At 37.8% G+C, this 72089-nt stretch overlaps 3 protein-coding genes across 3 annotated transcripts; all 3 read left to right on the top strand.

The window, feature by feature from the left end:
* The first annotated feature begins 35537 nt into the window (after positions 1-35537).
* Positions 35538-35978, top strand: LOC142177038 (uncharacterized). Its single transcript, XM_075245498.1, has one exon. It carries the CDS (start codon positions 35538-35540, stop codon positions 35976-35978), a length of 441 nt encoding a protein of 146 aa, XP_075101599.1.
* A 1544-nt stretch (positions 35979-37522) lies between these two features.
* LOC142177472 (CASP-like protein PIMP1) lies at positions 37523-38888 on the top strand. The gene is made up of 3 exons (XM_075246291.1): positions 37523-37775; positions 37892-38024; positions 38392-38888. Exons 1-3 carry the CDS (start codon positions 37606-37608, stop codon positions 38590-38592), a joined length of 504 nt encoding a protein of 167 aa, XP_075102392.1. The 5' UTR covers positions 37523-37605; the 3' UTR covers positions 38593-38888.
* Positions 38889-48463: 9575 nt separating this feature from the next.
* Positions 48464-49989, top strand: LOC107799863 (CASP-like protein PIMP1). The gene is made up of 3 exons (XM_075246362.1): positions 48464-48685; positions 48907-49039; positions 49584-49989. The coding sequence occupies exons 1-3, from the start codon at positions 48516-48518 to the stop codon at positions 49782-49784; spliced, it is 504 nt and encodes a 167-aa protein (XP_075102463.1). The 5' UTR covers positions 48464-48515; the 3' UTR covers positions 49785-49989.
* The last annotated feature ends 22100 nt before the right edge of the window (positions 49990-72089 follow it).

Here is a 72089-nt window from a genome sequence, read left to right as displayed (position 1 = left end):
GTAAAGCCTCCACATCATTATTACCCAAAAGAACCGAGCATGCCATTACCATACTGGTCTAGCCTACTACCCAGTTGTCCTATTTACTTCGAGTTTCTTAATAATTATCCTCCATTTGATACTTATCCTTGTCAGAAATCCACGATCCTTACCCAAAACTCACTACAAGACACCCTAACATAAAACCATACCGCCATAAGGCCCATAAGCCATTGTATTCCTCTTAAGTACCTCCATAAATTCCACAACTGTAACGCTCACTCTGAAAATACCTTATGTGAATTTATAATTATTCTTCCTATCTTTCTTATACTAAAATGTAGAATCCATAATCATACAGAATTACCGCAAATCCCGCCACCATTAAATGTAATCTCAGATTTTATCCATGCATAAATCCGGAAAAATTCTCAATTGCCACATATACATTTTGAATCTATTAGAACCCTCTCGAGAGTCACCCACTTTGCTCAAATCCAAATTGCACCGCCCAAAAGGGCTAAAAGACATGTGCCTCATTATCACAACAACACCCAAAGAAGTAACTCTGCCTTAATACTACAAATCAAATTCATACTTCGTGTGTACTACATCCTTTAAATAACAACTTAATCATTCCATGATTTTTTTATATACTCATAAAGTGCAATATAACCTGTATTCAGGAATGTCTTTACTCGAGTCATCCTCGATCTCAATCTCTGTAAGTCATAACTGATTCACGTGTATGCCTCAAACCGAAACCAGTATAACACATAACCATGAAATCAAATCGTCAATAGTAGGATCCCCCCACTTGGCTCAAAGCCATAGAACAAAACATTCCATAACTCACAATATCCATACTCTATTACTGCCATAATACTGCAGTCAGTTCAACGAAAATTCTTCACAAGCTCAGGTAACACAAACCATAAAATACCTCAATGATCCGCTAAGTTCGCATTCATTCTCTTGACACTCAAGTCAAATTTCTCAACTAGATTCAAATTCAAATCTCAACACATACACTATGCTGGTAGAAAAAAACTCTCCACTTAACATTATAAGGAACACACCTACGTAGATTACTCCGTAGGAGATAACCCACCTGCTTAGCCTCAAATTGGTATCTTATTATACCCTTTCACAGCTGCAATTACTACGCAATCACTTAATCTTTCTGAGTCCAAACTCATTAAAAATACATGAGAATTTAATTTGTCCCACAATTTAACTGAAAGCTCCTTCAAAACATTCATACTCGAGACTGTACGTCACATCAAAACGAAAATCAAGCACCTAATGGCCCTTTTTATATTTCAAGGAAACACTTCTCATCACATTCAAATCATCATAACATATCCTGTTGTCACCTCATACTCATCACAAAGCCATTCCACCGCTCATCGAGCCACAAATTCCACCTGCAGGGACATTACTAGACATATGAGTCCAAATGTACACGTTACAACTGAAGCTACCGAGCTTAAGCTGCGGTCAAACCCTGGACTCAAGTCCTCCAAACTGGCCTATCACCAAAACACAGAATACACATATCGAACCTCGTTCATGGAGTCACAAGACACTGATACACAGCTGATACTGAGCGCTCATATGCGCACACGAATGCATGGAAGGAATTCAAAGAGTTATATTTCTGTAAGGCCCTGTAAAAAACATTCCAAGAACTCAAGGTTTGTGGTGCCGAGGTAGGCTAATGTGTAAGGCCCCTTGAATTTCTATTGCTAATTGAATTGATTTCGAGCTTAGGAATATAATTAAATTTAGATCCGAACCACATGAGAATTACTGGAGTGAATAAATTTACTTGGATACTTGGGGATAATTATTTTATTAATCTTTGAGTGTTGTAATAATGGGGAACCCTTGGATGTTAATTTCAAAGCAATAAGACTAAAGAAAATACAGTGAACTATCTCCCTATAGTGCAGCTATAGCACAAGAGGGAAGCAGAAAATTTTAGCAAACCAGTGAGCTAAAGCCTTATAGCACAGGGATAGCACCAATGGAAAAATACTGCACCTGATTTTGGCGAATTAGTGAGCTAAAGTCTTATAGCACAAGGATAGCACCAGTGGAAAAATACTGTACATGGGCCTATTAATACATGAGCGGGGAGAGAGAAGAATAAAATAATTTCAAGACTAGGATTTTTCTCTCCATCACTCATCCAGCCAAGGCTTCCAATATACACCTAATGTGAATTTTTAAGTGTGTTTTTATGATGATTTCACTTCTCAATCACTAGTTACAACAAGGTTTTGATTGGATTTCATAGGATTTCTTCAAAATCTCAAGAACACCCCAAAAGTTAACTTTCAAGATTTGGTCTACAAGAGGTAATCTTTCACCCTTAAATCTGCATGCATGGATTGTTAGTGAATAAATAAGCAAGGAATAAGTACTAGCACTTATGATATGGTGATTCGAATCCATAAATAGTTAAACTAGATTATTGGGTGTTGTAGAGATTTTGTAATGAGTTAATTAGTAAAATTTGGTAGATATGAGTTCATTGATGATTAGAACGGTGCTAAGAAGGTAGTTAGTACATAAAGGATGTTGTAGTATCTCTTTTTGATGGTAAGGAAGGATTGTTGGATGAAGAAACATTATTACTAGAGGTAGTTGAATGTTATGTACTCTAGGTGTTTGATAAAATGAAAACGACCAAAAAACTGGAAATCTTTACTAAATTGGTCCAATTGAATTATTTTGATATAGATTGAAGTTGTAAGAGTAGTGGGTGGTTTTAATATCGCTAAAGAGATCCATCAAGGTATGTTGGCTAAACTTTCTCTCTTGGAATTGAATTCCATAATATTTTTGTAAGTTTCAAAGTATGGGTTGCGTATTAAAATGTTGTGGCTTTGAATCATATTTCAAATGAAAGCTAGTATGCCAAATTGTGTGAGAAAATCTCAATATTCTTAAGACTCTTAATTGCTCATATGTGTACCTAAAGTCTTGATTGGAAATGTCTTATTGTTGATAACGTATAAAGGTGGTTGGAAATGAAATAATTGAATTGGGGATATAGAGTGTGGCCAACATGCCAAGAATTTAAGTTATGACTGTGGCTAGTAGTGCAAATGATTTGAAAGAATGCGATAAAGAATATGAAATGAGCCTCGACTCAACGGTGTTAAAAGTGATTTGGAAAATAGAATTTGCCTAAGAGCTTTTGTATCAATTCAGGCCCATTAGTTGCTGCTTTAACTAATGTTTTGCTTTATAAATATATCCAGTGTCATTCGAGTTCTATATACTCATGTGTTGAAGTTGTACATTGTCATTTCTGGGAAAGAGTATTGCAAGAGTAAATGGTTTGTTTATGATTTTTCATGTGTGTTTTTATTGTTAGTTAGTATGCCTCATTCTTTGGGAAGAAACCATTTGTGTTTGAAGTTCCCATTTCAAATGGATTTGAAGTATATGATTTCTAAAATTTTCTATATGTTGATATTTGATGGTGATCTTTGAAATTGAAAGAGGTGAAAGTGTGGAATATGAAATACGGCCATCGTGCCAGGAATAAAGAATCTTGTGAATGGCCAAATGAGCCAAGGAAATATTGTCATTATGAATGACTGGAAATACTAATGAGAATTTAGACAATGTGAAAGATGTTGAGGTGAGTACAATTGTATTTATGTTACCTCTGTGTGCAAATCAAATCAATCAAAAGTATTTTTGGGAGCATCATTAGCTAAACCGAGGAAGGGTGGGTCATAAGGCCCACACCTGAAACTACACCTGCTGGTGTAGAGTTAAATTGGGATTATTCCCCTTATTTAGGATGAAATTGGAACCTTTGGGAAATTGTGATATTATTCCCCTTAATTGGGATGAAATTGGAACCTTTGTGGACTGGAAAATTCAACCTACATGGCTTATGTGGGAAGACGGCCAAGCTGATCAGGTGGAGATCGGACGCCATGTTGCGCATATGGTGGTACTACTCTTGGTAACAACTTTCTTTCGCATCACCTGTCAAACCACATTGTCTGTGGGGAGATGGCCTAGCCGATCGGGCCTGATCGGACTCCGTGCTAACAAAGATGGTGGTATATCGGTGCTAATGATCTCCCAACCAAAGAATTGTATATGAAGTTCTTATTTTGAAAATTATTATGTTTTTAAGTGGACATTTGGATATTGTTGATGGTGACTTGCTGTTTCTATATGTTGCCATTTCTAATATGGGTATTCTTTTTTGAAAGAGAACTTTTAGCTATACATACTAGTGCTATTCGACAGTACTAACGTCCCTTTTGCTGGGGGCGCTGCATCTTTAAATGGATGCATGTGGTTCTACAGTAGGCGACATTGATCAGTGATAGCAGTACATTCTTTTCAGCTGATTTGGTGAGCCCCACTTCATTTCGGGGTCATGTATCTTTTGTTACTCATGTACTGTGTTTTGAGGTATAGTCGGGGCCTTGTTGCCGGCATTTTCATATTACTCTTTTATTGTACTTAGAGGCTCCGTAGATAGGTTGTGAGTTGTGGTTGATGTCGGGAATTGAACTAGAAATGTTGGTATTTGGAAATCATATTTTTTTATTAATTCTATAAACTCGTAATATTTTGGAAATTATGAATGAAGCTGCTAATGGGAATGAAATGGAAGTTATTAATGAAATCTTTTCAGTGTTGATTAATAGAGTACATCTCCTCTTTATTCATGGATGAGTATGGGTAGAAGGTAATCTAACAGGCTTGCTTGGCTGGGTTCTCTCGGTTGAGCGTCAGTCACGCTCCTCGGTTTTGGGGCATGACAGTTTCAAGATGAATCAATTCCGCATGATAAATTACAAGAAAGTGAAATTTTTCCTAAGGGTTCGGCAGCCTCTCGAAGATAAGTACAGACGTCTCTGTACTTATCCACAAGACTCTACTAAACCTGCTCATGACTCATGAGACCTATGTAACCTAGGCTCTGATACCAACTTGTCACGACCCAAAATCTCACCAGTCGTGATGGCGCCTATCTCAATACTAGGCAAGCTCACAATCTTAATAAACCACAATATCTTTTGAAATTGAAAACAGAATAATTAAATTCAGCGGAAGAAATCTCACAAATACAAATATAACACTGAGTACATGAGCATCTAATTTGAATACAATGTCTAACTGATAAAAACCAATGTCCGAAAGTATAGAACAGTACAATAACTGAAGGAAAGAGAGACAAGGTCAGCGGACGCCAGGCAGCTACCCTGATAGTCTCTAACTGGTAACACACTGAGGTCTAACAGTCGTCATGTCCGTAAGCACCTGGATGTGCACACAAGGTACAGAGTGTAGTATGAGTACAACCAACTCAATAAATAACAAGACTAACCTCTGGGCTGAACGTAGTGAGGAGCTCCGCATGTACAGTCAAGTATAAATAATGGTACAAAAATGTAGGCATGCTTTCAAGTTCAACAGTTAAACTTAGTACAAGCGAAATAGATCAATACTGTATGATATGAGGAATATGACATCCCATTAGAAAGACCTCATGTAAATACTGGTCACAAATTATTAGGTCACTCGGTACAGTTTATGGCCAATCCAGCCCCGGGGTATTCCAACCCGTATATATATACACATCGACTAACAGTCAGTTACTCAGTACTGTATAAGGCCAATCCAGCCCTGGGATAGTTTATCCCCAAATGTAAATGATACGGACAAGATTCATGTCACGGTACATTCATTACAATACAAATAAGTAAGCCAAGTCCATGCCCTGGGAAAATCCATCCCGAATATATATATATAATCATCGTAAGTAAGGCAAGTCCATGCCCTAGAAAGTCCATCCCGAATATATATAATCATCTACCCTCACTGGGGGTATGTACAGACTCCGGGGGAGCTCCTTCAGCCCAAGCGTGATATAAAGCCTTTATGGCCTACTGCAGGTGGGCAGTCTCGATCCGTATAATAATAAAGCCTATAAGGCCTGCTCCAGGTGGGCAGCCCCTATCCATACAATAGTAAAGCCAATAAGGCCTGCTGCAGGCGGGTAGCCCCGACCCATAACAATAATAATGTATAAAGCCATTCTGGCCTGCTGCAAGAGGGCAACCCCGATCCATTTAATGATAACATATATAAAGCCAATATGGCATATTGCGGTGCGCATCTCGATCCCACAAATATCCTCACAATGGACGAATATGACTAAGTATGAAATGTACATTTTTAGAACAATTAATTCAATAGCAACACGACCCCATGGGTCCCAAAATATCAGCACGTGGCCTAAACATGATCTTTAATAAGAGCCTCAGCTCAATTTCTCTAACATGTTCAGATAATAACATGATTCTTTAATCTTTACAACTTCACATGATTTATTCAAGTCACAATTTTTATGGTGCACGTTCGCATGCTCATCAACTATCGTGTGCGTTACCTCCAAACAGTTTGTATAACACCAATTCAGGCATTCATACCCTCAGAACCAAGTTTAGAAGTGTTACTTACCTCAATCCGAGTAAAACTCTACTTCAAAATGCCTTTAGCTCTCAAATCGGTCCCCAAACGTCCTGAATCCCGATGTTTTCCGTTGAAAATCTCTCAAATATTGCCTCCCCCCAAGCTCTACTTTGTGAAAAATGGAGAAGGGGGGGGGAGGGAGGGAGGGAGGGGACGAAACCCCCGTTTTGTAACTTAATGTTTCTGCCCAGGCCAGGCATCGACTTTTATGACCTCGATTTTTTATGGCCTCGATTTTTCATGACCTCAATTTTACATGACCTCGAGTTTTTATGACCTCGATTTTTTAGGACCTCGATTTTTCATGACCTCGATTTTACATGACCTCGATTTTTCATGACCTCTATTATCATGACCTCGATATTTCCAGCAGTTGTTTAAGTTCAAATTTTGATCCGTTAACCATCTGAAACTCACCCGAAACCTCCCGGACACAAAACATATATGAATTTCAATCATAAAACACGCTGCGGACCTGATCTCGCACTCAAAATAATGAAAAGAGGTCGTCTTGACCCGTTATTGACCATGGTCAAACTCCCAAATTTCTTAACTTTACTAGTTTCTCAACCAATGATCCAAAAATAATGCTCGGGGCCTGTCAAATCATACCGACAAGTCCTAAAATATCATACGAACTTAGTCGAAACTTCAAATCACGCCAAACAACGCTAGAACAACGAATCATACATCAATTCAAGCCTAATGAACTTTGAAATTTTAAGTTTCAACAAACGCCGTCGGAACCTATCAAATCAAGTCCGATTGACCTTAAATTTCGTACACAAGTCATAAATGACATAACGGACCTATTAAAAATTTTCAGATTTCGACCCCGATATCAAAAAGTCAACTCCCCGATCAAACTTCCCAAAAATTCATCTTTCGTCATTTCAAGCCAAATTCCACTACGGACTTCCAAAAAGTTTTCCGGACACGCTCCTAATTCCAAAATCACCATACGGAGCTATGGGAATCATCAGAATTTAAATCCGAGGTTGTTTACGCATAAGTCAATATCTTGTCAACTTTTCCAACTTAAGTTTTCAAGTATGAGACTAAGTGTCTTATTTTACTCTGAAATCCTTACGGACCCGAACCAACTAACCCAATAAGTTATAAAATAACTGTAAAGAATAACTTGAGCGGTAAATGAAGGAACGAGGTTATAATACTTAAAACGACCGGCCGAATTATTACAATATGTATCCTACAAAAAATAAAAATAAAAATAGGTTAGATAAGACACTTTTAAAAAGTATAAATATTTCTGAAGTAGTTGGAAGAATTTACCTCTTTATTATCAAACGAATCATCTTTGATGTCCTCAATCTTCACTTCTCGAGCGTTTTTTAGTTGTATACTTGGCAATAGACTTATATCTATGTTTTTTGCCTTCTTGTAGTCATGCCTGCATATTATATAATTATTAAATAATAATAACTATATTTTACTAAGACTGCTTAGACTTTAAAAAAACCTAAGCAAATATTACAAGTGTTGGAGAGCTATTGCCTTTTCAAACTTTGGATTCATCATTATACTACTAACATATGTAGTAGATATTGAAAAACTCCCTTCACAGATAAAAAAAGGTTAAATATAATAAAAAATTCAACAATTTACAAAAAATACAAAAGTTCTTGATATATTACCTCTATATGCTGTTTTCCTAACATCACATGCAGCAACAATAAGTTTTTCATCAATCAATTTTTATAGCACTCGATCGTCTATCTCTGAGAAATCATTCTATAAGGTTACCGTCTTTCTATCAATCCTGAAATTCACAATTAAATATATTAAACCATTAACATCTTAATTACGAAGAAACATTTAACATATTGAACTAAAACTTTCGACTTACATCTCATTGATAAGCACAATCTCCCTTCGTTTCTTTGAACCTTCTCCCATAGAGGGTTTAACACCCACTAAAATTTCAACTATATCTAGAAAGAATATTAAAACAAATATATGTATATTACCAAAATTGTTACACCCCATGTTTTCGTACATGGAAGTACGCCATAAGTAAATTGATATAAGCTCGGAAATAAGATGTTGCATTCCGTATTTTCGTATGTTAAAGTTTCGTCGTAAGGTAATCGACGTAAGTTCGGAAATGAGATTATTGTGAGATTATAAGTATTATGTTATTTCAAACAAGTGATGAGTAAACTCGTGAAGGTGGGAGGGTAAGCAAATCAAAGAAAATAAATTTCGTCGAAATTTGATATTTTGGGATAAAATACGGTCCGAGCTAAAATACCTGATATTTATGGACGAATACCATACAAGGTACCACATGGTCATGATAGTAAGGTGTATAAGGTATGTTAAAAGTGAGTAGTACTTTAAATAATTTGAGATAATTCTAATTATACGGATAATTGATTAATTATTTGACTAGTGGGAGAATTAATAAATTGATTAAGGAAAAAGGTGGATAATTGGATATGTGAGGAGGCATTCGTGGCAGCACCAATCAAAATCCCATGATGACTCTTTAAGTCATTGTAGAATGTGGCAACATTAAAGATATGAGACTTGGCATTCATTTAAGAAAGAAAAGCCACAATAAGTCTTAGAAATGTAAGAATCTTATCCATTCTTAAGAATTTAAGTTGCATCTGATAAGAATTCAAGGGTTCCTAACGTATGGAATTCATATGAATTCTTTACAAGGATTAGATCTACGTGATTTTTCTTCAGCAGATTATTTTATCTAAATTTATACTGCATAATAACAACGGGATTTTGCGATTCTAAGGGGAGTACGATGCTGCCTTTTCCAAAAACATCATACGTATTTTTCTCTACTCCGGGTATGTTAAGGCTATCCCTTCTTTCTTTTGGCATGATCCAAATGATACAAATGAAACGATCAAGATATGCAACTCCCACAAATGACTCTATTCATAAAAATACTAGGGGTATCTATATTCTTGATTTTCCATGTGAATTATTATTATATCTTCTGTTCATGGGTCTCAGAAATATACGTATTTGATAAAGTTTATCCGACATGCATATTATTTTTATGACATTCCGAGAAATTTTATTAACGTATTGTTTTTATGCATTTCATACATTTATATATGTACATTGAACCATGATCAGATGGCGTTATATATGCGTATATTATATGTATATGGGATGTGGGAAAAGGTTACGGCGTTATATACGCACCACCACCTGATCAACTGGTATACGTGGATGATTTGCCCACAGTGGCCGAAATGATATGATGGGATGCCCTCATAGGCTTGATGATGTTATGAACACATATACCTATGCATGGTATGACTTTTATACACATATGCATGACATTATAAAAATAAAATGATTCACAGAGCTATGCAGACGTACATGTCGAGTCTTTTACTCCATATTTCTGTCATGTCTATTATTTACTGATTTTCATTCCTTACGTACTCGGTACATTATTTGTATTGACTTTTCTTTTGCCTGGGGACACTGCGTTTCATGCCTGCAGGTCTCGATAGACAGGTCGAGAGTCCTCCAAGTAGGCGATCAGCTCAGCAAAAGATATTGGTGCACTCCATTTGCTCCGAAGTTACTTATTTGGTCAGTATGATTTAGATGTGTATGGTTTGGTATGGCGGGCTCTGTCCCAATCTTTATGACAATTATGTACTCTTAGAGTCTTGTAAATATATGTCGTGTACGTGAAAGATTGTACGGCCTTGTCGGCCTATGTTTTGAGTTTATAAATGATGATGTTGGCCTATTAGGCCCGTATATCACGTGTATATGATGATAGTAATAAGAAAGATACGTTACGGTGGTACTCGATTGAGTAAGGTACCGGGTGCCCGTCATGGCCCATCGGCTTGGGTCGTGACAAAAGTGGTATCAGAACAGTTCTGTCCTAGGGATTTACAAGTTGTGTCTAGTAGAGTCTTATTTATGAGTGTGTCGTGCACCACACTTATAAGCAGGAGGCTACAGGGCATTTAAGACTGTCACTCTTTCTTCTTACTCTAAATAGTGTCATAGAGCTCAATTGTAAGAACTCAATTTCCTAACTCAATCTTATTCATAATACGATGATGCCTACATCCAGAAAGACGGTTGGTAAGAGATATAGTTGTGGAAGAGTTAAGTCAGAGGAACTCAATTTTTTCATCATGCTTATGATGGATAAATATGAGGTATTCAGCAAATCATGTGTGTACTAAGATATGTAAGCTTCTTGATAAGGATCCCTAAGGCAAGAATGTCAATCCACTCTTACGGTAAAAAGGAATAAGGAGGGAGACACAAGTTTCAGCAAGTAAAAGAAGCAAGGTGAAGAAGGGTACGAGGCACCCAGTTAATGAAGATTATCAGTACTACAATTCCGGCAGAAAAATATGAGCATTGTGAGTTACCCTCAACAGTAACAGAGGTATGTATAATTGGTCACAACCATCTCAGTTATACCTTATTGGGGGCAAACAGGTATAGATTAAGAAAAGGACAGAATATCAAAATACGCCAGGGTTAGAGTAACCCAAAATGGTGAATTGATTATTCACGTTAGTTGACATTTCCGAAGGATATTGCAAATGTGCTAACAGGTCTCCTTATGAGACACCCAAATGGCGCACTCTAAAATAGTACAGCTAGATATGAGTGCTACAAAGATAGGCATTGGAAGCCTGGAAAGGATAAATATTTTTCTAGTATGGCTCCCCTCCCTAGTAGAGAGATAATGCTAGGCAACCCGAAGAGCCAGTGGATGGAGCAAATGGAAGCAAAAAGCAAAAGAATATCTTGTTGAAGTTTTTAAAATAAAGTGATAGACAGAAATGTTAGCAAGAAATAAGAAGAGAGTTAATAAAACATTAAGAGTAAGATATGATACATGGATGACAATGGTACACCAAAAGATGACAGTCTTACATAATCTATATTCAAGTGAAGGAAGAGACGAGAGGTGACAAGCCTTAAGACAACAAAAGAGTATAGGCCATAAATTCATATTCTCACTTCGAGATATAAGTTCGTGACTCCAACACAACTACCGGAAAGAAAAGTTAGACCCCAAAATAATAGGAATCAGTATGGGCTGGTGAACAAGATAAACTAAACATGAATTAGGGACTGAGTGATTTGATAATAGTCAGCATCACGAAAATTTCAAATTTGCGTTTTAGCGATAATAGAATGGACAACAGAAGACGATTCATGAGAAATTCAGAAAATGGTCATTCAGGAAGACGCTTCCCTAAAGCAAGAAATATGAGCAAAGTTAAGCTTAAGGGATTGTATGTGTCAGTTGCACTAAGTGTCACCATTGCGAGTAAGGGAATTTGTTATCCTGGTTACAGAAGGATTGTCGCAAGGCGAGTAAGGGTCATTGATGTTGTGAAACGACGCCAAAGATGAAGAGGTAAAACATCTATAGGTAGATCCTCATGGCTTTAGCTCTTAGTACTCGCCTAAAGGAGGGAATATGGAGTTACGTGGCATTAAGCCAGAATTAAGTAATTCTAGTAACTATGGAATGGTAAAGGAAGAGTGCGACAAAAATGAAAAGGGGATGAGATTGCACGTATTCAAATCCTACAAATATGCTATGATTCCAGAATATTATGCAAGCACGATGTCAAGGAGAGGAAGTAAGGGTTCCTGCCTGAGATGTTATTGATAAATAAGGAGCACGTGCGAGACGTAAGTTAAGATAAAGGAAATGACCCAAGAAATATTACACAGAATATTGATATGAGAAGGGGCCAATGAGTAGTCAGTAGTTGATTCAAGAAGAGCTTAGTTATGGCTAAATAGGGGGTTACAGACGAGGTAAAAGACCGTGCAAGATAAAAATAATAAACACAATATGGGGAATTCAGTCTCGCAGATATGACCTCGGAACCCTTTAGAAATATTTAGATAGAAGTTGGGGTAGTTAAAGGTGACGTATAAGTGTTACGGAAATAAAAGAGGATGACACTGGAAACAGTCAAAATTTAAGTTCAAAAGCAACCCTACAAACACACGAGCATAAACTACGGATAATTATAGGAGAGAAAGGACATTAAGTATTCGGTGTAATTAGCTCGCAGCTTTACAAGAGTTAGAGAATCCTCCCTAAATACTACAATGAAAGACTGGCTGAGAAAGTAAGGAAGGAAGCTTTAACCTAAGCTGGGTGACCTAAGGAGGAAATAGTCTTATAACAACAGTATCACAATAACATTGTATGCACTCCATAAGAAAATAGCACGTACTGTGGCTAATGAACGGGAAGTAAAATCATAAGTGATATTCAAGATCATATGAGTTGTACGGAATTCCAATATGCATGGGCATGAAGATAAGCTAAGTATGCACGTAAAAAGGGGGCAGAAAGACCAGAAAAAGTAATTGCTTACGTTTGAAGAAAGCTGAGATGGAACAAAAGGAATTATTAGATTCATGATCCAGATTTAATTACGTTATGTACACACTTAAGAGTTTGGAAGTTTTACACATGCAGCATATACAGCCGTAGAAGATTCCGGTATAAGTTAAAAGAAAGAATTGAGCCCAGGGCATAGATGAAGGATTGTATTATTAAAGGATTATATCATGGACATTCCTCAGCGCCCATGAAAGGCTAAACGTAATAACTAATACCATGAGCCACTGATCAAGAGATAGCTTAAGCCTACATAAAGACTGATCAGAAGAAGAAGGAAACTAAAGAGTTATGTCAACGAAGTAAATCAAGAATCTGATTATTGGACCCAGAAAATTATAAAAATCGTGATTGAGAACATTACAGAATCACTCTTAATATCAGAGGTACCAGAGGGATAGTACAACAACTATATTCTATAACGGCCATACGATAAAGCCGGTTAGAAAAGTACCAGCCTCATAAGAAGTCAGTACGAAACTCCCACCGGATTGTGTATGCACCAGAGGTGCAAGTATTATAATAGAGCTTCAAGTTATGGACGTGAATTATACCTACATGGAAGGGAGGTCATGAAAGAGATAGAAGATATGATGCGAGATTTTAAGGTAAGTAAGGTAAAGGTAAACAACGTACAAGATACTCAAAGGAAGAATATCATGAATAGTACATGCTTTGGATAAAAGGCTAGAAGAATTGGGATTCAATATCCAAGAACGATAGCAGCGTCGTCAGTGGCGTACCTTCCAGCCTATGGTTTCTAAGTACCGAGAGATCTAGTAAAGAGAGTAAGGAAGAGTTAGAGATGATGTGATGTCTCGCTTAATGTTCCAGAATAACATAAGGGAATCAATGGTGCAAGCAAGTTGAAGGAAGGTTGTGAATAGTATAAATAGATACATAGAGGTCGCAAGCTAAAGTATAGTAAAGCGATAAGGTTTTATGACATGAGTAAGGATGAGAAAGGGCGAGTAAGAAAGTGACGAGAATGGGTCAATTCTCGGGATTAAGCCCATGAAAACATGAGAGCCGATGGGTTCTCTAAGTTATAGAAGGCTCAGTATAGCCTGAATGAACTCAAAGGAGTCTAAGACTAGTAGCATTTAGAAGAGATGGAATATTGCACTGGTAGTGAAATAAAGGTGTAATTGTGACAGATAAAAGATAATGGTTGGGCCTTCGACTGAATAATGATTTGAAGAAAGAAAAATAAAGGGGAGAAGGAGAAAAGATTTCGCAAATGGCACGAGATCAGAATACCCCCATAAGGCGAATCACATCGAGATACTATGAAATACGATTACGGAAATCACTTCAAATATTCCTCGATGCAACGTAAGCCCTAGTGTCAAGGTTTTACGTAAGAAGTTTCAAGTTATCAGTGGTATATTGTAGATCAATATTGAGGTGAATCAACAATGGATGGACAAAAGTCATAAAGTACGAGATGAGATTAGACCATCGTTCTTAAGATGAACAGTAATGAAGAATCATTAAAGGACTTAGATTTATACATATGGGATAAGCAGCGAGAATAGCCTGGAGTTTGGTAGCAGGCCTCAGTAAAGATAAATCGAAGTAAGTGTTATGGTATATTATGACCAACCTAGATGCAGTAAAGTTACACGGATGGATAACCGGGGCTATGAAATAAGATATAGTAATATTCGTAAGTTCGACAAAATATCGAGCGAAGAACTTCAGTAATGGCTAAAAATCAGAGGAAAAAAGGAAAGAAGAGACGTATAAGTGCACTTACAAGGTCAGAGTCATACAGGTTGCATGATAGAAGGTAGCAACAGTTATGATACTTGAAGGATTCTGACCATAAGTCGTGGTGTGAGAAAGAGCCTAAAGGAGGGAATGCCCTAGCCTTTTTCACAAAACAGTTGCCAAGATGGAAAGGAGAGTAATAAAGTATTCGGAAGACATAGGCTATAAAAATGATAAGTACACCACTCAACATCCGAGGACGAATGTTCCGAAGGGGGGAATGATATTACACACCATATTTTCGTACATGAAAGTAATCCATAAGTAAATTGATATAAGCTCGAAAATGAGATGTTACATTCCGTATTTTCGTATGTTAAAGTTTTATCATAAGGTAATCGACGTAAGTTCGGGAATGAGATTATAAGTATTATTCTATTTCAAATAAGTGATGAGTAAATTCGTGAAGGTGAAACGGTAAGCAAACCGAAGAAAATGAATTTCGTCGAAATTTGACATTTTGGGATAAAATACGGCCCGAGCTAAAATACCCGGTATTTATGGACTAGTACCATACAAGGTACCACATGGCTATGATAGTAAGGTGTATAAGGTATGTGAAAAGTGAGTAGTATTTTAAGTAAGTGGAGATAATTCTAATTATGCGGATAATTGATTAATTATTTGACTAGTGGGAGAATTAATGAATTGATTAAGGAAAAAGGTGAATAATTGGATATGTGAGGAGGCATTCATGTCAGCACCCCTCAAAATCCCATGATGACTCTTTTAAGTCATTGTAGTATTGTGCAACATTAAAGATATGAGACTTGGCATTCATTTAAGAAAGAAAAGCCACAATAAGTCTTAGAAATGTAAGAATCTTATCCATTCTTAAGAATGTAAGTTGCATCTGATAAGAATTCAAGGGTTCCTAATGTATGGAATTAATATGAATTCTTTACAAGGATTAGATCTATGTGATTTTTCTTCAGCAAATTCTTTTATCTGAAATTATACTGCGTAATAATAACGGAATTTTGCGATTCTAAGGGGATATGGTGCAGCCTTTTCCAAGAACATCATACGCATTTTTCCCTACTCCAGGTATGTTAAGGCTATCCCTTCTTTCTTTTGGCATGATCCAAATGATAAAAATGAAACGAGCAAAATACGCAACTCCCATAAATGACTCTATTCATAGAAATACTAGGGGTGTCTATATTCTTGATTCCACATGTGATTATTATTATATCTTCTGTTCATGGGTCTCAAAAAAATATGTATTTGATAAAGTTTATCCGACATACATATTATATTTATGACATTCCAAGAAATTTTATTAACGTATTTTTTTTATGCATTTCATACAATATACATGTACATTGACCCATGACCAGATGGCGTTATATATGCATATATTATATGTATATGGGATGTGAAAAAAGGTTACAGCGTTATATACGCACCACCACCTGATCAGCTAGTATACGTAGATGATTTGCCCACAGTGGATGAAATGATATGATGGGATGCCCTCAGAGGCTTGATGATGTTATGAACACATATACCTATGCATGGTATGACATTTATACGCATATGCATGACATTATAAAAATAAAATGATTCACAGAGCTATGCAGACGTACATGTCGAGTCTTTTACTCCATGTTTCTCTCATGTCTATTATTTACTGATTTTCATTCCTTACATACTCGGTACATTATTTGTATTGACTTTTCTTTTGCCTGGGGACACTGCGTTTCATGCCCGCAGGTCTCGATAGACAGGTCGAGAGTCCTCCAAGTAGGCGATCAGCTCAGCAGAAGATATTGGTGCACTCCATTTGCTCCGGAGTTATTTGTTTGGTCAGTATGATTTAAATGTGTATGGTTTGGTATGGTGGGGCTTTGTCCCGACCTTTATGATAATTATGTACTCTTAGAGTCTTGTAGATATGTGTCGTGTACGTGAAAGATTGTACGGCCTTATCGGACTATGTTTTGAGTTTATAAATGATGATGTTAGCCTATTAGGCCCGTATATCACGTGTATATGATGATAGTAATAAGAAAGATACGTTACGGTGATACTCGGTTGAGTAAGGTACAGGGTGCCCGTCGTGGCCCATCGGTTTGGGTTGTGACAAAAATATTAATAAGACGAATAGAAGTGAAATAGTGTTTATATATTTAGTGAATAATTGTTGGATGAAATCTGAACAACATACCAAAAACTATTCCTTTGGTGCACTTTAATGCCTCATCGAATGAAATAAAATTATTTGAAAAACCAATGGTCGAAAAGTGACTGTTGCTTTCTTATCACGACCCGGAATTCTCACCGCAGGGACCGTGATGGCGCCTAACATTTCAGTTGCTAGGCAAGCCAACGTTAGAGAATCATTAAACCAAATACTTATTTTCATTCAGTAAATAACAATAATTAGCTAAGATGAAATATAATAAGTGCGGAAAATATAAAGAATGTATCAATTACTACCACCCGGATCTGGAGTCACAATTCACGAGCATTCTAGAATTTACTATAAGTAATAGTCTGAAGGAAATACAATTGTCTGAATGAAAGAAACAGTAGAACAGAAAAGATAGGAGGGGGACTTCAAAGTCTGTGAACACCGACAGATCTACCTTGAGTCTTCGGATAGCGGTCCAATAGCAAATCTCGATCAACCCGAGCCGGTATCAAAATCTGCACAGAAAGTGCAGAGTGCAGTATCAGTACAACCGACCTCATGTACTGGTAAGTGTCGAGCCTAACCTCGACGAAGTGGTGACGAGGCTAAGGCAAGGCACCTACAAATCAATATGTACAATTTAACAGTGTATATGCAAATAACAGAAATGAAGAACTAAAAAGGATATGTCGGGAGGGGAACATACTGAGGGGAATACAAGATAAAGAACTATAACAGAATGATCACCGGAGAAGTAAATATACCATGAATCAACAGGAATAGTGAATACAGTAAGGAAAAATGCACGGTATCACCCTTCGTGTTTTTACTCTCAATCTCACCATAAATCAATAGAATCGGACAGCATCACCCTTCGTGCATTAACACTTACAATATGGCACGGCATCACCCTTCGTGCATTAACACTCTCCCTTACCATAATGCAATGCATAAATAACAACAGGGAGATAGAATAATAAGTACAAGCCTTACTTCAACATTTGGTTCCACAATATCAATTTCAACTTTGAAATAAATACTCAATTATCACCAAAAAATCCGTAAACATGATAAGAACGATCAATTTAACAATACTAGTATAAACACGTAGCAATTAGGCATAGGAAAGAGACAATATAAGAAAACGGAAGAAACATGGAAAACAGGTAAATTGGCGGCGCATAAGTACTCGTCACCTCAAATATGCGCCGCTCACTTGAATTTCACATAGCAACTAGTCTAAGGTTCCTAATTCCCTCAAGTCAGGGTTAGACACAACACTTACCTTGCTCCGAAGGCCACTTAATTCTCAATCACAGCTTTTTCTCTAGAATTCACCTCCAAACCACTCGTATCTATTCAAAAATGACTCAATAATATCAAATATTGCTAAAGGAATCATTTATATTGCATAAATTAAATTTCTCAAATTTCCTTCCAAAAGTCGAAAAATTGACCCCGGGCCCACATAGTCAAAATCCGAGGTTCGGACTAAAATCCATTTACCCATTCACCCTCGAGCCCGAATATATAATTGGTTTTGGAATCCGACCTCAAATTGAGGTCTAAATCCCCAAATTTCCAAAATACCTAGTTTCTACCCTAACCCCTAATTCTACCATGAAAACTCTAGATTTTAGGTTGATAATTCATAAAATGTAATGGATAATTGAAAGAAATTGGTTTAGAATTACTTACCAACACTTTGGGGAAGAAAATGACTGTTGAAAATTGCCTCACACCGTTTGGTTTTTGAGAAAATGATTTTTTTTGGCTAAATCCCGTGTTTGGATTCTGTTAAGTGTTGGGCGACAGTGTTCATCGCGATCGCGTGAACACTGCCGCGTTCGCAAAGAGCAGCCTCCTAAGGACTTACGCGATCGCGGGAGGCTTTATGCGTTCGCGAAGGCTTAGCCCGCCTTACCTTCTCATTCGTATGAAATGGCTCGCGTTCGCGTAGAGCTTTCCCAGGTCCCCTGCCCAGCGTAGCTAGAGCTACGCGTTCGCGTTCGACCTGTCACGTTCGCGTAGAGCAACTCCCCCAAATGCTCCGTGTTCGCGATCATGGTCTCGCGTTCGCGTAGAGTAAATCCTCCCCTAGCCCAGTTTCCCCTTCGCAATCGCGAGAGTGACTACGCGATCGCGAAGCACAGCATTGCAGACACCAGATACAATAAAAATACCAGATTTTTCTAAGTCCAAAACATGTCGTGGCCTATCCAAAATTCACCCGAGCCATCGGGGCTCTAAACCAAATATGCGCACAAGTCTAAAAACATCGTAGGAACTTGCTCGCACGATCAAATCACCAAAATAACACCTAGAACTACGAATTTAGCACCAAATTGAATGAAACTTTCAAGAAAGCTTTAAAATTCCTATTTCCACAACCGGACGTCTGAATGACGTCAAATCAACTCTGTTTCTCACCAAATTGCACATATAAGTCATGAATATTATATTGGACCTATACCAGGCTCCGAAACCAAAATACGAATCCGATACTAACAATGCCAAACATCAATCAATTCTTAAAAATAAATAATTTTCAGACTTTTAATTTTTCTCAAAAATTCATAACTCGAGTTAGGGACTTCCGAATTTGATTTCGGGCATACGTCCAGGTCCCATAATTTGATACCGACCCACCGAGACCGTCAAAATATGGATCCGGGGCCGTTTATCAAAAGTATTGGCCGAAGTCAACTAAAATCAACTTTTAAGGCAAAAATTCTTATTTTTATTAATTTTCAACATAAAAATTTTCCGAAAACATGCACGAACTGCGCACGCAAATCGAGAAGGGTAAAAAATAGATTTTTAAGGCTTAAGAGCGCAGATTCGAGTTTTAAAACATAAGATGACTTTTTGGGTCATCACATTTCTTCAACTAAAGTATTCTCCATAAATCCAATCTCAAGCTCCTTATGAACCGATTGGAAATTAGGATTAGCACTATTGATGCGTCCGTTTATGATGTAAGAGATCTTATTTTGTTGTAAATAATTCTTTCACTTCTCAATATAACCATTGAAAAGTGTAGCGTGAATTTTTGTTTCCTATAAAAAGTTTCACTTTAAATTAATATGATAGTTAAAACTATAATATGAAAAGAGATGAAATAAAATATTGATATAAAATAATAATTACCTCTTCATCAACTAATGTCACAATTTTTCGCGTGCCTTGATTTGTTTTATTGTTGAACTCTTTTACTATTCCACTCCCAAATACTAAGACTCGTATTACCCAATATGAATTAGATACTCTTAGACTATTAATTGGGACACATTGGTATGACAATTCCTTTTCACTGGCCATTGCAGGTATACCTAAAATAAAGCATGCACAAGAGTTTTACAAGTTATCAAAGTGACTAATTCAATAATTGATTATTTTTATGATATGAGAAAGATTGCTTATCTGAACGGATGTAATTGTTGAAATCTGAGTGATTCAAGCATGGCAACTGCAAATAACACAATTGTAAATCATGTAGTATTAATATTACACATAATTATAGGAGATAGTCTACTTTTTATTTTTATTTTTAAAACAAGCAACTTGAGCTGGCATAGCAATAAGTATTATTAATTATACAACAAAGGAAAAATAATACATATTTAACTAATAAGACTTAGATCGAATGTCTAACCGATTTTATGTGATGAATTGCAATGGTTCAATAACCTGTATTAAAATTTTAAATTACGTGAGATGTGAAATTAGCCAAGTCCACAACATGAAACAAAAATTATATAATAAAAATTACTTGATGCAACACTAAAGACAATTTCTTGATGCAACACTCTTGCAAAATATGATTAGTAAAAGAAACAAAACCTGAAATCGCAACACTAAAAACTAATGCATGCAAACGTGCTTGCAAAATATGAAATAGTAAAAGATGTTGATATTAGTAAAAGAAACAAAACCTGAAATCGCGATGTTGGAATAGAGCGAAATTTGACGATTAAATTGTGACATTGTAGCTTCCTTTATAGAAGTATTATGGTACACAATTTGACACATGAAAAGAATTATATAAAGTAAATTTGTGTGTAGGTCAAAGAGACAAGAAATATTTATCAAATAATAAAAACTTCTACCAAAATATAAGTCATAACGTGAAGGAATTTAACCATGTCCGAACTTTCCTTATGTAACCAACGTGAAGAAACTTCTACCAAATAATTAAGGCAAACATAATAAGCCATTTAATACTCCAAAGAGTAAAGGGAATCTAACCAAGTCTCAAATCTGAACTTTCCTTGTATAACAGTCGTGAAAAAAACTTTTATTATCAAATAATTAAGGCAAACATAATAACTCATTTAATACTCCAAAGAGTAAAGGGAATCTAACCTGTTATTTAATGAGAGTGAAAGTTTAGGAAATTTTTTTTATTAAGTTTCCTTGTGTAAGAAACGTGAAGAAAATTTAACCAATTAATTAAGGCAAAGTTTAATAACAAATAATTCAAGAAAACTTTACCAAAATATCTCGCAAACATTCCAAGATTATTAATAACATGGAAAAAACTAAATTAATTAAGTGAATATTTTTAAATATTAATGAAATACTTAAATTACTATATTGTCCAATGGGAACTCTATGTTTTAAATAATAAAAAAGACGAACGACATTTCACTAAGGCCTTCGTGCTTTGAATAGAATATAAACAAATAGATAGATAATAATGGGTCTAAGGTATTTGTATTATGTGGGTTTGATTAACCAAGTATCACGATCCAAATCTCCCTCTGTAAGATGTCGTGACGGCACCTAGTCTCTACGACTAGGTAAGCCTAACAAATTGCGAAATAACATAAATAAAAACAGAATTTAACAACTAGGCTGCAACAGATAACTATACAATGATAAAATGCTGCTCGATATGTACAAGTAACCCAGCACTGGAGTATACACAAATATCCCAAAAATCGGTAATCATAAATTACAAGCTACAAAGGAAAAGCTAGTATCTCTATACACCAGAGTCTAAGAAAAACTTACGGTAAGGTAAACGACATAGGAGTGAATAGAGGGGGACTCCGAGGTCTGCGGACGCGGGCAAATATACCTTGAAGTCTCCAAAATGTCGTTGTTCACTGATAACGAGGCTGATAAGAAGCACCTGGATCTGCACACAAAACATATGCAGAAGAGTAGCATGAGTACACCACAACGATACCCAATAAATGCCAAGCCTAACCTCGGTAGAGTAGTAACGAGGTTAGGTTCGGGCCCTACTGGGATATAATAATAAGACAGATGATATAATAAAATGAAGAAATACAGAGAATTTAACAGAAAGAATTCACAGAGAAATAACAACACAGTACAATGAGACAAACAACATGGGTGCTCCCAAGATACCGTCTCGTAGTCCCAAAAGTAAATATGCAAAGAGATCTCCCGAGCTATTGCCTCGTAGTCTCAAAAGTAAATGTGCAGGGGGAATCTCCCCAGGTACCGCCTCGTAGTCCCAATAGTAAACACACAGCGCAAATCAGTGGAAAAAGCCATTAACAATAAGAATTCTATAGCTAAGGTTGATACAAATCAAGTAAACACAGGAATTCAACTAATCATGTTGCACGGATTTTAAATAAGCAATTAAGACACGTAGACATGCGAAATTAGACTAAACATGATAACTACACATGCTGGTATAACTCAAATAAGGTGTAACAGGCTACTACTCAGTGAAAATTGGGTTTTTACAGAAATTAGCCCGTGTACGCATTCGTCACCCCGCGTACACGACACTCACATATCACAGAAATGTCACAACAGTATCAAATCCTAAGAGGATTTCCCCCACACAAGGTTAGGCAAGCCACTTACCTCAAACCAATCTCAATCAATCAATAAGAATGTCATTTCCTCGATTATCCGACTCTGAATGGCCCAAATCTAGCAAAAAAGAATTACATACCATAAATACAACTATAATAGACTAATTTAACTAATGAAATCAAGACTTTAACAAGAATTTTGAAAATTGCCCCAAAAGGTCGACCAGAGCCCACGTCTTAGAATCGGGTAAAAGTCACAAAATACGAACACTCATTCAACCTCGAGTTCACTCGTACCAAAATTACTTAAATCCGATATCAAAATCCCAATCAAAACTCAAAATTTTAGTTGAAGAACTTTCCAATTTTTTCCCCAAATTTCTCCACCCAAATCCTTAATTAAATGATGAAATGAACTATTGATTAGTGGAATATAATCATAAATGAGTTAAGAATCATTACCCAATAGCTTCCTCTGAAAATCCTTCAAATAATCGCCAAAATCCGAGCACTTAAAGTCCCAAAATAAAAATGGGATAAAACTCTCGAACTTCGCCTTTTCTACGGGCTTCCAGTCGCACCTGCGACGCCGCACCTGCAGAAATTCCATTGCAGGTGCGGATTCCACTTAAAGCCAAAATTTCGCTTCTGCGGACCAGGGCTCGCACCTACGGGCCCGCTTTTGCGGAGGACCTTTGTCACGACCCAAATTCACGTATAGGTCGTGATGGCGCCCAACATCCTAGCTAGGCAAGCCGGCTAATGATTTATACATATATTCATTTCTTTAAAGATTTTCCAAGTAATCAAACTCTTCAAAATTTCAAAATATAGGAAAGATATTAAAAAAATAAGATAAATTAAAACCCAACTAAAATAATTAAATCCACAAATTCTACTAGTGTGTGCCAAGACCTGGTGTCACAAGTGTATGAGCATCTAGTAGATTATACAAAATTTTAAATATTGTTTGAAATAAAATAGACATAATACAAGTACAAGAAGAGGCACTAGTTGCTGCAGAACGGCTCAGAAAGGGGCAGCTCACCACTAAGCCTCTGGATAACGTGGGTGCGCGCTGATGGGTCCTCGATAGTACCAGTCTCAGGTCCTGCACAAAATGTGCACCAAGCGTAGCATGAGTACATAAACAAGGTGTACCCAGTAAGTATCAAGCCTAATCTCGAATAAGGAAGTAGTGACGAGAGGTCGACTTTAACACTCACTATGGGTCAATAACATTACAATAGAATATATTGAATTAATCATGATTTTTAGATGAACAATCAATAATTTTCGTAACAAGTAGAAATAATTAATTCCTTACATTTCAATAATTTCTAATTTTATCAATTTACTTCACAAACAGCAATTAAAATATCAAAGTATCGTGTAATTATTATTATTAGGCACGATTTCTGTCGAGGTCGTACGGTCCGATCCAGAGTATCGTGTACACTATCGACGGATATGCGGCGCGATCCATAGATGCATCTACCGAGACGTTCAGCCCGCTCCACAAGAAAGGAGGACATTTTCTTATGTACCTCCGGAATGAGAAGTTATTATAATATTAACACGTAGGATGTTCAATCTTTATTAACAATTCAATAATTTACACAAAATTTGAGTATATGAAGTTTCGATCTTTTACTATTTCCTCAAATAATTTACAATATAACTCCAATATTTTAAGCAAATAAAAGAGGCAATTATCACAAGTAATTTATGCTTTTAGTCCTAAACTACCCGGACTTTAGCAATATTAGTAGCTACGCACGGACTCTCGTCACTTCGTGCGTACGTAGCCCTCACAATTAGAAACAATTATTAATTTAAATCACCTATGGGGTAAATTTTCTCTTACAAGGTTAGATAAGAGACTTACTGTCACGACCCAAAACCTAACCCGTCGTGATGGCGACTATCATGATACTAGGCAAGCCGACATCTCCAAAACGCTTTCAACATTTAACAGAAATGAATTAATATATTTAAAATAATCGGAGTCTTTCATAAAAAGGGGTAAAACCCAAAGCATAAGTGCGGAAAAATAGCCCGACATCAGGGTGTCACTGAGTCATGAGCATCTAGATATCTAGTCTAATACAAACAGTGTCTAAGTATCAATACAGAAAGAAAGGAAAACATAGAAGGAGAGACAAGGTCTGCGGACGCCGGCAGCTACCTCGTAGTCTCTGGTACTCGATCGCGCATGAACTCAATGACTTCCGTGATCAAACACACCTAGATCTACACATGAAGTGCAGGATGTAGCATGAGTACAACCAACACAGCAAGTAACAAAAATAAATAAGGAACTGAGAAGGTAGTGACGAGCTATACAAATACAGTTCATTTTCAATAATTTCAGTAAAGAATAGACATGCTTTCAAATCCGGCAGTTCAAGTCAAATCAGTTTATATAGTTACGGTGCAGGTAATCCGGATATAGAATCTTTCAGAAATTTCACAACAATGACAGATAGAAACTAAGTGCATCAACAAATTAAAAAAATAAGTACAGCCTCTCAGGGCAACAGACACTCAACTCGTCACAACAACTCAATCACTCGGCTCTCAGCCCTGAGTACTCACACTCAAAAGATACCTGCGCTCAGTGGGTGTGTGCAGACTCTGGAGGGGCTCCTACAGCCTAAGCACTATAATCCGCACGGACAACTCACGTGCTATCGTATCATATCAAGATCTGCACGGACAGCTCACGTGCTACAGTATCATATCAGAATCCGCACGGAGAACTCTCATGCTAAGTATAAACATCATGATTCGCACGGACAACTCACGTGCTACGGTATCTATACCTCACCACCAGACCCTCGGCTTAACTCAGTCATGTACCTCTCTAGTCTCACAGCCCTCAAAAAGCATAAAGATCAGCCCAAACAAAATGACATAGTGTATCAACAGGCATCAAGAAGAGACTGAGATATGATGCGCAAGTAAAACTATGACTGAGTACAAGATAGCAATTAGCAAATAATTCACAGGTATGCGACCTCTGCAGGTCCCAACTGCACTATCACATAGCCTAAGCATGATTTCTAACATGATTTGCAGTCAAATCTCTATAACACAGAGAGAACTGGTAATTAACAATAGTCTATTCAACTATACAGTCTCACGGGACGGACGAAGTGACAATCCCCCAAAACCAGATTTAAAACTGTTACTTACCTCAAACCGCGCAAAATCCTACTCCGCAATGCCCTTGCCCCTCGAATCAATCTCTAAACGCCCTGAATCTAGCCACAAGCAGTATGATATAATTAATATAAGTTAAAAAAATCTATTCCACAATAAAAACACGAAATTATAAGCCGAAATCCGAAATAGGCTCAAACCGGCCCCCGGGCCCATGACTCGAAATCCGACAAACGTCACAAAACTCGAAAGCCCGTTCACTCATGAGTCCAACCATACCAAATTTATCAAAATTCGACATCATTTGCCCCTCCAAAACCCCAAAATTCACTCTTCAATTCCCAAGCCCTAATCTCCCAAATCTCACCTCAAAAACTCACCAACTAGGTCTAAAATCAGTAGGTAAACACCATTATTGAAGATAAATAGGCACAAAGAACTTACCTCAGCAAACACTTCAAAACCCTCCTCATAATCCTCCAAAATCCGAGTTCCAAAATGTGAAAATGGTGAAAAATCTCGAAGTCTTCTATTTATAGGTTCTGCCCAGCAAAACCGCACCTGCGGACCTCCTGTCGCATCTGCGACACCGCACTTACGGAAATTCCATCGCAGGTGCGGATCCCACTTAAGCTCCCAGATTCCTCATATGCGGTCACATATTCACACCTTCGGGTGCGCACCTGCGGGCCCTGCCCGCTTCTGCGATCCTTCCGACTCAGGCCTTTTTCCGCATCTGCACCTCCCCTTCCGCATTTGCGATTTCGCAGATGCGCTCCTAACCTCACACCTGCACTTCCAGTCCAACCCAGCCTTGCCCGTATCTGCGTCCTCTTCTTCCTTTCTGCGGGGCAGCACCTGCGGACTCCCACCGCAGGTGCGAAACACCAAAAACACCAGAAGAAACTAGCAATGCCAAGTCCAAATTTCCTTCTGATGGGTATCCGAAACACCACAGAGGCCCCCGGGACCTCAACCAAACATACCAACAAGTCATATAACCCCATGCAAACTTAGTCGAACCTTCGAATCACTCAAAACAACATCAAAACACCAATTACACCCGGATTCAAGCCTAAAGAACTTCTAAACTTTTAAATTCCACAAACGACGCCGAAACCTACCAAACCACGTCTGATTGACCACAAATTTTGCACACAAGTCATATTCAACATTACAGACCTACTTCAACTTCCGGAATTCGAATCCGACCCGATATCAAAAAGTCAACCTCCCGGTCAAACTTCCCAAAAATTCGACTTTCGCCATTTCAAGCCTAAATTAGCTACAGACCTCAAATTCACAGTCCGGACTAGCTCCTAAGTCCAAATTAATCCAGCAGAGCTAACGCAACCGACAGAACTCTATTCCGGAGTCGTCTTCACACACTTTCGACTACGGTCAAAATTCTGAGACTTAAACTTCTATTTTAGGGACTAAGTGTCCCAAAACACTCTGAAACCAAAAATAAGACCTCCCGGTAAGTCACTTAAGCAGAAACAAATATGGAGAAACAGTAAATAGGGGATCAGGGCTAATACACTCAAAACGACCGGCCGGGTCGTTACACTTACCTTGTCTTAAAGCCCACTTCCGATCACGATGTCGTGTAAAAATCCCAATTCGGTGCCGAAAAATCCGAAACTATCCAAATATTATATAAAATAATTTATACATGCTCAATAATTCGAAATTAGGCTATTAAATTAATTACCTAACCCAAAATGAAAAAATTCCAAAAATTCACCCCGGACCCATATGCCCGGATTCCGGAAATTTTCGGAGGAAATCGTTACCCATAATCTCAAGAACTCAAATATATAATTTTCATCCAATTCCATAACCATTTTCTTAGTTAAAATCTATAAATACCAATTTCTAGGTTTTTCTTCCAAATCCCAAATTTGTACAAATTTTAATGTCTACATCCATGTATAAACCTTGTATTTAACTCACAACTAGAAGAAATCACTTACTTCTAGATGATGATGGAACCCCCTCTCAAAATGCTCTCAAAGATCGCCTAAGTCAAAGTGGGAAATGAGGGAAATGAGCCAAGTCTCGGAATAAAAATCCTTGGCTCCAGTCGCAGATGTCGTATTTGCGACAGGGGGTTCGCAAATGCGAAGAAAGCATCGAAAATGCGACCCCTGACAGAGCTGGCCTTCATCACAAATGCGATACAGAGTTTGCAAATGCGAACTCTTCAGACTTCGCAAAAGCGACCATATTGTCGCAAATGCGATCCATTCCCTCGGCAGCCCAGGTTCGCAAATGCGAACACTGCCTCGCCAATGCGATGGTCGCTTTTGCGACCAAAATATCGCAATTGCGATTATACCAGAACCAGCAGTCCAACTTCTTAACAAAACACTCTGAAGCTGCATCGAAACTCACCCGAACCCCTGGGGCTCCAAACCAAACACCCACACAAGTCTAAAAATATAACACGAAACCTATCAAATCACGTTTGATTGACCTCAAATTTTGCACACAAGTCGCATTCGACATTACGGACCTATTTTAACTTTCGAAATCGGAATCCGACCCCGATATCAAAAAGTTCACTTCCGGTCAAATATCTCAAAAACTTTCAAATTTCTAATTTTTGCCAAATGACAACAAAATGACCTACGGACCTCCAAATCTACTTCGGGGCGCGCTCCCAATACCAGAATCATGATACGGTGCTATTCCCAGACTCAAAATCCTAAAAGGATATCGATGACATTAAAATGCACTTTAACTCAAATTTATGAAATTCTTCCAAAATATCAACTTTCCATAATAAGCACTGAAATGCTCCCGGGTCACCCAAAATCTAATCCGGACATATGTCCAAGTCCAAAATTATCATACGAACCTATTGAAACTTTCAAATCTCGATTCCTAGGTCGTTATCTAAAAATATTGACCAAAGTCAAACTTGGACTTTTAAAACAAAATTAAGGTATCAAGTGCTCCAATTTCAACCCGAACATTTCCAAATCCCGAACCAACCATCCCCGTAAGTCATAAATTAATAAAAGCACATACGGGGAGTTTTATTTAGGAGAACGGGGTTCTAAAAGTCAAAATGACCGGTTGGGTCATTACAACTTTCTGCTTCTGCGACCCTGCCCCAAGCAGCCCCTTTCCGCTTTTGCGGTCACATCTCTGCATCCGCTCCTTTCGTCCTACGCCCATAAGCTGGGCCAAGACAGCCTCGCACCTGCTTCCACACGCTCGCTTCTGCGAGTCCACACCTGCAGCCAACCCTATCGCAGGTGCTGTGACACCAGAACATCAGTGCTTCAGCAATTCTTCCAACTCCCAATTTGGTTTGTTAACCACCCGGAATCTACTCGAGGCCTCGGGACCTCAACCAAATATACCAACAAGTCCTAAAATACCATACGAACTTAGTTGAGCCCTCAAATCATCAAATGAGAACAAAAACACGAATCACGCTCCAATTCAAACTTAATGAACTTTGAAACTTCAAACTTCTACTACTGATGCCGAAACCTATCATATCATGTCCGATTGACCTCAAATTTTGCACACAAGTCATAATTGACATTATGGACTTACTCCAACTTCCGGAATCGGAATCTGACTCCGATATCAAAAAGTCCACTTCCGGTCAAACTTCCCAAAATTCAACTTTCGTCATTTCAAGTCTAATTCAGCTACAGACCTCCTAAACATAATTCGGACACGCTCCTAAATCCAAAATTACCTAACGGAGCTAATGAAACTGACAAAATGTCATTCCAAAGTTGTCTTCACAGAGTTCCAACTACAGTCAAAATCCTAGAACTTAAGCTTCCGTTTTAAGGACTAAGTGTTCCAAATCACTCCAAAACCACAAAAAAAAAACCCGGCAAGTCACATAAGTAGAAAAAGATACGGGGGAAGCAGTAAATAGGGAATTGGAGCTAATACTCTCAAAACGACTGGCCGGGTTGTTACATGAAGAAAGATTTGTTTTATAAAATAATATGGGTCCAAGTTATTATTGAAATTATGTGACTTTGAAAGAAGAAAGAGCGCAACTTTTGGATTGGTTTATACCTTTACAAATGGGTCAGGTTGGGCCAGACAGGGTGTATGGATGAGTTTTTATGATTTGTTTATTTATAAATTATTTTAAATGGTACAAAAATATAAAAAATTCATATGGATGGCAAGTAGCAATTTCCACCCAAAAAAATCAATAAATCCAATTGAGTGATCATCAGAGTGCAATAGGGATAGTTGAGTGACTTTGTTGTTATAAATGAAAGAAAAATAATTTTCATCCATAATTTCAGATAGTTCGGTGACTATCTGAGCAATAGACTGAGTAGACTATATAGAGAACCTTTAGTGTTTGAGAATTCCAAATTATGAAGTGTTAGAAGGTAATTGTCACAACCCAAAATTCACTATAGGCCATGATGGCGCCCAACGTCATCGTTAGAAAAGCCAACGATGAACTACCAACTTGGCTACGCATTTTATTATTAAAAAATCATGAATTTTATTAGATAAGGAAATCAACGCTTTAAAATCATGAAAACTTACACTTTAAATAGAAATGGTATTAAAAGTGTGTAAATTCTAAATAAAATCACAACAACATCTAGAACATCCCGAGACCCAGTGTCACAAGTGCATGAGCATTAACTAAGGAGTACGATAATAATACAATATTTGTCCAGAATGTAAATAAGACAGAATAAAGTAAATAGTATGATGGAGACTTTGTGGGTTGCGATACGTAGCCTGAAATGCAGCTCACCATAAAGTCTCCTCAGCAGCTGCGCCTACGCACCAAGATAACCACCAATTGAACCTGTCATATCCTGCACATTTAGTGCAGAAGTGTAGCATGAGTACGTAAATCAATGCGTACCCAGTAAGTATCTAGCTTAACCTTGGAGAAGCAGTGACGAGGGGTCGATATTGACACTTACTAGAGGTCCAATAAAATAATATAATAAATCATAAGCAGATATGAAGCACACAGCAATAATGGTGTTGTAAGTTACATAATCTTTCAAAATTTTCTTTTAAATGTGTGAATTTCTCAGTCTTGTATTCTACCTCAACAGCTCAAATATATCAAGTGACAGTAACACACGAATAAGAAATACCACATAAATTGCCAGGCATCCGTGGAAGGATAACCTCGTGAATAACCGGACTGCCAGCGAAATAACGCACGATTATGCCAGGGTCATTTGGCCTGATCCAGAATAATATGTACACTACCGAGAGTCGAGCTGCATGAATCATAGATGTATCTATTATACTCCCGAGGCGTTCGGCCCGCTCCACAAGAAAAGGAAGGAAATAATCGAATTACGAGACACGTTCTTACAATACAATACATGAGCACAACGTTAATATAACATTTACTATTTTTCAAATAACTTGCCAACAACTCAAGGTGATAAGGCTCGGCATAATATATACATATATTTCTAAGTCAATTTCAATTATAAATTTAATTAATTAAGCCAGCAGAATGAGTTCAAATATTACATGATAAAGTCCTAAGTTTACCCGGACATAAACATACTTTAGCTACTTATGGACTCTCGTCACCTTGTGCGTACGTAGAACCCACAACTAGTAGCACATAACAATTAAATCACCTAGGGATAGTTTCCCCTTCACAAAATTAGACAGGAGACTTACCTCGCTCCAAAGTTCCAATAACCAATGCCAAAGCCTCTCTAATTCCTCAATTCAAGACAAACGTTCTGAAACTAGTCAAGCAACGTGAAAATCAATCAAAATATACTCCAATGCTTATAATTTAACAATTCATAATGATTCTCAACTCCGCTCGAAAAGTCAATAGAGTCAACCCGCTGGCCCACGTGCTCGGATTCTAAAATTTTTGAAGATACACTTTACCATAACATTACGAACTCAAATATATGATTTATTCCTAATTCCATGTCCAATTTCGTGGTAAAAATTCAAAAATACCAATTTCTATGTTTCTTTCAAAATCTCACAATTCCTACTAATTTCCACGCTTAAATCCTTATAGAATCCATGTAGTTAGCTAGCAATATGCAGGAATTACATACCTTGCAATAGATGATGAAAATCTCCCCTTGAAGCTCTCCAAAAATCGCCCCAACCAATTAAAAATGAAAGAAAATATGCCAAATCCCGTATAAAGCCAAGTCTGCTCAGGCATGTTCTTCTTCGCAATAGCGGGAGCATCTTCGCGATCGCGAAGGCTTAAAGTCACTACCTCCAAAATTCCTCTTCGCGTTCGCAATGCCTCCAGGTCCTGATGCTTCGCGTTCGCGGTCACAAAGCCGCGTTCGCGAAGGTTTAACACCTCCAGGCCCCCAGCTCCCCTCTTTTCTTCGCATTCGCGATCTCCATGTCGCATTCGCGTAGGCTGCCCCAGGTTCTCTTCCGCGTTCCGACCCATGTGTCGCGTTCGATGAACAAAAAATCTAGCATCCTTAAATCTGTCTTCGCGAACACGTGAATCCCTTCGCGTTCGCGAAGGACAAAACCAGAACCAGCAACAGTAAAAACAGGGAGAAATAACCCACAACAATCTTGAAACGCACCCAAGGCCCCCGGGACCCCGTCCGATCATACCAACAAGTCCCAAAACATAACACGAACTTACTCGAGGCCTCAAATCATGCTAAACAACATCACAAGTACGAATTGATGATTGAAACCTTTGTAGTAGATAGATTATCATCTCTTCTTATGGAGCGGGATGAACACCTCTGCAGTAGATAGATGCATCTATAGTTTGTGCCGCTCGACCCTCGGCAGTGTACACATTATTCTAGATCGGGCCGTACTACCTCAGCATAAATCGTGCTTAATAATACTTGGTGCTTAATCATACCTTATATTATGTTGTGGCTTGTAAGGTTACGATTTGTAAGGAAGGTGATTTATTTGGAATTATTAAATTGGTGAAACAATTATTTGCTCTTGCTTGTTAATGAGTTATTGTTATTATTTACATAACCTATGTTTATTTAGAATCTCTGTACTCATATTATTAGCCCATAGTAAGTGTCGAAGTCGGCCCCTCATCACTACTTCTTTAAGGTTAGACTTAAAACTTACTGGGTGCATGTTGTTTATGTACTCACGCTATAATTCTGCACTGACTGTGCATGATCTGAGGCAGATGCATATGGCGGTCCTATCGGCGCGCATCCCAGATATTCTGAGGCCTAGTGGTGAGTTGCTTCCTGAGCCATTCTGCAGCCCCTAGAGTCTCTCTTTTGTATCTACATTCTATCTACTTTATATTTAGATAATAGTTAGAATTTTTTATATTCTACTAGTTTCTCATACACTTGTGGCACCCGGTCTTGGCGCACACACTGGTAGACTTTATGATTTTGGAGTATTTATATCACTATGTTTGCCACTCAATTGTTTTTGCTTCATTTATTAAATTTTCTAATCCTTAATTTCATATTAAATAGAATCTAATTATTTGGAAACTTACTAAAAAGAGGAATAACCTGTTTAATTCACTATTGGCTTGCCTAACGGTAATGTTGGGCACCATCACGGCCTATAGGAGAAATTGGGTCTTGACACACCTCCACCATGATCTTCAGCACTTGGAACATAAGGGGGTTAAATAATCCCTATAAACAAAAAGAGTATTGTTTTTGTTTAACAATAAGATAGATATGGTAGGATGCTTTGAAACCAAAGTGAAAAAGTCAAAGGTTGTATTGATACAAAGGAAGCTTGGAGCAGGATGAAAATTTGTAGATAACTTCTCCTCAGCACCAAAATGGAATAATCTAGATATGTTGGAAGTCAGTGAATGTTACAACTACAGTGCTTCAATGCTATAGCCAGCTTGTCCACTGTTACATCCAAGATAGAAATACAAGTTTCAGCTGCTATGGAATCTTTATTTATGGATTGCATACCACTGCTGATAGTAAGCCTCTGTGGGACCAATTTAAGCCATACATGTGAAGCTAAGTATCCCATGGACCATTCTAGGAGACTTCAATAGTGTTCTATTAGTGGGGGATAGGATAAATAGAGCCCCAATACACCAACAGGAAACTATAGAATTACAATAATGTATTGAAGATATTGGTGTATGGCAAATCACCAAACAAGGTTGTCAATTCTCTTGGCAATAAAAGAGATGTAGATAACAGAATATACAGCCACATAGACTGGGCCTTTGGCAACCATGATCGGTTCCAGACATATGCAAGTATTGAGGCTGTGTACTTGGTTCTAGGAGTTTTAGACCACTCCCCAATCATGTTGAATACAGTAGTGAACAGTTCTAAAGTCAACATGCCTTTTAGACTCTTGACAGTGCTCCTGCAACAGGAAAATTATAGAGAAGCAGTCAGAATAGTTTAGACACAACAAATTCAGGGCCACACTATGTTTAAGATCTGCATGAAACTGAAGATGCGGGAAATCCAAACTAGGGACATCCTCAAAGAATTTTCTTCCATTGACAGCAAACTAGAGAGCCTGAAGAAGAAGCTGGAAGCAGTTCAAAGGGCCATAAATGAGGACCATTACAATCCAGCACTCATAGAGGAGGAAAACCTGACACTCACACTGATTGAGAAATGGGATGCAATACAGGAAAGAGTACTTAGGCAAAATTCAAGAGCTATACAGATAACACAAGGGGATCCCTCACAAGATGGTGTGTCTGATCATGGAGTGTGTAACCACAGTAAGATATACATTGTTGATAAATTGAGGCATAACAGCTAGATTCCCAGCAAAGAAAGGTCTACGGCAAGGGGATCCTATATCACCATATCTCTTTGTGCTTGTGATGGAATATCTGAATAGAGCACTAAAGAAGCTGAAAAGAAATTCCAAACTTTAAGTATTATCCTAAATGCTCCAAGCAACACATCACTCGTATATGTTTTGCCGATGATCTGCTCTTGTGTTGTAGAGCAGACAGAATTTCAGTGCAACTCATGATGAATTATTTTGAGCACTTCTCATCTGTATCAGGACTTAACGCTAATATGGAGAAGAGCTCCCTATACATTGTTGGTGTCAAAGCTGAACTCAGACAAGAACTCCTGGCTAAACTCTACTTCTCTCTTGGCAACCTTCCCTTCAAATACCTAGGAGTACCACTATCTGCTACAAAACTGACTATCAACCAGTGTATGCCTTTGGTGGAAAAGATTATGGCAAGGGTCAAATATTGGTCTTCTAAGTTTTTATCATATACAGAAAGACTCCAATTGATAAAAAGTGTTTTGTTTGAGATCCAAACCTACTGGGCTCAGATTTTTCTACTCCCAAAAAAAGTAGTTAAAGTAGTTATAGTTGTTTGCAAAAATTTCCTCTAGCATGGTACAAAGGAGAATGCTAATAGGACACCCATTTCCTGGGAGACAATATGCCAGCCAAGATCTACCGGTGGATTCAATATACTCAATTTTACCTTGTGGAATAGAGCTGCAATATTGAAGTTGTTATGGGCAATTTCTTAGAAAAGGGATACACTTTGGGTCTTATGGATTCAACATCAATACATTAAAGAGGAGGACTTAAAGGAAATGAGAACACCAAGACAAGCAAGTTGGGTGGTTAGAAAGATATTTGAGGCTAGACAATGGCTAGCACCTGACATGAATAGAATACAGACTTATACAACAAATGCCAAATTCAACATTAAGAAAGCCTATAAGGATATTCTTCCTCAATACCCTAAAGTCTATTGGAAGACATGATATCAAAACATCAGTTCATTTTATGGATGGCTCTCCAACAAAGATTGGCAACAGTAGACAGAATACAAAAGTGGGGAATACAAGTGCAAAGTGAGTCTGTGCTTTGCTCAACAGATACAGAGGAAACACTCAATCACCTATTCTTTGAATGCAACTACTCCAAGACTATATGGCATAAACTACTTCAATGGACAGGAATGCAGAGGCAAGTGCGATCATGGAATGAGGAACTAGTTTGGCTGGCAAACATAACAAGAAGCAAGCATCCAAGAGCATCCATCCTTGCCTTCATATTTTCAGCCACAGTCTACCATGTTTGGATGGAAAGAAATAGTAGAAGTTTTCAACAACTGAAGAGAACTAGTATAGACAGATTGAAAGAAATAGCCCTACAATTGCATATTGTTGGGCAAAGATACTCCAAATGGCAGAATGAACTAGATAGATTAAGAGGCTATCCCGACTAGGAGCTACAAGATATTCTTGCCTCTACAACTGATACCCTTCCTAGAAGGTGAGCAGTTATAGAGCTTGAAACTGGTACTCGCTAGTATAGAGAGTTCCATAGTTATTTTTGTATGATCTTGTTTCTAGAGTCCAATGAGTAGGTGTGCTTGTAAATAATTATACTTGGTTGAATAAAATTTTCCATTTAACCAAAAAAGAAAAGTGGACAAATAAATGTGAAACAGCTGGAATATATCTGCAGTCACATAATTCAGTAATTTGGTACTCCTGTTTTTAGAGAAGAATTCTTTCGTGGCTGACCTCATTCACCAAAAGTCAATAAAATACCAGCTAAACTTAGAAGAAATCCACCTTTATTTGTAATTAAAACCGGTCATTTAGGGTCAGTAGGATAATATATTAATTGTAAAATGATGAGCTGTTTCTATTCTATGAAAAATAAATACAACTTGCAAGATTCACCAAGTAAGAAATTGCAATATGGGGGAGAACGAAGTATTTGTTTGGAGCATTCAAATCAATTTCCTCCTATATTTTTCCACTTTTTTTAATAATTATTTAAGCTCAACCCACCCAAAAAATTAAGATAACATTTAGAAAAAAATAAGGATGACGTGTCGGCAAGTAGGTGCAAATTGAGTTTTTTTTTTTTAATTTCTCACAATTTTATGCCTTGCTTCAAGTCAACTTCTTTTTTCCACGTTAATTCCTAATTGAGTCATTGAAAAAATCACATTTATTGATTCAACGAGTATTAGAAAAATGACACACAAAAAAAAGTTCCAAATGCATTCACTAGGAAAGTTTTATTTCAAGATAGTTGTGAATATATTTACTTTGAAATCTTCCTGAATATGGAAAGGCAATTGTTAAGTAGTTACATATCGAAATACAATACTTTTTTTTGTATTTTGATTTTTTATTCGGTGCCTAGTATCCCTTTGGTGTCCAACCGATTCATATTTGTGCCGAAAAGTCTCACTTTTACGGTAAAACACTCATTGACAAAGCTACTGGATTAACAAGAGATATAGTCAATAAATGAACGAAAAGATTAGTTTGGTTTTTGTTTATCTTAATATATTTAGTTCTAGTGACAATCAATTAGTGCATGTTTTGGGAGGTAAATTGTGTTTGTGAAACTAATAAAATTTATTCACAAACAAGTTGCTTAAATGCAAGTCTAACTCTTCCCCCCCCCCCCCCACGCCCACCCCACCCCCAAAAAAAAAATCATCCCTCTCTCCTTTTGTTTTCTATCTTTCTCTCTTTTTGCAAATCCAGTTGCGAACATAGGCTTAATTTATTTTCTTTATTTTACGCGTCGTTTAGGGTAAATTTAAAGCAATAAAATGAAAAACATGACCTCCCCCCCCCCCCCCCCAAATTTCAAAGTAAACTCTCTACATGTGGAAGCCGGAATATCTCAATTATCAAATACACAATGGACTTGAGTTGTGCATTGACTTGCTAAAATAAGACAAAGTCAACATTTCGACAACCTATGCATTATCTTTTTCTATATAACATGAATATGCAAACGCATCTCAAGTATATTACTACACGAAAACCTTGAAATAATTTATTTGGAGAATTAGAAGATTATAATTCTTCACCGGAAGGGAAATGGCACCACCACCAACCACCACTATTCCGCCGTTTGTCGGCCTCATCGTTAGGGTTCTTACGTTCATTTGCCTGTTGATTTCACTCATCTTGATTGCCACCAATACTGATACTATCCCTACTAATATTGGGGATGTCAAAATTAAGTTTAGTGACTTTTATGCTTACAGGTAAAATTCTCACTTTAATATATACTACGTATAATTTAAGCAATATATACTAGTTAGTACAATTAGTTTTCTTATTTTGATATGATATTGTGACTAACTTTTATGAGAATATGCAGATACCTGATTGCTACTGTGGTTATTGGAATGGCATATACTCTTCTCCAAAGTGCTTTCTCAATTTTCCTTGTGACCACAGGAAATCGCCTTGGTGGTGAAGGTTTCTGTCTATTTGACTTCTATGGTGACAAGGTAATTCTATACTTTTAGCCGCTCCAAGAATAAAAGCCGACAAGATGTATTATATATATTTATTTTTTTTTTATTTTGACTAGCGAATGCAATTAGTTTTGACTGACCTGCTAATTTTGTATTTTGTCCATTATTTTCCTAATACCGTTTTTCACCATAAAAGTAGAAAATATAGAGTTTAATTTATATACACTAATAATTTAAAATATTATCTACTCACCTAAAATATATTTACAGGTAACGACCCTTCCATGAATGGGATGTGAGATTTGTAATCTTAAAATAAACCAAGTTACATATATCAAGTAAATATGATCTAGTATATAATTCGAGCCAAAGCTAACGGATTCAGAGTTTTTGTGTGCAGTTTATCTCCTACTTCCTTGCAACGGGAGCAGCAGCAAGTTTTGGGATGACACATGATTTGAAGCAACTTCAAAACGGTGACGACACACTGAACAAATTTCTGGGCATTGCAAATGCTGCGGCCAGCCTTTGCCTTTTGGGATTCATTTTCGCTGCTGTTTCCTCAGTTTTCTCATCTTATGCTCTTCCCAAGAGAGCTTGATTTTAAAAAAAAAAATTAATCTCATAGTTTAAATCCAACGCTTTGAGATATTATTATTTCAAGATTTTGAAGGTTGCCTTGTGTTGAAGTTTCAATTTGTATTTAAAATGTATCTAAATGTTTTAAGTACGTTAGTGAAGTTGTGTAAGTCTTAGGATGGTTTTGTATTTATTTTTGTAATATTTTGTCTTGGGAATTGTCTTTAATTTGGGTATTTAATTTCCTCTGTATCCTTTAGAAATTGTTTTTTTCCAAAGTTAATAAGAACATATTGCCTCCAAAACCGTTGCTCTTTAGTTAGAGACCGTTTGCAATCTTTAATATGGCATTGACTTTTTAATTATTTGAATCTTTTTGTAGAATATTAAAGAGAGTCACGGCCGGCCAGCTCCTTTAGATACTCTTCCCATGTCTATTAATTTTCATTATCAGATAGATTTAAAAATGAAAAAAAAAAAATCGATCAGATTTTCTGTGCATCTTGCTGAGACCTAAATTATAAAGAAGATATAAATTATAGATATGCTAAAACCTAAATTTTCTTTATTGTTCATATGGATTTTCTTATTGGGAAAATGGTTACGTCAGCTCCAGTATTTTTCGAAATTGCTCAGCTTTATCTTTTGTTTAACTTTTGGTATAATATCTTAAATCATAGTCAAAAGATGGGTAAATATAGACTTTTTTTCTCGAAAAGGTTAATACATGGAGTCCACCTATATTCACGATAAAAGCTCTATTAATAATAAGAGCAAATAAAAGGCGACTAATCATTAGAATATAAATGAGCAAAAAATTTAACGAGCACTATTCTCCTTTAGGTGTTTCAAATGCGGTATAAGTATAGGTAGAAGAAGCGGGTATGGAAAAACCTTCTGTATAAGGTTCTAATTCAAGAATGTCCTTTTCTGAAAGGAAAATGTGATTACTTTTCCTCCACCTATGCATTACAATCATTTAGGGTAAATATAAAGCAATAAAAACGAATGGATTTGAGTCGTGCATTTGCTTGCATATTAAGACAAAGTCAACGTTTCTACAACTTATACATTATCCTTTTTCTATATAACACTAATATTGCACCTCCAGTATATCACTATAAGAAACCTTTGTGCAATAAGATTTAGGTATCGATAAATTTTAGTTACTTCTTCTTATAATCTATTTGTAGATTATTATTCATCGGAATTAGAAATGACATCACCAACAACAACCACCGTCCCGCCGTTTGTCGGCCTCATTGTAAGGGTTCTTACGCTTATTTGCCTGTCGATTTCACTCATCTTATTACCACCAACACTGATACTATTTCTACCAATATTGGAGATGTCAAAATCACGTTTAAGGATGTTTTTGCTTACAGGTAAAATTCTCACTTTACTATAATTTATATTTTCTAAAGTAATACTCCCTTCATTCTATTTTATGCGATACTCTTTCTCTTTTTAATCAATCCAAAAAAAGACATATTTTTATATTTAATAATAAATCAAATTTAAATTTCTATTTTTATCCTTAATAAGATGATATTTAGCCACACAAATTTTTATGAATTGTTTTAGACCATAAATTTTAAAATTCTTCTATTATTTTTAAATTAAAGTCTGTGCTTAGTTAAATACCATCACATAAATTGGGACAAAGAGAGTATAATATTTAGTAGTAGTACATTAAAAATAATTGACAAGATGACTAACTTTTATGAGAATATTCAGATACTTGATGTCTGCTGTGATCATTGGAATGGTACACGCTCTTGCCCAAACTGCTCTCTCAATTTGCCTCGTGGGAACAGGAAATCACGTTGGTGGTGAGGGGTACCCTCAAGTTGACTTCTATTGTGACAGTAATTTTTTCCTTATCCCTTTTATTAGATGGTAAAACTAGAATAATATTTGTTGTAAGAAGAGAGAGAAAAGAAGAGAACAAACATAAAGTACAAAAAGACAGTCACTCACACTTCAAATAATAATTGAAGTAATAGATTTAACTCATATATATGGACAGTATAAAGATTTAATTAACAAAATCATGTAGTATAATCGTGATGGGTAGTGGGTAACCAGAGGCGGATTCAGAATTTTAAATTTATGGGTTTCTAAAAAATTTTAAGTTAATAAATAATAACAACTAGATTGACGAAGTAGGTTCCAAGCTAAATATTCTTATACAGTTAATGAACTTTTCAAAAGCTACTAGGTTGTTGTTGTTGTAATACAAATACAGGATCTAAACAAAAGCTAATGAGTTCACGGAAAGCCGTAGTTATTATGCTGGATCTGCCCATGTGTGTAACATAAAGGATAGGGAAAGTAACATGTTATAACAAGTTAAATTATAGGTTAGTGTGTATAACTTTAAAATTCGTAAGTTAATTATAAGCAAATCTCTATGTTAGTATGTAATGATAACTTGATAAAAATAGTATTCTAACCTACCAAACAAGAAACAATTTCTCTACCTTCACTAGGTAGGGGTAAGACATGCGTACACACTACCCCCTAACCCACTTGTAGGAATATACTGGGTATGTTGTATTTTTGTTGTTACGAAACAACATTGATGCATAGAATTATTTGCAATTACTTTTACTCTGTCAGTGCATAAAACTTAAAACTTCTAATTTATGAATAAGAGTTTTTGGCCAATATTGTCCATTATCTTTATGGGTAGGTCTATTTTGGTCCCTCAAATATAATTCTGAGCATATTTAGTCCCTTAAGTATGCTAAAGTGGAGCACATTTAGTCTCACTGACACAATGTGTTCAAAAACTAACGGTGTTACCCAACTTTGATTCATGAAGCAAATCTTCTGCTCTGAAATAAAATGTTTCCTCCCCTTTTATTGGATAACGCAAATTATCACTTTAATTCCTTATTTTTAGATAATGTCTTCTAAAATATTGACCTTGAAAATATCCCCTTCTGTGTTAGTTTTCATGAGAAAATGACACTATATAGCCGATGTAAAAATAATAGCCGAAAAATGTATAAAATTTGCATATTATTGAAGCAAACGGATAACCAGATTGTATTCTCACTTTTAGCTTGCGCTAGAAACTATTTATATCTTGTAACCGAAAAAGTATATAAAATTTGTATAATTTTTGTATATTAACATACAATATATATATATATATATACACACACACACACACACAAAAAATAATATAAATTTTAAATACTTTTTCCTCATGTAAATAGTGTCTGGCACGGGTTAAAAGTGATAATACAACCTGGTTATTCGTTTGCTTCAATAATATGCCTAGAAGTGATCCTGGCAGCTCTATTTTTTCAAATTTTAACTTTTATTTTTGGAAAAATCAACTAAAATTTTTAAATGTATATATATACAAAACAATATACAAATTTTATATATTTTTCTGCTATTATTTTTAGAGCGGCTATACAGTATCATTTTCTCATTGAAAACTGGCATAGAAGGGGATATTTTCAAGGTCAAAATTTTAGAATACATTATCTAAAAATGAGGAATTAAAGTGATAGTTTGTGTTATCCAATAAAAGTAGAAGAAACGTTTTGCTTCAGAGCAAAAGATTTGTTTCATGAATCAGAGTTGGGTAACAATGTAACACCATTAATTTTTGAATATATTATGTCAGTGAGACTAAAGGTGCTCCACTTTAGCATACTTAAGGGACTAAATATGCTCAGGGTTATATTTGAGGGACCAAAATAGACCTAACCCCAATGATAAAGGATAATATTGGTCAAAAAAACTCTATGAATAACTTGGTGATATAAATATTTTTCAGACAGCCAGTGCACGCGATTATCTCTACGAAAAAAAATACCTTAATTAGCAGGACTTGAAAGCCATATATATAGGTTAAATAACCTTTTTATTATGGTTTGTGCGGCTTAGGTCCTACTTTCTTGCTACCAGAGCAGCTAAAACTTTTGGGACGACACAACAATTGAAGCAACTTAGAAATGACGAATTCAATAAATAGCCACAGTTTCAAAAGTAATCGAAATTTAGCCACTTTTCATGTAAAGATAAATTTGAACGAAAATACTGTTCAAAATCCAAAAAATATTCCAGCATACTATACTGGAGTTCCAGCATAATATACTGGAGTTCTAATATAATATACTGGACTTCCAACATAATATGCTAGAGTTTCAGTTTAATATACTTGTCCAGCATAATATGTTGGACGTTTATACACAGGTGCTCCAATCTCCAATATATTATGCTGGAACTTTTCGTGTGTTGGAGTTCCAGCATAATATGCTGGAAATTCATAGCATGTGCATCAATCTCGAGTATATTATGGTGAAACTTTACGTGTTGCAGCAAAATAGTGGCTATTTTTTTAATAACTTTGTAAATACTGGCTATTTTTCAATTATCAGTCCGAAAACTGGCTAGCCCGTGCTATTTTCACAAGATTATATGAATATGCCTCATGTTATATTCTTAATTTTGCCACATTTGGTCGTCATATAGTGTTGAATTGCAATTAATTTGTATTTAATTTTGTAGGCACTTGTTAAAGTACGTTGGTAAAATTTTGGAAGTCTTAAGATTGTTTTGTATTTTTCTAGTATAACTTTTGTTTTGAGAGTTGTCCTTCAATTTGGGTATTTTTCACCAATTGTCATGTAGGAAAATTACATATAATTAAACAAAAACTAAAGACTATTATCATGCAAAACAAAAGGTACGTAGATTTGGACACAGTTAAAGGAAAATGCGAGGTGCATGTTTTGTTAAATTTGTGGAACGAGACAGAATTTAGAAAGAGAGAACTGTAAATATGCTTTGTCCGTTCGTGAAAGACTGGATTGGCAGCTATCTGGATTGCTGACTTGTTATCACTGTAAATAGAAAGTTGAGCTTGTTGAACAATCCCTAACTCTTTAAACAGGCCAACAAGCCAAAGAATCTCAGTTACAATCGAAGCAAGACTCTTGTACTCTGGCTCAGCAGAACTTCTGGAAACTGTTGATTATTTCTTTGATTTCCATGAAATGAGGGAATCACCAAACTTCACTAAGTATCCTGTTATAGATATTCTGCTATTGGGACATGATGCCCAATTAGCATCACAGAAGGATGCTAGAGATCCAGAACATTCAGCCTTCATCAACACCCCTAGACCAGGACAGTGTTTAACATACCTCACAACTCTGAGGGCAGTTTGCATGTGAGATGATTTGGGAATGTGCATGAACTGAATTAAGGTTTGAACTGCAAATGAGATGTCGGGTCAAGTGATTGTCAAATACAGCAACCTACCAAGTAACATTTGATATGGCCCAGGATCCTCTAGTAGAGTATCACCAGTTGTAGAACCTGTGTGGGTATAAAACTCCAATGTGGTCAACTTGGCATTCAACTTCAAAGGTGAAGTAACGGGTTTACATCCTGATAGACCCAAATCAGCTATTAACTCCAAGCTATACTTCCTCTGATACATCAAGATACCCTCTTTACTTCTGGTAAATTCAATTCCTAAAAACTATTTTAGCTCTCCCAGATCTTTGATCTTGAAGCTATCTTGCAATTGTGAGTTGGTATCTTGTATTAGTTGTAGATTATCTCCTATAAAAATGAGGTCATCTATATATACAAGGACCACTACCAACTGCCCCAAAGTTCTTTTGGTGAACAAGGAGTATTCTAGGTAACTCTACTAGAATCCTGAGGCAAAGAGTGTTGTAGTGAGTTTGATATTCTATTGTCGAGATGCCTGCTTAAGCCCATAGAGGGATTTATGTAATTTGCATACCAATGACTTGTTGTTAGATCCTATAAATCCAGATGGAATGCACATGAACACTTCTTCAATTAAATCACCTTGTAAAAAAGCATTGTAAATATCCATTTGGTGGAGCAGCAGCTAAAGCAATTACACTTCTGACAGTTACCATCTTCACTACTGGTGAGAATATTTCTTGGTAATTCAATCCTTCCTTCTGATTGTACCCTTTGGCCACAAGTCGTGCCTTGAACCTTTCAACGTCTCTAGTTGCCTTGTACTTAATCTTGTACACACATTTGCATCTTATAGCTCTCTTCTGTGGGGGCAATGGTACTATCTCCCAAGATTTGTTATCTTCCAATGCTTTTATTTCTGCCTGCATAGCCTCAATCCATCCTTTATCTTTTGCATCTTCATAGTAACTATTGGGTTCTTGTTTAGATGAGATCTGAGATAAGTATTTTTGATATTTGGAGACAAGTGATCATAGCACGTGAAAGGAGCTATCGGATATCTACAACTATTGGTTTGTATAGCTTTGCCAGCTCTAACATAATCCTTAAGCCAAATAGGAGGTCCAGAGATCCTGCTTGATCTTGTAACATCATCAATAGATGGTTCGTGTAACTCAGGAGTTGCAGCTGATATAGGAGTTGGAAGGGACTCTGAATGCCCCTGGTTGGAGTTAAGTATTGGTGAATTCTCTAAAGAAGAGGCATTAGATGAATTTGAGAATGATTCAGCAGCATGAGCTGATGAAGAAGGAAGAGAAGCCTCATGATCTACATCATTATGATCATGGAATGATCTCATATCCAAATTATCTTGAAAAGACTTATCAGTCCCCACTTTTGGATTTTGAAAAGGGAATGCTTCTTCAAAAAAGGTTATATCTCTGCTGATAAAAAACACATTGTGCTCAAGATCAAGTAGCTTGTATCCTTTCCGAAGTGCTGCATATCCCAATAACACACACTTCACAGCTCGAGGGCCAAACTTATCCGTTTTGGGAAGTAGGGAAGCAAAACACAAGCATCTTATGATCCTTAGATGAGATAGGGAAGGTTGTTTGTGATACAACAGCTCAAAGAGTGATTTATTGCCAAGAACGGTGGAGGGCATTCAATTGATAAGATATACATGTAATGACTCAACCGGTTATTTTGCCTTCTAGAATCTCGTTCTTCTAAATAAGACTCCCCATATGTGCTTTTACTATTTTATGACTTGCGGGGATGGTTAGTTCGGGATTTGGAAGGGTTCGGGTTGAAATCGAAACATTTGGTTCCTTAGTTTGGCTTTAAAAGGCCAAGTTTGACTTCGGATAATATTTTGAGTAAACGACCTAGGAATCGGGATTTAATGGTTCCAATAGGTTCGTATGATGATATTGGACTTGGGCATATATTCGGACCAGGTTTTGGACAACCCGGGAGCGTTTCAGCGCTTAACTAGCTATTTTGAAGGTTTTAAAGTTATTTAATTTTAGTTTGGAGTATGTTTTGGAGTAATCGAGGTCCGTTTAAAATTCTAAGGCTGGGAATAGTTCCGTATGGTGATTTAAGACTTGCACGCAAAATTTGGTGTCATTTTAAATAGTCTAAGTATGACTCGGCGCATTCAGAGAAATTTGGAAACTTGAAGTTCATATTCTGATTTAATTCGGTTTTGGGGTGCGATTCTTGATTTCATTGTTGATTTAAGGGTTTCGAGAGTTTGAGCAAGTCTGTATTATGTTTACAGACTTGTTGGTGCATTTCGCGAACGCGGAAGGGCTCTCGCGTTCGCGATGAAGGATTTGGGGGAGATGGAAAATGTTCTTCACGTTCGCGGGTAAGGGGTCGCGTTCACGGAGCATGGGATCCTAGGCCTACGCGTTCGCGATGAAGGACGAACCTGGTAGGGGGTCAGTATACTTTACCTTTCGCGTTCGCGAGGGAGTGCACGTGTTCGTGAAGGGAAGGCCAAGTAAGCCTTCGCGTTCGCAAGAACCCTGTTACGTTCGTGAATGGCATTTTTAAGGCCTGTGGAACTCGTAATTCGATGATTCTTGTTCCTATGAGTCACAAATAAATATACGAACCTACTCGTCCAATAGAAACTCAATTCGGAGCTCATGTGCTCAATGTGATACCAATTTCGCTTGTTAAATAATTAACTCATGTTTCGCGCTAAAAACTCAATCGCGACTTGATGAAATTAGACCAAACTTTCCGGATCACTCCTATAATTCATTATCAAAATATTAAAAGTCTCGAAATCGAATTTCGGTCTCTAGAATTAAAAATGGACCTTTGGGTCATTATATGCTTATATTGAAAATATCAAACTCTTCCTCGACAGCCTGTAGTATATCAACCATAACTTCTTGTACTCAACTCCAACAACCAAACGGTTTAAAGTTCTGCAAACTAGATACAAATGGCTACAACTTTCATGTTTTGCTCATCGTGCAACTCCTTATAAATTGCGAAATATAAGCTCCCAAAGTCAGCCCTGTGCAGCAGAAATTTCTGGCGATGCACACTGCTATAGCCAAAATATGCAGTACCAGTTTTAGTCAATCGATCGTAACTTTTTGTACAATTATCCGAATGATGAATGATTTATCATTCTGGAAACTAGAATCAAAGCGCTACAACTTTTATGTTTTGATCATTTTCAGATTCCTTATAGATTTCGCGATATAAGCTTCCAAAGTCAGCTCTACGATTGCACCAGTTGCTGTCCAAAAACAGCTTCTCCAGCAGAAATATTTCAGCAGCTCCTTTTGTCCGAAATCCATTCCGTTAACCTTCCGAAATTCACCCGAGGCCCTCGGGACCTTAACTAAATATACCAACATGTCCAAAAATACAATACGAACTTAGTGAGGCGTCAAACCATGCCAAACAACGCCGAAATTACGAATCGCGCATCGAATCGAATTATGAGTTTTTTAAATCTTCCAACTTCTATATTTTGCGCCGAAACGTATCAAATCAATTCCGATTGACCTCAAATTTTGCACACAAGTCATAAATGACATAACGGATCTATAAAAAATTTCAGAACTGAATTGCGACTCCGAAATCAAAAAGTCAACTCCCCGGTCAAACTTCACAAAAATTCAACTTTCGCCATTTCAAGCAAAATTTCACTACGGACTTCAAAAAAAAAATTCGGATACGTTCCTAAGTCCAAAATTATCATAAGGAGCTACTGAAATCATCAAAATTCTATTCCGTGATCGTTTTCTCAAAAGTCAACTCTGCGGCCAACTCTTTCCATTTAAGCTTCAAAAATGAGAATTGTTCTTTAAATTAAATTTTGAATCTTTCGAAAACCAAACTCGATAATACACGCGGGTCATAATACATATTACGATGATACTCGAGACCTTATGTAGCTGAATGGAGCATAAATTCTTAAAATAACAAGTCGGGTCATTATAGAAAAGTAATTGTTAAGTAGTTACATATCGAAATGCAGTCTTTTTTTTGTCTTTTGATTTTCTATTCGGTGCCTAGTATCCCCTTTGGTGTCCAACTGATTCATAATTGTGTCGAAAAGTCTCACTTTTACGGTAAAACACTCGTTGCCAAGGATTAACAAGAGATATAGTCAATAAACGAAAAGATTAGTTTAGTTTTTGTTTATCTTAATATATTTAGTTCTAATGACAAATCAATTAGTGCATGTTTTGGGAGGTAAAGTGTGTTTGTGAAACTAATAAAATTTATTCACAAACAAGTTGCTTAAATGCAAGTCTAACCACCCCCACCCCACCCCACCCCAACCCCCCCCCCAACAAAAACACACACATCATTCCTCTCTCCTTTTGTTTTCTCTCTTTCTCTCTTTTTGCAAATCCAGTTGCGAACATAGGCTTAATTTATTTTCTTTATTTTACGCGTCGTTTAGGGTAAGTTTAAAGCAATCAAATGGAATGTATGACCCTACCCCCCCCCCCCCCCCAAAATTTCAAAGTAAACTCTCTCTACATGTGGAAGCCGGAATATATCAATTATCAAATACACAATGGTGTTGAGTTGTGCATTGACTCGCTAAATTAAGACAAAGTCAACATTTCGACAACCTATGCATTATCTTTTTCTATATAACATGAATATGCAAACGCATCTCAAGTATATTACTATGCGAAAAACTTGAAATAATTTATTTGGAGAATTAGCTTCACCGGAAGGGAAATGGCACCACCACCAACCACCACTATTCCGCCGTTTGTCGGCCTCATCGTTAGGGTTCTTACGTTCATTTGCCTGTTGATTTCACTCATCTTGATTGCCACCAATACTGATACTATCCCTACTAATATTGGGGATGTCAAAATTAAGTTTAGCGACTTTTATGCTTACAGGTAATAAAATTCTCACTTCACTCTAATATATATAATTTTTAAGCAATATATAATATAGTGGTACATTTAGGATAGGTTGTCTACATTACACCTTTTGAGGTACAACCCTTCTTTGAACCATGCATTAACCTACGTATAATTTAAGCAATATATACTAGTTAGTACAATTAGTTTTCTTATTTTGATATGATATTGTGACTAACTTTTATGAGAATATGCAGATACCTGATTGCTACTGTGGTTATTGGAATGGCATATACTCTTCTCCAAAGTGCTTTCTCAATTTTCCTTGTGACCACAGGAAATCGCCTTGGTGGTGAAGGTTTCTGTCTATTTGACTTCTATGGTGACAAGGTAATTCTATACTTTTAGCCGCTCCAAGAATAAAAGCCGACAAGATGTATTATATATATTTATTTATTTTTTATTTTGACTAGCAAATGCAATTAGTTTTGACTGACCTGCTAATTTTGTATTTTGTCCATTATTTTCCTAATACCGTTTTTCACCATAAAAGTAGAAAATATAGAGTTTAATTTATATACACTAATAATTTAAAATATTATCTACTCACCTAAAATATATTTACAGGTAACGACCCTTCCATGAATGGGATGAGATTTGTAATCTTAAAATAAACCAAGTTACCTATAACAAGTAAATATGACCTAGTTGGGTAAAAATTCCTTACATAATGCCGGTATATACAAGTTAAACATGAAAGAGAGAAAAGAAGAGAACAAACACAATATACAAGTAAAGAAAATCATTCACTACTGCCTATTTTATATATATATATATATATATATATATATATATATATATATATATATATATATATATATATATATATAATAATTCGAGCCAAAGCTAACGGATTCAGAGTTTTTGTGTGCAGTTTATCTCCTACTTCCTTGCAACGGGAGCAGCAGCAAGTTTTGGGATGACACATGATTTGAAGCAACTTCAAAACGGTGACGACACACTGAACAAATTTCTGGGCATTGCAAATGCTGCGGCCAGCCTTTGCCTTTTGGGATTCATTTTCGCTGCTGTTTCCTCAGTTTTCTCATCTTATGCTCTTCCCAAGAGAGCTTGATTTTAAAAAAAAAATCAATCTCTTAGTTTAAATCCAACGCTTTGAGATATTATTATTTCAAGATTTTGAAGTTTGCCTTGTGTTGAAGTTTCAATTTTTATTTAAAATGTATCTAATTGTTTTAAGTACGTTGGTGAAGTTGTGCAAGTCTTAGGGTGGTTTTGTATTTATTTTTGTAATATTTTGTTTTGGGAATTGTCTTTAATTTGGGTATTTAATTTCCTCTGTATCATTTAGAAATTGTTTTTTCCAAAGTTAATAAGAACATATTGCCTCCAAAACCGTTGCTCTTTAGTTAGAGACCGTTTGCAATCTTTAATTTTGAGAGTAAGCGAGAAACTTATGCTGGCGTTAATATGGCATTAACTTTTTAATTATTTGAATCTTTTAGTAGAATATTAAAGAGAGTCACGGCCGGCCAGCTCCTTCAGATACTCTTCCCATGTCTATTAATTTTCATTATCAGATAGAATTAAAAATGAAAAAGAAAAAATCGATCAGATTTTCTGTGCATCTTGCTGAGACCTAAATTATAAAGAAGATATAAATTATAGATATGCTAAAACCTAAATTTTCTTTATTGTTCATATGGATTTTCTTATTGGGAAAATTGTTACGTTAGCTCCGGTATTATCCCATGCCCTAAACGCCAAACGCCCGGAACGCCCTGGGCGTATGCCTCTTGAGACTTTCGCCCCACACCATCGCCCCGCTCACCCCCGAAAACACCTTTTAAAATACTGCCACCAACCACCACCATCCCGCCGTTTGTCGGCCTTATTGTAAGGGTTCTTACGCTTATTTGCCTGTCGATTTCACTCATCTTATTACCACCAACACTGATACTATTTCTACCAAAATTGGAGATGTCAAAATCACGTTTATGGATGTTTTTGCTTACCGGTAAAATTGTAACGATCCGGACGGTCGTTTTGAGTATTATAATCACTCTCCCCCATTTACTACTCAATTTATGCTTTACAGTTTTTTACGACTTACCGAGTTAGTTGGTTCGTGTCACGACCCAATTTTCCCTTTGTATGACGTCGTGACGGTACCTAGTCTGTATGACTAGGTAAGCCTAACAATTTACGGAATAAATGAAATAAAAACATAAATTTAACAACTAACTGTAGCAATAACATTATAACTGAGTACCATGCCACTTCGCATGTACAATAATTAATTCCTCAATATACTACACAACATTCCCAAAATCCGAAACATCATGAATCACAAACTACAGGAGGAAAATCTAGTATCTCTATACATCAGAGTCTATCAAAAGAGAATACAGAAGATAATGGACATGGGGAGGAGTAGAAGGGGACTATGAGGTCTGCGGACGTGGCAGATATACCTTGAAGTCTCCAAAGTTGTCTCAGCTCACTGACAGTGCGGCTGATAAGGAGCACCTGGATCTGCACACGAAAAATATGTGCAGAGAGTAGCATGAGTACACCACAATCGGTACCCAATAAATGTCAAACCTAATCTCGGTCGAGTAGTGACGAGCCAGGTCAGGACCCAACTAGTATATATAATAATAAAGAAAGGCAGGAATGAAATATCGCAGTAAAATAAATACTGAAATTTAACAAAAAAGAATTCATAGAAGGTAACAGCTCAGTACACAGAAATACAACAGGGGATCTCCCGAGAAACCGTCTCGTAGTCCCAAACGTAAATGTGCAGGGGGATCTCCCGGAATACTGTTCCGTAGTCCCAAAGTAAATATGAAAGACAGGGGGATCTCCCGCAATACCGTTCTGTAGTCTCAAAATAAATATGTAGACAGGGGGATCTCCCGAAATACCGTTCTGTAGTCCCAAAGTAAATATGCAAGACAGGGGGATCTCCCAGAATATCGTTCCGTAGTCCCAAAATAAACATGCAGTACATGGGGATCTCCCGAAATACCGTTCTGTAGTCCCAAAGTAAATATGCAGCTCAACTAACAGAAATAACAGTTACAGCAGGAAAAACTACAATTAAGACTAAGTTCAAGTCAAGAAAAAACAAGAATTTTACTAAAACATGCTGCACGGAGTTCAGATAAACAATTAAGGCAAGTAGGCATGCTATTTTAGTATAACAAGATACTACACATGTTGATAAGACTCAAATAAGAAGGAAAAACATGTTATTACTTAGTAGAAATCGGGTTTTTACAATAATTATTCCGTGTACGTACTCATCACCTCACGTACAAACGGCGCTCACATATCAAAACAGTGCCAAATCCTAAGGAGATTCCCCCACACAAAGTTAGGCAAGCCACTTACCTCGAACCAAGCTCAATTAATCGGTAAGAATGCCTTTTCCACGAATATCCAACACTGAATGGTTCGAATCTAACCAAAAATAATTCAATACAGTCAACAAAATTATAGGAATCAATTTCATAAGAAAATACTAAATGTTTCAATAAAAATCCAAAATTAACTCAAAAATTACATGTGAGGCCCACATCTCGAAATCCAGCGAAACTCACAAAATCCAACTGCCCATTCAATTACGAGTCCAACCATATCAGTTTCATTCAAATCCGACTCTGAATCGACACCGAAATCTCAAAAATTTATTTCTATAAGATTTCTAAAATTTTCCCAAATTTCCATCTCAAAACACTAATTAAATGGTGAAAATAATGATATATTCGTGTATATTGACCAAATTCGAGTTAGAATCACTTACCCCAATATTTTTCCTTGAAAGTCTATCAAACATCGCCTCTCCTCAAGCTCCAATTTGTTAAAAAGGGCAAATGGGACGAAGTCCCCTATTTTATAATTCTGCCCAGGCAGCCCTCGGTCCTGCCTCGATCCTGGCCCTCAATCCTAGCCTTGATCCGCGCCCTCGATCATGGATTCGATCATGGCCCTCAATCCTGGCCCTCGACCCTGGCTTCGATCCTGACCTTCGATCCTAGCCCTCGACCCTGGCCCTCGATCTTGGCCCTCGACCATGGCTTCGATCTTGGCCTTCGACCCTGGCTCTCGATCCTGGCCCTCGACCCTAGCGTTCGACCCTGGGCTCGATTTTTGGGCTTCGATCCTAGGCTCGATTTTCTAGGCTTGTCAAACTTCCAAACTTAAATTCCTATTTTAGCCATTTCAAGCCTATTTTAACTACGGACTTTCAAATATAATTCTGAACATGCCCCTAAGTTCAAAATTACCATACGGAGCTATTGGAATCATCAAAATTCTATTCCGGGGTCGTTTGCACATAAGTCGACACCCGATCACTATTTGAACTTAAGCTTTAAAACTTGGAACTAAGTATTCCAATTCATTCCAAAACCTCGCCGGACCCGAACCAACTACCCCAACAAGTTACATAACAGTTATAAAGCATAGAATGAGTAGTAAATAGGGGAGTGGGGCTATAACTTTTAAAACGACTGTCCGAGTCGTTATAGTTCGGGTCCGAAAAATTATTTGGAGGTCGATAGTGGAATTAGGCTTGAAATGGTGAAAGTCGAATTTTTGAAAAGTTTGACTAGGGGGTTGACTTTTTGATATCGGGGGCAAAATCCGATTCTGAAAATTTTAATAGGTCTGTTATGTCATTTATAACTTGTGTGAAAAATTTGAGGTCAATCGGACTTGATTTGATAGGTTCTGGCGTCGTTTGTGGAAACTTGAAATTTTAAAGTTTATTAGGCTTGAATTGGGGTATGATTCGTAGTTTTAGCATTGTTTGAGGTGATTTGAGGGTTCGAATGCATTAGTATAATGTTTTAGGACATGTTGGTGTATTTGGTTGAGATCCCGAGGGCCTCAGGTGAGTTTCGGATGGTTAACGGATCAATTTTAGACTTGGCATTCCAGCTGAAGAATGTTGGTTTTCTGATACTGGTTTCCTTCTATGCGATCGCATGAGAATGTCCGCAATCGCGTAGGCTTGTTTGAGGCAGTGATGATTTTGTTCTTCGCGATTGTGTGAAAAGGGCCGCGATCGCGTAGCTGTGCGAGTTTGTTATTTGCGAATGCGTGAAGGAGGTCGCGTTCGCGTAGAGTAAGTGGAGCAGAAGTAGAGGTCACGCGTTTTGTTCTTCGCGATTGCGTGGACAAGTCCGCGATCGCGTAAGCCTGTGAGAGTAAGCTTCGCGATCGCGTAGGGTTAAATCTAGGTAGTGGAAATTTGTGCTTCGCGATCGCGTGTGGTTGTCCGCGATCGCGTAGAGCAAATGACTAGGCAGAGAGTTTAAGTTTTATTTTTACCGATTTGGAGCTCGGAGAGAGAGAATTTTCGGGAGATTTTCAAGGAAAACAACGGGGTAAGTGTTCCTAACTCAATATTGATTAAATTACCCGAATCCATGGTTGTTTTGGACATTTAATTAGTGAATTAAGTTGGAAGATTTAGAAAACCCTCTTAGTTTAAATTGAAGATTTGAGGGTCGAGTTGAGGTCGGATTTTGGTAAAGTTGATATGGTTAGACTCGTGGTTGAATGGGCTTTCGGATTTTGTAACTTTTGTCGGGTTCCGAGACGTGGGTCCCACGGGCGATTTTTTAGCTAAATTTCATATTTTGTTGGAAAATTAGTATTTGCTTATGGAATTAATTCCAACAAATTTTATTGACCGAGTCGAATTATTTGTGGCTAGATTCGAGGCGTTTGGAGGCTAATACACGAGGAAAAGAGATTGCAGAATAAAGAATTAGACGGGTTGAGGTAAGTATTAGTTTGAAATTTGGTCTTGAGGGTATGAAACCCCGGAATATGTATTATGTGATTGGTTTTGAAGTGACGCACATGCTAGGTGATGGGCGTGTGGGCGTGCACCGTAGGAATTATGACTTGGTCAATTCCATGAAACTGTGTAGTTGAAAATTCTGATGATATCCGTACATTTTTTCCCGTATTAGAGAAATGGATCTATTAATCATGTTTAAATCATAAGTTTACACTGTTGAGACACACAGAGGTTGTGTACTTGTGAAATTATTTGCTAAATTATTATTTTGCATTCAGTCACAGTTCTATTTGTACATTTTTACCTCAGTCTCTCTTATTCATTACTGATGCATCATATCATTGTTGTTGGGCTGCTTATCATGATTTTTGAGAGCTCGAGAGACTGTAGAGGTTGATGACTGAGTGAGGTCGAGGGCCTAATTGTGAGGATATTTATAGATCAGGCTGCACGCCGCAGCATGTTTCATTGATTTATACCATGATTGGCTTGATATTATGCTTGGGCTAAAGGAGCCCCTCCGGAGTCTGTACACACACCCAGTGAGCATAGGTACCTACTGAGTGCGAGTGCCGAGTGATGAGTGACTGTGAGGAATGAACGACTATGAGGAAAGAGTGACTGTGAGGAAAGAGTGACTGTGAGGTTGGAGTGAATAGGAGGGTCATGGACCTACCGAAGTAAATATAATAAATTAAACAGTAAAAGATATAAGTAAAATTTACGGTAACACAGTTAAAGAAATCCTTGAAAATTTAACAGTTAAGGGAGCCCTCGACTCAGAACAAGGTAAGCACAGTGGGAAATCTCCCGGTATACCGTCCCGTAGTTTGAGAGGATGCATTGATTTCATTATTTGCTGTATTTCAGCTGTCATATATCACTGTCATTTTTTTGGAAATTTCAGAAAAACATTATTTTCGGTTTCGGTCAAACTTGATATGAAATTTCAGTGAAATCTTAAATGTTGAACTTGAGAGTATGCCTACTCTTTTATATTGGTAAGTACTGTATTTGGACTTAGCTGAGAAGCGCATCACTACTTTCAGTTCTTTATTTATTATTATTACTTACTGAGTTGGTTATACTCATACTACACCCTGCACTTCATGTGCAGATCCAGGTGATCTCGGATACAGTGGGTGTTGATTCTTCCACACAGTCGATTTTTCGAAGATTCAAAGGTAGCTGCCATGTTTCGCAGACCTTGTCTCTCTTTCCCTATCCTTTTTTTTACTGTATTTGGACTCAGATTATTATAGACTACATTTTCCAGACTTGTAATGTATAGATGCTCATGTACTCATTGACACCAGATTTTGGGAGTGTGTGTATCGGTATTTGTGAGACTTGTGGATTGTGTTTAAATATTATATTTTTAAACTTAAAAGAAATTGTGGTTTATTGAGGTCGTCGGCTTGCCTAGTATCGAGATAGGTGCCATCACGACAAGTTAGGATTTTGGGTCATGACAAGTTGGTATCAGAGACTAGGTTACATAGGTCTCACGAGTCATGAGCAGGTTTAGTAGAGTCTTGCGGATCGATTCGGAGACGTCTGTACTTATCTTCGAGAGGCTACCTAACCCTTAGGAAAATTTCACTTTCTTGTATTCTGTCGTACGAATTGTTGATTCCGGAAACTAAATTTCCGTTATTCTATTATCTTAAAAAATGTGAAGACACGTACTACCGAATTAGACGGTTAGCCACCAGTGCCACCAGCTAGGGCCGCGAGAGGCCGGGGCCATGGTAGAGGCCGGGGCCGAGGTAGAGGTCGAGGGTGTAGCTCGTACAGCAGTTGGAGCAGCACCTGTAGCACCACCAGTTGCTCTAACTCAGGAGCAGATTCTAGATATAGCTGAGCTGACACGACCAGCTCAAGCACCAGCTGTGCCCATTAAGATTCCAGGCCTTCAGGAGACTTTGGCCCAGATATTGACAGTTTGCACTGGCCTTACTCAGGTGGTTTCGGCTCAGGCCTTTCCTGCCACTTCTCAAGTCGGGGGAGGTACTTATACCCCTGCTGCACGTACTCTAGATCAGGTGGTATAGGGACTTTATATACCGGGGGTACTACCAGCCCAGCCGACTGCAACTGTTCAGGCCCCGGTATTCCCCGTTATGGCATGTGATGAGCAGAGGAGACTTGAGAGATTTGGGAGGCTTTGACCTCCATCATTTAGCAGTGTTGAGTTAGAGGATGCTCAGGGTTTTCTGGATAAGTACCAGCGGATGCTTTGGATAGCAGGTATTTTGGAGACCAGTGTGGTCTCGTTCACTACTTTTCAGTTTTCTGGAGCTGCCTTCAGATGGTGGGAGACTTATGAGATACGCATGCCGGTCGGTGTTGTACCACTTACATGGCAGGAATTCTCCATTCTCTTTTTAGAGAAGTTTGTGCCGCAGTCTCGCAGAGAGGAGCTGCGCAGACAGTTTGACCAGTTACATCAGGATGGTATGTCTATGATGCAGTATGAGATGAGATTTTTTGAGTTGGCTCGTCACGCAATTTGGTTGGTTCCCACTGATAGGGAAAGGATTATGAGGTTCATTGATGGCCTCACATATCAGCTACGGTTACTTATGACTCGGGAGAGAGTATCTGGTACTACTTTTGATGAGGTAGTTGATATTGCTCGGCAGATAGAGATGGTTCGTAGCCAAGAGCATGGAGAGAGGGAGGCTAAGAGGCCTCGTGGTCCAGGTAATTTTAGTGGTGTTCCTTCCGGGGGTCAGTTTTACCGAGGTAGGGGTCGTCTTAACAGACACGCTCAGGCGGGTCGTCCAGTTCACTGTGGTGCATCATCCAGCCAGGGTTCATATAGTTCTCATCAGGTTCAGTCATCTCTGAGTGCCCTGCCAGCCCAGAGTCCGTCCTGTGCTCCTTTAGTTCAGGGTTCATTTGCACCGGGTGCTTCTAGCAGTTATTCTGGTTCTCAGGGCCCTATTCAGTCAGCACCACCACCAGTACTAGGGAGTTGCTTTGAGTGCGGTGAATTTGGGCATATGTGGAGACAATGTCCTCGTCGCACGGGAGGTCCAGTGCAGCAGAGAAGTCAGACTATGACTTCAGCACCAGTTACTTCACCACCCGCCCAGCCAGCTCGGGGTGGGGATCAATCAACTAGGGGTCGCAGGTGGTGGTCAGGACCGATACTATGCTTTTCCTCCTAGGCCAGATGTTATTGCTTCAGATGCAGTGATCACAGGTATTGTTTCAGTGTGCCACATGGAGGCTTCTATATTATTTGACCTTGGTTCCACTTATTCATATGTATCGTCATATTTTGCTCGTTATTTGGATATGCCTCGTGAGTCCTTAGTTTCACTTGTTCGTGTATCTATGTCGGTGGGCGATATTATTACTGTGGACCGTGTGTATCAGTCGTGTGTGGTAACTATTGGGGAACGGGAGACTAGAGTTGATCTTTTATTACTCGGTATGGTTGATTTAGATGTAATTCTGCGTATGGATTGGTTGTCTCCATGTCATGCTATTCTGGATTGTCACGCAAAAACCGTGACGTTGACGATGCCAGGGTTGCCAAAGGTTGAATGGAGAGGTTCTCTAGATTTTGTTCCTAGAAGGGTACTTTCTTATTTGAAGGCCCAACGTATGGTGGGGAAGGGGTGATTGTCATATTTGGCCTTTGCGAGAAATATTGATGCAGATACCCCTACTATTGATTCAGTACCGGTAGTGCGAGACTTTCCGAATGTATTTCTTGTACACCTGCCGGGTATGCCATGCGACAGAGATATTGATTTCGGTATTGACTTGGTGATGGGCACTCAGCCCATTTCTATTCCTTCGTATCGTATGGCACCAGCTGAGTTAAAAGAATTGAAATAGCAACTTTAGGAACTCATTGATAAGGGGTTTATTAGGACTAATGTGTCACCTTGGGGTGCACCAGTTTTGTTTGTGAAAAAAGAAAGATAGTACTATGCGGATGTGCATTGATTACAGATAACTGAACAAAGTTACAATCAAGAACAAATATCCTTTGCCGCGTATTGATGATTTATTTGACCAATTTTAGGGAGCGAGGGTATTCTCCAAAATTGACTTGAGATCGGGGTATCACCAGTTAAAAATTTGGGATTCAGATATTCTAAAGACGGCATTCAGGACTCGTTATGGCCATTATGAATTTCTTGTGATGTCTTTTGGGTTAACCAATGCCCCAGCAGCATTTATGCACTTGATAAATAGTGTATTCCAGTCGTATCTTGACTCATTTGTCATGGTATTTATTGATGATATCCTAGTATACTCACGTAGCCAGGAGGAGCATGCACAATACTTGGGTATTGTATTGCAGAGGCTGAGAGAGGAGAAACTTTATGCCAAATTCTCTAAGTGTGAGTTCTGGCTTAGCTCGGTGGCATTATTGGGATATATAGTGTCCAGTGAAGGGATTAAGGTGAATCCGAAGAAAATAGAGGCAGTTCAGAGTTGGCCCAGGCCATCTTCAGTTACTGAGATTCAGAGTTTTCTCGGCTTGGCCGGTTATTATCGTCGCTTCGTGGAAGGTTTCTCGTCTATTGCATCGCCTATGACTAAATTGACCCAGAAAGGTGCTCTGTTCAGGTGGTCGGATGAATATGAAGAGAGCTTTCAGAAGCTCAAGACAGCTTTGACTACAGCTCCAGTATTGGTGTTGCCTACAAGTTCATGGTCGTATACTGTGTATTGTGACGCATCGCGTATTGGTCTCGACGCAGTGCTTATGCAAGACGGTAGGGTGATTGTCTATGTGTCCAGACAGTTACAGGTACATGAGAAGAATTATCCGGTCCATGACCTTGAGTTAGAAGCTATTGTTCATACCTTAAAAATTTGGCGGCATTACTTGTACGGTATCCATTGTGAGGTTCATACCGATCACCGGAGTCTACAACATATGTTTAAACAGAAGGATATTAATTTGCGATAGCGAAGGTGGTTAGAGTTGCTTAAGGATTATGATATCACCATTCTCTATTATCCCGGAAAGGCCAATGTGGTGGTCGATGCCTTGAGTCATAAGGCGGAGAGTTTGAGCAGCTTAGCATACTTACCGGTAACAGTGAGTCCTTTAGCCTTGGATGTTCAGGCCTTGGCCAACCAGTTTGTTAGATTGGATATTTCCGAGCCGAATCGAGTTTTAGCTTGTGTGGTTTCTCGGTCTTCTTTATATGATCGCATCAGAGAGCTCCAGTATGATGATCCCCATCTTCTTGTCCTTAAGGACACAGTTCAGCACGGTGATGCCAAGGAGGTCACTATTGGGGATGACGGTGTATTACGGATGCAGGGCAGGCTATGTATGCCTAATGTAGATGGTTTGTGTGAGTTGATTCTCCAAGAAGCTCATAGTTCGCGGTACTCCATTCATCCAGGTGCCGCGAATATGTATCAGGATTTGAGGCAGCACTATTGGTGGGGGCGAATGAAAAAGAATATAGTTTGGTTTGTAGCTTGGTGTTTAAATTGTCAACATGTAAAGTAAGAGCATCATAGATCGGGAGGATTACTTCAGAGACTTGAAATTCCAGAGTGGAAATGGGAGTGTATCATCATGGACTTCGTAGCTGGGCTCCCATGGACTTTGAGGAAGTTTGATATTATTTTGGTGATTGTGGATCGATTGACCAAATCTGCGCATTTTATTCCAGTTGGTACTAATTATTCTTCGGAGTGGTTGGCTGAGATTTATATCCGGGAGATTGTTCGCCTACAAGGTGTGCTAGTGTACATCATATCAGATTGGGGCACGCAGTTTACATCACAATTTTGGAGAGCAGTGCAGCGAGAATTGGGCACACAGGTTCAGTTGAGTATAGCATTTCACCCTCAGATGGACGGACAGTCCGGGCGCACTATTCAGATATTGGAGGATATGCTACGCGCTTATGTCATTGATTTTGGAGGTTCTTGGGATCAATTTCTGCCATTGGCAGAGTTTGCTTATAATAACAACTACCAATCAAGCATTCAGATGGCTCTGTATGAAGCTTTATATGGGATACGGTGTCGGTCTCCGGTGGGTTGGTTTGAGCCGGGTGAGGCTAGTCTATTGGGTACTGATTTGGTTCAGGATGCTTTGGAGAAGGATAAATTGATTCAGCAGCGGCTTCACACGGCGCAGTCTAGACAGAAGAGTTATGTCGGCCGGAAGGTCCTTGATGTTGCTTACATGGTTGGGGAAAAGGTTCTGCTCAATATTTCACCCATGAAGGGTGTGTTGAGGTTCGGGAAGAAGGGCAAGTTGAGCCCTCGGTATATTGGGCCTTTTGAGATACTTAAGAAAATTGGAGAGGTAGCTTATGAACTTGCCTTGCCACCTAGTCTATCAGGTGTTCATCCAGTATTCCATGTATCCATGCTCCGAAAGTATGTCGGGGATCCGTCTCATATTCTGAATTTCAATACAGTGCAGCTGGACGGTAATTTGACTTATGATGTGGAGCCGATGGCTATTTTAGACCGGCAGGTTCGAAAGTTGAGGTCAAAGAACATAGCATCAGTGAAGGTACAGTGGAGAGGCCAGATAATCGGAGAAGCTACTTAGGAGATTGATCAGGAGATGCGGAGCAAATTTTCACACCTATTTGAGACTCCAGGTATGAATCTAAACCCGTTCGAGGACGAACGTTTATTTAAGAGGGGGAGAATAAAATGACCCGACCGGTTGTTTTGAGTATTATAATCTCGTTCCCCCATTTACTGCTCAATTTATGCTTTACAGATGTTTTATGACTTACCAAGTTAGTTGGTTTGGGTCTGAAAAATTATTTGGAGGTCCGTTGTGGAATTAGGCTTGAAATGGCGAAAGTCGAATTTTTGAAAGTTTGACCGGGGGGTTGACTTTTTGATATCAGGGTCGAAATCCGATTTTGAAAATTTTAATAGGTCTGTTATGTCATTTATGACTTGTGTGCAAAATTTTAGGTCAATCGAACTTGATTTGATAGGTTCCGGCGTCGTTTGTGGAAACTTGAAATTTTAAAATTCATTAGGCTTGAATTGGGGTATGATTCATGGTTTTAGTGTTGTTTGAGGTGATTTGAGGGTTTGACTACATTCGTATGATATTTTAGGACATGTTGGTGTATTTGGTTGAGTTCCCGAGGGTCTCGGGTGAGTTTCGGATAGTTAACGGATCAATTTTGGACTTGGCATTCCAGATGAAAAATGCTGGTTTTCTATCACTAATTTCCTTCTATGCGATCGCATGAGAATGTCCACGATCGCGTAGGCTTGTTTGAGGTAGTGATGATTTTGTTCTTCGTGATCGCGTGAAGAGGGTCGTGATCGCGTAACTATGCGAGTTTGTTATTCGCGAATGCGTGAAGGAGGTCGCATTCGCGTGGAGTAAGTGGAGCAGAAGTAGAGGTCACGCGTTTTGTTTTTCGCAATCGCGTGGACAAGTTCGCGATCGCGTAGGCCTGTGAGAGTGAGCGTCACGATCGCGTAAGGTTAAATCTGGGCAGTGAAAATTTGTGCTTCGCGATCGCGTGTGGTTGTCTGCAATCGCGTAGAGCAAATGACAAGGCAGGGAGTTTAAGTTATGAAAATGGGACTGAGTCCCATTTTTTATTTTTACCAATTTGGAGCTTGGAGAGGGATAATATTCGAGAGATTTTCAAGAAAAACAACGGAGTAAGTGTTCCTAGCTCAATATTGGTTAAATTACCCGAATCCATGGTTGTTTTTGACATTTAAATAGTGAATTAAGTTGGAAGATTTAGAAAACCCTCTTAGTTTAAATTGAAGATTTGAGGATCGAGTTGAGGTCTAATTTTGATAAAATTGGTATGGTTAGACTCGTGGTTGAATGGGCTTTCGGATTTCATAACTTTTGTCGGGTTCCGACCTCACGGTCGATGTTTGAGCTAAATTTTGAATTTTTTTGGAAAATTAGTATTTTCTTATGGAATTAATTTCAATAAATTTTATTGACTGAGTCGAATTATTTGTGACTAGATTCGAGGCGTTTGGAGGCTAATTCACGAGGAAAAGACATTGCAGAATAAAGAATTACACAGCTTGAGGTAAGTAACAGTTCTAAATTTGATCCTGAGGGTATGAAACCCCGGAATATGTATTATGTGATTGGTTTTGAGGTGACGCACATGCTAGGTGACGGGCGTGTGCATGTGCACCGCAGGAATTATGACTTGGTCAATTCCATAGAATTGTGTAGTTGAAAAATCTGATGACATCCGTACATTTTTCCCTGTATTAGAGAAATGGATCGATGAATCATGTTTAAATCATATGTTTACACTTTTAGGACCCACAGAGGTTGTGTATTTGTAAAATTATTTGCTAAATTGTTGTTTTGCACTCAGTCACAGTTCTATTTGTACATTTTTACTTTATTCATTATTGATACATCATATCATTATTGTTGGGCTGCTTATTATGATTTTTGAGATCCCGAGAGACTAGAGAGGTTGATGACTGAGTGAGACAGATGGCCTAATTGTGAGGATATTTATGGATTGGGCTGCACACCACAGCATATTTCATTGATTTATGTCATGATTGGCTTGATATAGCGCTTGGGTTGAAGGAGCCCCTCCGGAGTCTGTACACACCCCCAGTGAGCGTAGGTACCTACTGAGTGCGAGTGCCGAGTGATGAGTGACTGTGAGGAATGAGCGACTGTGAGGAAAAAGTGACTGTGAGATTGGAGTGAATGGGAGGACTGAGTGACTGTTACTCTAAGAGGATGCATTAATTTCATTATTTGTTGCATTTCAACTGTCATATATCACTATTCTTTTTTGAAAATTTTGGAAAAATATTATTTTCTATTTCGGACAAGCTTGATATGAAGTTTCAGTGAAATCTTAAATATTGAACTTGAGAGTATGCCTACTCTTTTATATTGGAAAGTACTGTATTTGGACTTAGCTGAGAAGCTCGTCACTATTTTCAGTTCTTTATTTATTATTGTTACTTACTAAGTTGGTTGTACTCATACTATGCCTGCACTTCGTGTGCAGATCCAGGTGATCCCAGATACAGTGGGTGTTGATTCTTTCACACAGTCAATTTTTCGGAGATTCAGAGGTATGTTGCCATGTTTCGCAGACTTTGTCTCTCTTTCTCTATCCTTTTGTTTACTGTATTTGGTCTCGGATTGTTATAGACCACGTTTTCGAGACTTGTAATGTATAGATGCTCATGTACTCAGTGACACTAGATTTTGGGAGTGTGTGTATCGATATTTGCGAGACTTGTGGATTGTGTTTAAATATTATATTTTTAAACTTAAAAAAAATTTTGGTTTATTGAGGTTGTCGGCTTGCCTAGTATCGAGATAGGCGCCATCACGACAGATTAGGATTTTTGGTCGTGACAAAAATTCTCACTTTACTATAATTTATATTTTCTAAACTAATACTCCCTTCATTCTATTTTATGCAATACTCTTTCTTTTCTTAGTCTGTAAAAAAAAGACATATTTTTATATTTAATAAAAAATCACATTTAAATTTATATTTTTACCCTTTGATAAGATGATTTTTAGCCCCACAAATTATTATGAATTGTTTTAGACCATAAATTTTAAAAATCTTCTATTATTTTTAAATTAAAGTCTGTGCTTAATTAAATATCATTATATAAATTGGGACAACGGGAGTATAATATGTAGTAGTAGTAGTACATTAAAAATAATTGACTAGATGACTAACTTTTATGAGAATATTCAGATACTTGATGTCTGCTGTAATCATTGGAATGGTACACGCTCTTGCCCAAACTGCTCTCTCAATTTGCCTCGTGAGAACAGTAAATCACGTTGGTGGTGAGGGTTACCCTCAAGTTGACTTCTATTGTGACAGTAGTTTTTTTCCTTAGCATCTTCAACCTTTACCCCCATTTTGGCTATTTTTTCCCCCAAAAAGAGAATATATTTTTTTATATTCTTCTTTGTCATCTATATTATATTATTATCTTTTATTTCAATTTTATTTTTTAATTTTCATTAAATAAATTCTATCTTTTATTTTCATTAATTTGTAATTTTCATTAAAATAATTCCATAAAATTTTAAATAATATAATTTATAAGCAATTATTATAGATTAACTAATAATTCAAATAAAAGTAAAATCATTGCGATACAAGATTAATAAATACATATTATATTTGCACCTTTCATTTTTGGTGATGGTTATGTCTTTTTCATACAATTATAACTCATAGTAAAATTAACTACCAATTTTACATAAAACAAATAAATGCATGATAATTAATTTTTCAAAATTATAAGTCAAAGTTAAGATAAAAAATTAATTAGGTAAATATACTATATAAACATAATTAAGTATATATAAAAAGATAAATTAAAAGATTAAATAATATAAATAATAATAATTTAATGGGGAATAGTAAATGGGGAGATGAATAGTGTGTCCCCAAATTTGGGGAGACACTATTCACTCACCATTTTGGGGACAAAAATGGAGGAGGGTTGGAGTGAAATTTCCCCATTTTCTTATCCCTTTTATTAGATGGTAAAACTAGAAAAATATTTGTTGTAAGAAGAGAGAGAAAAGAAGAGAACAAACACAAAGTACAAAAAGGCAGTCACTCACACCTCAAATAATAATTGAAGTAATAGATTTAACTCATATATATGGACAATATAAAATAACCCTGGCAAGTGGGCCGGTCCAGGATCGGGACCGGCCTAGCACCGCAGCCCATATGGGTAGTGGGCCTAAACGGTCCTAACCGTTTAAGACCGGGACCGGGGGAGGTGGGCCTGGCAAGTGGGCCGGTCCTTTGCGCGAGGCCCGCGAGATCGGGCCATTTGGGACCGGGACCGGACCGGTGCTAGCGAGCCTAAACGGTCCAAAACGGTACAAAATAGCCGGACCGGACCGTTGGGGCATTTAAAATGTAGTCGTTTCCTCTGCCAAAATAGCCGTTGGCTATTTACAAAATAGCCATTTAACCCCTCCCCCTTAACTTTGTTTTAACCCCAAACTTTTTATAATTATACTTTTTTCCTATAAATGCTTTGAATATCTCTTTATAATATTTTTGTCTTTAAATTTGAATTAAAAAATTTAGGTCATAATTCTATAATATAATTTACAAAGAATTGCCTTAGATATTTTTATTACCATTTTTTTCTCTAACTTATATAAAATTATTAAAAATAATAGAAAGTATCAGTTAGGCCCACTTAGTCCGGGACCATTAGTTCATGGGCCCGGTCCCGGACCATTAGTTCACGGGCTTTTTGTTGGAACCGGCCCGGGCCCACATAGCCCTACTTAAGTTGGGACCGGGCCCACTTAGGACCGGCCCACAAAGCCCACTTAGGACCGGGCCCGGCCCACATGCCAGCCATACGTGAAGGTTTGGGATACAAAATCATGTAGTATAATCGTGATAGGTAGTGTGTAACCAAAGGCGGATTCAGAATTTTAACTTTATGGGTTCCTAAAGAATTTCAGGTTAATAAATAATAACAACTAGATTGACGAAGTAGGTTCCAAGCTAAATATTCTTGTACAGTTAATGAACTTTTCAAAAGTTATTGGGTTGTTGTTGTAATACAAATACAGGATCTAGACAAAAGGTAATGGGTTCACGGGAACCCGTAGTTATTATGCTGGATCCGCCCCTGTGTGTAACATAAAGGATAGGGAAAATAACATGTTATAACAAGTTAAATTATAGGTTAGTGTGTATAACTTTAAAATTCATAAGTTAATTATAAGCAAATCTCTATGTTAGTATGTAATTATAACTTGATAAAAATAGTATTCTAACCTACCAAACAAGAAAACAACCTCTCTACCTTCACTTGGCAGGGGTAAGACCTGCGTACACACTACCCCAGACCCTACATATAGGAATATGCTGGGTGTCACGACCCAAAATCCAACTAGTCGTGATGGCACCTAACCCACCCGCTAGGTAAGCCACTTAACCACTAACCATTTCCAATAACAATTAATAAAGCAATTTAAGTAAATAAAGAACTTAATCTTATACATTCCTCAAGAACTAGTAGTACAAATCATGAGCTTCTAAGAATAGAATTTACAAAGTTCATAAGAATTAAATACATCTTCTGTTTGAAAAGTACATAAACAGAGTTTTTATAATCTAAGGCTACCGTGAACAAGAGGCAGCTACCATAAGAACGCAGGTACATCTTCAAATCTGGCAACCATCGAGCACAGCAACAACAACAGCCTAACATCTGCATGCAATGTGCAGAAGTATAGTATCAGTACAACCAACCTCATGTACTGAGTAAGTAACAAACCTAACCTTAGGTTGAAAGTAGTGACGAGCTTTTACCAAGGTTGTGTCCAAAACTAATAGTCCACCACAGTCCATAACAACATAAAGCAAATAATACAATAAGTAACTCAAAAATAAAAATGCTCAGCTAAATCATGATTTCTAAAAATAGTTCTTCCTTTCAAGTACATCAGTAAAAAACCCAAATCGTTTACCGAAATTGCCAAAAATATGAATAAGTTTGAAAACAATAATTTTTCTAAAATCCTTTCAAAAATAAATGAGATGATTCATTTTCTTTCTAGATAACCCGTGTAAAATAAATGCATCACTATGCCCATCTGTCAACATGTGTGAGAAATCACGAATGATGTGATACTGTGCAGAATGAGGAAAATACATCTCTATGCTTGTACGTCATGTGTGCATGTCAATGCGATACAACTCAGTGATAAAATCATATGCATACTCTCAGAGTATCATTTCACCCAGTCCTCCCAGTCACTCAGTCCTCACAGTCACTCATTCCTTCTAATCGCTCGGCACTCGGCACTCGACACTCGCACTCAGTAGGTACATGCGCTCACAAGGGGTGTTTAGACTCCGGAGGGGCTCCTTCAACTCAAGCGCTATAATCTGCACGGACAACTCACGTGCTGCACGGACAACTCACGTGCTATAATAATATCTCAATCCGCACGGACAACTCACGTGCTATAATAAAGCCTATAAGGCCTGCTGCAAGCGGGCAGCCCTGATCCACATAATAATCCTCACAATCAGGCCCTCGGCTTCACTCAGTCATCAATCTCTCCAGTCTCTCTCTCATGGGCTCACAATGTCATGAAAATAGCCCAAAAATAATGATATGATGAATCAATAAATAATAACAGAGACTGATATATGATATGTAATGATATCAATATGAATGAGTATAAATTTTCAATTTAAAACAAATAATTCACAGCAATATGACCTATGTGGGTCCCAATAATAGTGGCACATAGCCTCAGCATGATTTTTAATATAATTCTCAACTCAATTTCTTTAGCACATAAAACTATATAGAAAATGCCAAGATTATTTTACTACAAAATTTCACGGAAACAATTATGTCACAATCTCTGTGGTGTACGCCCACACGCCCGTTACCTAGCATGTGCATCACCTCCCAACAATTCACGTAATACATATATTCAGTGTTCATACCCCCAACTCCAAGATTAGAAGAGTTACTTACCTCGAACAAGCCGAATTCAATGTCGAGCAAGCTAAACAATGCTCCAGAAATTCCATTCTGCGCGTATTAAATTCTGAATGGCTCAAATCTAGCCACAATAAATTTCATTCAGTCCACACAATTATAGGAATTAATTCCATATCAAAATTCTAATGTTTTCCCACAAAATCTAAAATTACACTCCAAAATTTGCCCGTGGGGCCCATGTCTCGGAATCCGACGAAACTCACAAAATCCGATAACTCATCCAATTACAAGTTCAACCATACTAATTTCACTCAATTTCGACTCCAAATCAATGTTCAAAACTCAAAAATTTATTTTATGAAATTATAGGAATTTCCTTCGATGAAGATTAATTCATGAAATATAATCACAAGGGAGTCAATAACACTTACCCCAAGTTGTGTGGAAAAATTCCTCTCCAAAGTCGCCCAAACCGAGCTCCAAAATCCAAAAATAGGGAAAAATCACGAACCCTCGAACTTAAAGGGTTCTGTCCAGTCAATCCGCACCTGCGGACAAGAGGTCGCATCTGCGACCTTCGCTTCTGCGGGAAACATCTCGCTTATGTGACAATATCTTGGCCGGCCATGATCGCTTCTGCGATGCCTAGGACCGCACCTACGGATTCGCCTCTCGCTCAACTCCGTATCTGCGGAGCCTCGCTCGCGCCTGCGGGCTCGCAGATGCGGTTAACTCCCTCGCACCTATGCTTTGCCCAGGCCAGCCCAGCTCCGCTTCGCTGTGGCACCGCACCTGCGGCCAATTCCTTGCAGGTGCGATCACACCAGAAGACAAAAATTTTCCAGATTTCTTCTAAGTCCGAATTTGATTCGTTTACCATCCGAAACTCACCCGAGCCCCTCGAACACCGGTCAAACATACCAACAAGTTCCATAACATAACACGTACCTACTCGAGGCCTCAAAGCATATTAAACAACATCAAAATGACGAATCGCACCTCAACTCAAAATCTATGAACTTTGAATTTTAAAATTCTATATCTTGTGCCGAAACACATCAAATCAATCCGGAATGACTTCATATTTTGCACACAAGTCACATTTCACATTACGGACCTATTCCAATTTCCATAACCGGATTCTGACCCCGATATCAAAGAGTCAACCCCTCGGTCAAACTTTTCAAAAATTTAACTTTTACCATTTCAAGCATAATTCCACTACGGACCTCCAAATAATTTTTCGGACAGGCTCCTAAGTCCAAAATCACCATACGGAGCTATCGGAAATATCAAAATTTAAATCCGAGGTAATTTACAAATAAATCGACATCCGGTCGACTTTTCCAACTTAAGCTTTCCATTTTGAGACTAAGTGTCTCAATTCATTCCGAAATCTCTCCGGACCCGAACCAACTAACCCGATAAGTCATAAATCAACTATAATACATAAATTGCGCAATAATTGGGGGAATGGGTTTGCAATACTCGAATTGACCGGTCGGGTCGTTAGATTCTCCCCCACTTAAACATACGTTCGCCCTCGAACGTGCTAAGAGTTGTTTCCATGCCATCAACTCACTATTCTATCTTACCACGCACGTACTCGGGGGTGACCCCACATCACCCTATCCCATATAGGTCTGATAACACCACATAACTAAAATTTCATAATTCAACCTGGCCCACAAGCCTTAGAATCCAATTTCCAACATCCGAAATTTCTTATAGATCTGAATCCCGTAACCTACACACTGTATAAGTTTGAACAAGTTGTACCAAAAACCGTAACCATAACTCAAATACCACATAGTTCCAATGCTCAAAGCAATGATTTCTAATCACAGTAGCTGCTCAAAACCACCCAATGCCGGTAATAACCCCATATCAAACAAAGCCTCGTTATAAACCTCTGTACACTGCCAATGATGAAAGAAACATGCAGAACTCATCACCATGTCATCAGATCTTCCAATCATGGAGCTCCCTCTCCTTCGACAAGACCTATAGCAAATTTCTAATCTGACTTTCGATATTGTCCTTCCAACCATGCTGTAATCAATTTCGATAGTGACTATTCTAGGTCCAATGACCTCATCTTATCAAATACCAGCTACTCTACTGATATGCCACACCAATACTATCTAAAGCCACAAGTCGTGCACCAATACGCCCAAACGTACTCAATCATGGAAAAATAGTGACTCAGATAAGAGAGCGGCCCCGCAACTTAACAAGTATTGCCACAACGAAATGCTGAAAATCCATCACATACCGTAGAACCATAACACACGAATCCAACACAAGGGATCATATCTCAACATAACTCCGGTGCAATGCGTGACCCCATCCAAACACTGACCCATATGAACTATCTCGGCCACCATGCTCAAAATCAATAACCACGCGCAATCCGACATCAAGTACTCAAAGTGCATTACCATACCCATGTAGAAGCAAATGACACAATGCCACACAAACCCGAAAGAACATAACCAATGCGCAACCACTCATGTATCACCCAAATACCCATCTCGCGCAAATTCTGCTATAAGGCCCCAATAGAACTGCACCATGGGTGCATACAACCAACGAATCACAACTCCTCGTTGCATAGAAGAGTAACTCACCAAACATATCAGAACACGAATAAGCTCAACAATAACCAAATGGCACATTCCTCAATAATAGCATTATGGATCCAACCAATCCGGCTCAGTGTAGTATACGCATCCTAATTGGGCCTACCAATGGACTTCCAAATCAACTCCAGGCACCCACATATGGATAAATAACCCTCTGAAAGCCCACAATGACTGAATCATAACGCATACTATCGTCTAGCTAGCTTCGGCCATGACTTCACAGTCCACAACTATGAAACAATCTGATCCTGAGAACTCTCAGTCTTCAAATCCCTAGAACACACGAATCACTATTTTTGATCCAATCTACATCGCCTGAATGATTATCACATACTTAATGCACAATCATCCCACTCGAAATATTTCCATAATTCTTCCATGTCGCATAACAATAATTTGAATATCAGCAGTCTATCAACCAGGTGTGTACCGCAATACCAATGACATCGAAACACAATGCGCTTTTTGAAATACGCACCCTTCTCAGGGATTACCGAGCAGTTATAACATTCGTCTAAATATTTGAAGTTGACCATGTTGTCCAAAATTTAGGACCTTCCCTTCAAGACTGAACTGCCACCTCGTATATGTAGATTTTAATCCCACACAACACACCGCATCTATCATGCCATCATGTGACAAGCACAAGAATCCCATTATCAACTTTGAGTCACCAACAATTTACATACCCTATTAGTTATAAACCTTTCTCTTGCTTCTTTCCAGGAGAAAATCACAATACACAACACGTTACCCACATCGGTAGAAAAGTATCCGGCTCAAACTATGGTAGAAACCATCAAGAATACTTTGGAATCCATTTGCACATAATCAAGCCATCAGAACTGAATCTCTTTAACTCAACCAAGCCACGTAGGTCACCAAACCCAAGAATATTGCCACCAAAATATTCTGTAATGTCTTACCACATCATAATTACCCAAAGGACTAATCCTACCATTACCATACTGATCCAGTCTACTACCCAGTTGTCCTATTTCTCCGAATTTGTCTTCAGATTGATACTTCTCCTTGCTAAAACACTATGATCTTTAACCACAACTCACTATAAGACACCCTAACATAAAACCACACCGCCCTAAGTCCCATAAGTCAATGTGTTCTTCTTAAGTACCCCGAAAGCACCACAAATAAGACATCCACTCTGAAAGACCTTATGTAAATTTAAAATTGTCCCCCTTTCCTTTCTTATACTGAAATGTAGAGTCCCTAGTCATACAGAATTTCCGCAAGTCCAGGCGCCATTAAATGCAAATCTCAGATTTTATCCATACACAAGTACGGAGAAATTCTCAATTGCTATATATAAACCTCAAACCTATTGGAACTTTCTCGAGAGTCTCCCCCTTTGTTCAAATCCAAATTACACCGCCCAAATGGGCCAAAAGACACGTGCCCCATTAACACAACAACACTCAAAGAAGTAACTCTACTTTAACACTACCTATCAAATTCA

This window comes from Nicotiana tabacum, chromosome 23 (genome assembly GCF_000715075.1).
Source record: "Nicotiana tabacum cultivar K326 chromosome 23, ASM71507v2, whole genome shotgun sequence".
Taxonomy (NCBI): Eukaryota; Viridiplantae; Streptophyta; class Magnoliopsida; order Solanales; family Solanaceae; genus Nicotiana; species Nicotiana tabacum.
This window is presented reverse-complemented; position numbering and strand designations above follow the sequence as displayed.

Excerpts from the sequence above, each read along its gene's own strand:
- LOC107799863 (XM_075246362.1), top strand. The coding sequence starts at position 48,516 with ATGGCACCACCACCAACCACCACTATTCCGCCGTTTGTCGGCCTCATC. Across the intron at positions 48,686-48,906 it reads AGCGACTTTTATGCTTACAG|ATACCTGATTGCTACTGTGG; the intron begins GTAATAAAATTC and ends GAGAATATGCAG. Across the intron at positions 49,040-49,583 it reads TTGACTTCTATGGTGACAAG|TTTATCTCCTACTTCCTTGC; the intron begins GTAATTCTATAC and ends TTTTGTGTGCAG.
- LOC142177472 (XM_075246291.1), top strand. The coding sequence starts at position 37,606 with ATGGCACCACCACCAACCACCACTATTCCGCCGTTTGTCGGCCTCATC. Across the intron at positions 37,776-37,891 it reads AGTGACTTTTATGCTTACAG|ATACCTGATTGCTACTGTGG; the intron begins GTAAAATTCTCA and ends GAGAATATGCAG. Across the intron at positions 38,025-38,391 it reads TTGACTTCTATGGTGACAAG|TTTATCTCCTACTTCCTTGC; the intron begins GTAATTCTATAC and ends TTTTGTGTGCAG.
- LOC142177038 (XM_075245498.1), top strand. The coding sequence starts at position 35,538 with ATGGCTCTCCAACAAAGATTGGCAACAGTAGACAGAATACAAAAGTGG.